This window comes from Schistocerca gregaria, chromosome 3 (assembly GCF_023897955.1).
Source record: "Schistocerca gregaria isolate iqSchGreg1 chromosome 3, iqSchGreg1.2, whole genome shotgun sequence".
Taxonomy (NCBI): domain Eukaryota; kingdom Metazoa; phylum Arthropoda; class Insecta; order Orthoptera; family Acrididae; genus Schistocerca; species Schistocerca gregaria.
The window spans coordinates 39,837,173-39,909,261 of record NC_064922.1 but is presented as its reverse complement, the minus strand read 5'-3'; positions in this window follow the sequence as shown (position 1 = coordinate 39,909,261).

Below are 72,089 nucleotides of genomic sequence, written 5' to 3'. Positions count from 1 at the left end.
TCTATCAGCTCTGGATTGTTTGTGGCTAAGAGGTCAAGTGTGTTTTCGCAACCATTTACAATTCGCGTGGGTTCGTGGACTAACTGCTCGAAATAATTTTCGGAGAAAGCATTTAGGACAATCTCGGCAGACGTTTTCTGCCTACCACCGGTTTTGAACAAGTATTTTTGCCAACATACCAACTATAACCGTATGACTGGGGTATTTATTTGTTACGAGACTCAAACTTTCTCTGAACTGTTCCGCAACTGTATCATCGGAGTCTGGGGGTCGGTAGAAGGAGCCAGTTATTAACTTAATTCGGCTGTTAAGTATAACCTCCACAGACACCAATTCGCACGGAGTATCTACTTCGACTTCACTACAAGATAAACCACAACTGACAGACACAAACACTCCACCACCAATTCTGCCTGATCTATCTTTCCTGAACACCGTCTGAGACTTCGTAAAAATTTCTGCGGAACTTATTTCAGGCTTTAGCCAGCTTTCTGTACCTATAACGATATCAGCTTCTCTGCTTTCTATTAGCGCTTGAAGCTCAGGGACTTTTCCAGCGCAACTACAACAATTTACAACTATAATTCCGACTGTTCCTTGATCCAAGCACGTCCTGTATTTGCCAAGCACCCTTTGGCATTGCAGCCCATTCCGCACTTTCCCGAGGCCATCTAACCTAAAAAACCGCCCAGTCCACGCCACACAGCCTCTGCTACCCATGTAGCCGCCAGATGAGTGTAGTGAACTCCTGACCTATTCAGCGGAACCCGAAACCCCACCAACCTATGGCGCAAGTCAAGGAATCTGCAGCCAATACGGTCGCCAAACCGTCTGAGCCTTTGATTCAGACCCTCCACCCGGCTCTGCACCAAAGGTCCGCAGTCGGTTCTGTCAACGATGCTGCAGATGGTGAGCTCTGCCTTCATCTCGTAAGCAAGACCGGCAGCCTTCACCAAATCAGATAGCCGCTGGAATCCAGAGAGAATTTCCTCAGATCCAGAGCGACACACGTCATTAGTGCCGACATGTGCCACCACCTGCAGCTGGCTGCACCCTGTGCTCTTCATGGCATCCGGAAGGACCCTTTCCACATCAGGAATGACTCCTCCCGGAATGCACACGGAGTGCACACTGGATTTCTTCCCCTCCTCAGCCGCCGTATCCCTAAGGGGCCCCATTACACGCCTAACATTGGATCTCCCAACTACCAGTAAGCCCACCCTCTGCGATTGCCCGGACCTTGAAGGCTGACAATGATCCTCTGAAATAGGGCAGGCAGCTGCATCTGGCTCAGCCAGAGACAGTGCCTGAAACCGGTTTGTCAGACACACTGGGGAGGCTTTCTGATCAGCCTCCGGGGACGCCTTTCGCTGCCTGCCAGGCCTTGGAACGACCTCCCAATCAACCACAGGCGAGGGCTCAGCCCCACTGCGGGCGGCAACCGGGGCAACCACAGCGGCAAACCAATAACTTAGGTTATCTGAACATGAGAGAAACTACAGATTAAGAAAGAAAGGTTAAACCTTTGCTAATTATCTGATAACAGAAAACTAATCGCTCAAATTATGTTGATTGTAAGATTTTACATTCTGTAAAGAATATCAAAAGGATGATCCACCTGGAAATACTTGAAATGAAGAAACATATGACTCAGAATGCCATGTTAGTATTAAATGACAAAACTCAGTTTCCTTGGGTCTCTGAGTGGAGGACCATCCTGCAGGTGATGTGCTGTTCATTAGGTAGGTTTGTTGCAGATACTGCTCACCTCTCCAGAGGCATATTTTGTAGTGCTGTTGTACAAACACAGTAGCTTTGATTGGAAGCATCAAAATATCGCTATGACATCACACAATCTGACGATGTATTTGGTATTTATGTATCACAGTGTAGTATTTGTTATACATAGAATATCTTTGGTTAGAAATTCTTTATTATGTATTAGACGAGACGTCACTATTTCTACCAATTTCTTCATTTCTAACACTATGACGTAACACACACACTAGTAATGGAGTGGTGGCTTAGCAGTGATCCGTAAATCGGAACCACGCTGGACTGTGATTGGCAGATAGAGTCACAATGGCGACGTGACGCCGGGAAAAGTGTGGTGGAAAATACGTAAAATTGTGGAAAATCTGGTAGCAATAAGAAAAAGAAAGAAAAATACATAAAACTGAGGAATACACAAAAAAATATGAAAATGGGTGAAAACTACAAAAAAATATGGAATAATGAGAGTACTTCCTGGATGCGGCATCCGCTGGTGCCTCTAATTATATAATACTGGTATTAACAAATATAACTCAAGTGACATGACTTAATGTAATTCGTTACAAACAAATAGCCATTGGCTGATGCCGCCCCCCCCCCCCCCCCCGTGCTTTACAGCTCTGGAGTAGCCCCTCGCACTCAAGTGTCCCAGTTATAAAAGAGGGGAGGAGGTAATGCTTAGAGGGGAGAGTAAGTGAGCCGGTTGTCGTCACCTTTGTCACATGACAAAGTTGCCTCGATGACTACTCTGGGGACTTTAATCAATTCTCACTGGTTCTCGGGGAATAGAGAGGGGGGGGGGAGTTTACCAAGCATTGGTTACCTGACACCTAATGTAAGATATTTGCAGATTCAACACACCTATCCTGCAATCCTCCATTGCCTCAATAGACATCTCTGCTGGCCAACGTCCCGTACTAAACAGAAAGACTTGCTATGTGGGTCCCATTAAATAATGTAGACGGCATTAGCACATCTGCATCTTAGCAGGATGACCAACTGAAAATAGAATGTTTGCAGTGGTGCACATGTACATTTAGATTGGAGATCTGCATCTCAAGATTGCACATAGACCGAGTATTGGGGACTGAAGACGCCAAATAAACTGTTTCAGCGCAGTGGCTCCGGGGTAAACTGACCTTATGGCATCTTCCTCAACCGAATCAGTGCATGACAGCTAGGAGAGAAGGAGCGCAACGTCAAACTGATAAATGGGCTCATACTGTCAAGTTCTTTGTAACTTGACATGATTATGTAATCACTGAAATAGCGTCACACATGCAGTAACCACTCACAGACAGCAAGTGCAGCTCTAGCAGTGGAGGGTGTACGCATAGCGTGTCAGGGGACGCGGAAAACGGTGCAGTCGTTGATAGGAAAAGGAGAAACTGAATTGGCGACCAAAAGGGCACGACAATTGTTTTTCGAGCCAGGGATAGAAAGGGCTAAGTTTAAAAATTGTTCGCTGTCACCGTGGCTGAAGCATGAAGTCAACGGTAAGACGGCGCTAACCAAACCTGGCGCCAGTGGAAGTGTAGTGCAGCGCGCCCCACAGATGACAGGAGTGAATGATGGCTGTGGAGACGTGTACGGCCGAAGAGACGAGCAGCTGTTGAGCAGCTGGCCGCCCATCTTAGCCGAGGGGCTGCCGACTGCGTCTCCTCAGCGGCCGTTCACCACACGTTGTTGTGTCTGAACCTCTACAGCAGGCGCCCGCTTCAGGTCAGCATGCTGACCGCTGTTCGTCGTCGACAGAGGCTGGAATTCGCAGCCCAGTACCGTAATTGGACGTCCACCCAGTGGCAACAGATGGCCTCATCACGTGGTTCCCGTTTTTATGGTCCACTAGACTGACGGCTGCTGGCGTTTATGGCTAGAAACATCTAAAAGAAAACACCCGGCAACAGTCGTCAGAAGAGTCCAGGCCAGAGGCGGGAGCGTTGTGGTATTGGGAACGTTTTCATGGCAAACCCTGAACAGTTTTGTGAACGAAACGGCATTCGTCATCTAACAAGTGCTCCGTTTCACCCGCAGACCAGCGGACAAGCAGATCGCTTCATACGGACTTGCAAACAACAGTGGCCAAGCTTCTCACCACCTACACATTTACTATAATACAGAATAAAATCTGATTAATAGTTTAAATTAAAAACCTCGGAATGGTGTTTTATTGTAAAATTATTAAGATTCTAATTCGGAACAGGCGCTGCAACTCTTTTCCGCCTCCTATCGCTCACACCCACGAGACGGACCATCACTGCCGGAACTGCACGGCCGCAGCCATAGGTCAGTGCTTCAGTTGCTACACCCACCACAGCACCCGGTGCCGCGAATGGGCCGCAGGTACCGCTTCGTGCCGCGTAATCTTTTTTTTTTTTTTTTTGTACTGTTTATGGCAACAGTGAGCGCTGGTGCAAGAGGCGTGGTTCAGGAACGCATTGGCTCTTTACATATTTGATTGCAGCTTCGAATGGTTTGCACCGTCGCCATCAGAACCAAATTCGTGAGTGTCATCTCTCCACCATTCTGCTGCTTTTCTTCCCCCATGTTCACTGCCTCACACGGCGCACGGCCTTCGCAGATGCCCGCTGGTGCCACCAAGGAACAGATGGACGATACGCCCTCGCCCTACCGTACCCGCTCGCCGACCCAATGGAGGTGGACATGGCATCAGCATCGCCGTCGCCCTCGTCGCCCCAGGACACGCCCTTAGGCCTGGATGTGCGGCCTGGCAGCAGTTTTCTGGAGTGCGTTGCTGTTGCCTCACAAGCCACAAGGCAGGGTACAGCCAGAAGCACGCCATTCTCCACGGCTACGGCTCCTCGCTCATCTCTACGTCCAGCATCCTGCCTCCCTCCCCATTGTCATTAACTGCCTCACTACACGGCAACGGTGCGCCATTTCGGGGGGAGGGGGGGGGAGGTAATGTGCTGGCATAAGCTCTCGCCAGCACAGCAGGTAACACAGAGGTTGTGAGAAGATTGATTGTAGTCACCAGAGCAAGCGAGCCTATCGGGAGAGAGGCCAAAGACGCACTCGCAAACAATGCGCCGCCAGCGCCCTCTCGACCTCCAGTATTTAGATCGCCGCCGCAGATTTGGGGTGGAGAGGGGGGTAGTCAGCAGGCGTCCAGTGAGTCAACGAACTGAGTCATCAGTCACAGCCTAATGGGAGTCGAAATCGCAGTTAGCTCAGCCTCTAGCTCACAGTCAGTACCTAGCCATCAGAATAGTGTGCATAGTCCAGGTCTTGTGTGAAGTAAAAGTCGGCCGTCTTAAGTAACTTCTTGTTCTTATAAGTAAAGAACCCTGTTAATACACCCATGCACTTTTTGTTATAGAAGAGGATACTGGCCACCAAACAACATGCTCTCCTTGCTTCGCACAATACAAGTCTACAGTGACAACAAGACGACACAAAATTCCTTGAATGATCTTGTCATTCTGGAAGCCACAGTGGATCAACACAAATATGCGTCGATGTCAACCTCTACATGCAGTTTGTTTTTCCTAAGCGCGATGGCATCTACCAGCAGGACAATGCAACGAGTCACACAGCTCACAGTGTACGAGTGGTTTCAAAGAGTGGCTGGATGGGGCTGCTCGTTCCATGCTTGCTCAGCTGAGACAAGTAGCCAGGCTGGCCACGGCTGTAGACTTTGCACGGCTCCACATCCCTGCCGGTACCTTCCAGAACCTCAGCGACTCTCTTCCCACGCGTCTCCCAGCACTCTTAGCCGCAAAGTCATCCGACAGATGGTCATATTAATGTGAGTGCACATTGGAAGTCACAGGCAGCACTGCAGCCCTGCACGCCTTAGAGCTGAAGAGTGGGAAGCAATCAGGGCGCCATGGTTCTCAGACACTTTGTACCTCCTGTAAACCTCCAGAGGCAAAGAAGTAAGGAAGGCTGCATAGCACTGGCGTAACGGGATATTAAGGTTTGTGTTGGGATAGCAACATTCTAACGAAATACGACACAATTAAATAAGAAACATCTCGAATATATCGCTCTTGAATATCATAAGAATTCTCTTCATTATTAAGTACCGTACAAAAAATTTATTACCATTAACGTATTCACTGCCATTGAAATGCATAGTGTAAAGGCATTGGCCATGTATGTGTGTAATGTCCTTAGAACTACTTAAAACCAACTAACCCAAGTTCTAAGGGACTGATGACCTCAGATGTTAAGTCCCACAGTGCTCAGAGCCATTTCGTAGAGGCCTGTAAGCGTAAAATCGTTAGTTCGAATTTCGCTATTAGCATTCACTTTTACTTTTATTTAAATACCGAATTTATGATAATATGGAAACGTTTCTTATCAAGTATCGAATCACATTTTTTAATAAAAATAACGTACTTTTTAAAATTTATTGGGTACAAAAATGCGAAACATCAGATACAAAATAAACCCTATTTTCATTTCTAGAGATTGAACTACGTTGTTGATGTACAACTTTCTTATTTAATAAACGCGTTTCGCCTCTCTATATAAAATTTTTACGCAGTCAGTAATTCGAAATGGAGAGATTTTATTATCATTAAAGACTATGAGATAATGTCAGTTAATAACATTTTCATTTGTTAGTAAATGTGAAACATAAATACTAAAAATAGACATTGTTACTAGCAAGATTCGAATCACAGCTACGCTCCTTTTTACTTTTCCCATTTAGCTCCGTCTTACGCTCACCATAAAAGAATTCCTAAGTTGATGGAGGCTTGTAGCTCGTAACGGTATTTTCCTCACAGGATTCGACCTGATTCCTCTTCCAGAATGCTTAAGTAACCCTCTCAAAACTATAACCTGGTCTTTGTACAAGGTGAGCTGCTTCGTGAAAAGCAGAGAAACAACTTCTTCATGCAAAAGAATGGAATAAACTGTGAAGTAACACTCCTCTTCGCAAAATTGTTAAACATCGTCACGCGAAGAAAGGAAGTTATAACAAATTACTCTGGAAGACAACAAGAAAAAGGCTCCTCTTCACAGGAAAAACAAGCAATAACAACTCTTCTTAAAAAAACAATCAAAATACATGTACATCGGCCATTAATCTATTTTACTGGGAGAAATTTCTAGAAAATTGCAGGAAAATTATTTCTATTTCTGTTGTAAGTTGGTTATTAAAACTACTGTTGCATATTTAAGTAGTCACTAACGCCCGTTGTGTCTCTCGTTGAAGTGAGTATGTAAGGGACAATGTGAGTCACGTACCACACGCAAATGTTATGTTAGAACTGCCAATCCGATGGTAATATACACTGAAGAGCCAAAGAAACTGGTACACCTGCCTAATATCGTGTAGGTCCCCCACGAACACACAAGTGCCGCAACACGACGTGGCATGGACTCGACTAACGTCTGAAGTAATGCCGTAGAGAACTGACGCTGTGAATCCTGCAGGGCTGTCCATAAATCCATAAGAATACGAGGGCAAGGCATCCCAGATATGCTCAATTTTCGTGGCTGCGCACCTTGGTGGCCAACGTAAGTGTTTAAATTCAGAAAAGTGTTCCTGGAGCCACTCTGAGGCAATTCTGGACGTGTAGGGTGTCGCACTGTCCTGCTGAAATTGCCCACGTCCGTCGGAAAGCACAATGAAAGTGAACGGATGCAGGTGATCAGACAGGATGCTTAGGAACGTGTCAGAGTAGTATCTAGACGTATCAGGGGTCCCATATCACTCCAACTGCATTGAAATTTGCAGCAATTTTCGAAAGGACTGCACTTCTGTCACATTGAACGATTCTCTTCGGTCGTCGTTGGTCCCGTTCTTGCCGAATATTTTTCCGGCCACAGCGATGTCGGGAATTATATGTTTTGCCGGATTTCTGATATTCACGGTACCCTCGTGAAATCCTCGTACGGGAAAATCCCCAATTCTTCGCTACCTCGGAGATGCTGTGTCCCATCGCTCGTGCGTGGACAGTAACATCCCGTTCAAACTCACAATCATGACCTATTGTAGCAGCCTTGACAGGTCTAACGACTGCGCGAAACACTTGTCTTACGTAGGCGTTGCCGACCGCAGCGCCGTATTCTCCCTGTTTACATGCCTCTGTGTTTGAATACGCATGCCTATACCAGTTTCTTTGGTGCTTCAGTCTATTTTCTAGCGGTATGGTTGAAGGCGCCGTGTGCGTGACACGGGCCAATCATTTCGCTGCACACTCACTTGCGGAGGAATATATTAAGAAGATAACTATAAGAGTTCTGTGAAGGTTACAGAACTTCCGAGTATATTAAGCAAAGGCGATATTTCAACCTTTTTTGAGAACTGTGTCGTACTATACGTACGCAAGGAAGTACACGTGCGACACTGACCTTGAACTGCGGTAGGTATGAAGGAAGTGGCAGAGGGCAATTCAGCAAGGTCCTCTCGTCTGCCTCAGAGCAGGTTACAGCAACGGAGCGTATCCGGTATCGGGACATCATTGTCGTTTCTTTCGTGTCAGAAGCGCTACTTGAAATTTCTCTATAGAGCGTAAGAACACGTTTGCAGGAAATTGTTGGTCCACTTTATCAGTTTTGATGCAATTTTTGTGATGGCGTAGTGGCGCTATCGCAGGTCAAAAACGACACACTCAGAAAATGTTCGTTAAAAAAAATTGTTAGTAATGCGAGCAATATCGTTTCTTTTTTGCGAGTTAGTAGTATATCGGTCAAATATAGTAATGGAAATCCTAATCACTTACAGTCTTGACCAGTAACCCTCGCAATACTCGCATTACCAGGGGGGGGGGGGGGGTACTTTGTACCCACCTTTTGAAAATATTGAAATCTACTCGGGTACTTTATTTTCTTAAGTTTTGTAAAAAATGTTTGTTGTCTTTGATGAAATCTTCTTACAGATTTTATGATTGTTTTACATTTTTCGTTTAAGATTAATCCGAAATTTTAAGTTGAAGGGAGGTGGTCATAATGTCTTACCCCCTTGGTAGTAGATGAGACTTCCCACAATGTTTGTCTTACTCCACAAATAACAGCATTATATGACCTTAGAACACATGGAAATTATATTTCTCTGGACGGATAGCAACAATGGTCCCAACAATGATTCATTTCCCTTTGTTTCTTTATTGTTTCCTGTTCAGTGGCACTTAGTTCAGTCTTAATACAACTGTGCTTCAAAACTTGTCGACATTCACTTACTGATGGAGAAATATTACAGATTTTGGAAGAAGCTACGGCTTCTCAAATGGAATCTGATCAAACTGAAGCTGTAGTGAGTGGACCTGAAGAGGATTGTGTTGTGCGCTAGGATGTGGACAGTGATAGAGCACTTACAGAAGCTGATGATGAACTCTGGGTACCTGAAACTGATGACGTCGCAATTTGCGAGGTTAGTGACAAGGATATTACAAGCACTGGAAAAATTTATACCTCCAAACCACCTCAAATTAGAAGGCGAGTAGCAGAAAACACAGTGAAAGAAAGAGAAGGCATAAGAGACGAAGGTAAACTAGGAACAATAACAGACATATTTGAAGAGTTTTTGTCTCCAGAAATTGTCAACATCATAATAAAGCATACCAATCAAGAAGCATTGAGGCAGAAAATACCCAAGACAGACAGACAGACAGACAGACAGACCTGCGTTCATAGCGTATATAGGACTATTTATTATAATGGGGAAGGAAAACGACAGTAAGTCATCATTTATAGATTTATGGTTCTATACTTAAGGAATGTTTGTTTATACTGCTACAAGTCGTACCAGATTCGAGCAGCTTACTAAAGTAATATGATTTGATCACAGAGAGTCACGAAGCGATCGCAATAAACGTGATATGTTTGCTGCAATACAAGAAGTTTTTGATAAAAAGAATGAATTTTGTCCAAAATATTATTCTGTTGGGATGCACACTGTTATTGATAAAAAGTTTCCATTGTTCCGTGGCAGGTGTCCCGTCAAGGTCTTCGTGAAGGAAAAGCATGGTAAATACGGTGTACTTACACGCATGCTCACAGACGCTAAAACCAGATATGTTATCTGCACGGAGCCTTATGCTGGGAAAAGAAATAATGGTACACAGCACTCAAATTCCGCTGCAGCTGTGGTCAAACGCCTGAAAGTTCCTATACATAATTCAGTGAGAAAGGTCACCACATATAGATATTACACTTCAATTGATTTGGCCGAAGATCTATAGAGGAATCACAAGCTGACTCTCGTGGGAACATTACAAGCTAATTGGAAACACATACCTCAAGAACTGAGAGACATCTCAAGACGAGAAATACATATTAGTGTTGGAAATATTCCAATCACAATTGTATCCCCCGTAAAAAACCCAAAAGAAATCTGCTATTTCTATCAACTGATCATAAATTTATACTATAATGAGACTAAAGGTGGTGTTGACACGATAGATCAAATGGTGAGGAAATATTCAACTAAGAGGGCTACAAGAATGTGGGCGCTATCTCTTTTCTGTACTCTTGTGTACATAGCAGTGGTGAATAGGTCTACACTATTTTTGTTGAACTTGCCGGACTGGGATAAGAAGAACCTAGTAAGTGACGACTTATTCTTCAAGAACTTGGACTACAGCTCGCGAAACCATACACTGAAGAAAGGGCTAAAATATTTCTGGACTGCCAAAGCCTGTAGTTTCAAGAATGGAGGGTATTCTCAGAGGAAAATCCAGCAGGACTACGGTGCAAAGGAAGCTCATGGAGGTAAAGGTAGATGTCTTTTGTGTGTTAGTGAAAGCCTTTCAAAAGCAGAAAAGTACAACAAAGTGAACAAAACAATAATAGTCTGCCACAATTGTAAGAGGTACATATGTGCAAAACAGCAAAAAACTGTTGTATGTTCCAAGCCCAAGAAAGTCGTGAATAATTACTCTCACGACACTATGTTATGTACATAACATATATTTCTATATTACCTCAGGTATTTGTAACTATTTTAATTATAGTAAAGTGCACTTCAGTAGTATTATAACGACTTTTACTACTAATTTTTCTCAAGATAATTAGACTTACTTAACTTAAAAGTGAAGTAAGTGAAAGGTTAAAACTGTTTTCAAAAATGCATTTTATAAGACATATTGAGGTACTGGATCCTGACTATGTTCAATAGATCTTTCAAAAGTATGCTATTAACGCAATTTAAAAACAATTAATGAAACGTTTTTATTTTATAAATTCTTTACGGTGGGTACAAAGTAGCCCCCCGTCCCCCTCTCTTTGGTAATACACGTTACTGAAAATGGCTTGGTATTGCGAGTGTTAAAACTGCACTGGAAGGACAGTAAATAACTAAATCTTCTCACTGTGTACTTCACACAAATTATATACATGTTTGTATGTATATGTGTATGTATGTATGTTCGTTAAACACCTCTGCCTAAACCACAGGACGAATTTCAACCAAACTTGGTGCACGTATCATTTACTGAGTGGAAAGGAGCACTGTGGTGGTAAGGACCACAAGGGGTGGGGGTGGGGGATGGGAGTGCAAAACCAGCGCAGCCCACGAGCGAGAACACCCACTCTTCAGTCATCCAGCATTTGTAGCTCAGATCACTTACAGACTTGCAATAAACTTGACACATAATTTCAAATCTTTACGAAACTTTATCTCTCTCATAACACCAAAAACTGATGAAAACAAAAAAAAATGTCGCTTACTACAGTGTTGCTGTTCACTTGGCAAGTGACGTTTTAATTAATTGGGTATTTGTTGCTAACGTTTTCGTGGCAAATTTTTTATGCAGACAGTATTCGCCTATAGCTCTGAATGTAGCAGAAAATTACATCGTTGAACTACATTTACACTCCTGGAAATTGAAGTAAGAACACCGTGAATTCATTGTCCCAGGAAGGGGAAACTTTATTGACACATTCCTGGGCTCAGATACATTACATGATCACACTGACAGAACCACAGGCACATCGACCTAGGCAACAGAGCATGCACAATGTCGGCACCAGTACAGTGTATATCCACCTTTCGCAGCAATGCAGGCTGCTATTCTCCCATGGAGACGATCGTAGAGATGCTGGATGTAGTCCTGTGGAACGGCTTGCCATGCCATTTCCACCTGGCGCCTCAGTTGGACCAGCGTTCGTGCTGGACGTGCAGACCGCGTGAGACGACGCTTAATCCAGTCCCAAACATGCTCAATGGGGAACAGATCCGGAGATCTTGCTGGCCAGGGTAGTTCACTTACACCTCCTAGAGTACGTTGGGTCGATCGGGATACATGCGGACTTGCATTGTCCTGTTGGAACAGCAAGTTCCCTTGCTGGTCTAGGAATGGCAGAACGATGGGTTCGATGACGGTTTGGATGTACTGTGCAATATTCAGTGTCCCCTCGACGATCACTAGAGGTGTACGGCCAGTGTAGGAGATCGCTCCCTACACCATGATGCCGGGTGTTGGCCGTGTGTGCCTCGGTCGTATGCAGTCCTGATTGTGGCGCTCACCTGCACGGCACCAAACACGCATACGACCATCATTGGCATCAAGGCAGAAGCGACTCTCATCGCTGAAGACGACACGTCTCCATTCGTCCCTCCATTCACGCCTGTCGTGACACCACTGGAGGCGGGCTGCACGATGTTGGGGCGTGAGCGGAAGACGGCCTAAAAGTGTGCGGGACCGTAGCCCAGCTTCGTGGAGACGGTTGCGAATGGTCCTCGCCGATACCCCAGGAGCAACAGTGTCCCTAATTTGCTTGGAAGTGGCGGTGCGGTCCGCTACGGCACTGCGTAGGATCCTACGGTCTTGGCGTGCATCCGTGCGTCGCTGCGGTCCGGTCCCATGTCGACGGGCACGTGCACCTTCCGCCGACCACTGGCTACAACATCGATGTACCGTGGAGACCTCACGCCCCACGTGTTGAGCAATTCGGCGGTACATCCACCCGGCCTCCCGCATGCCCACTATACGCCCTCGCCCAAAGTCCGTCAACTGCACATACGGTTCACGTCCACGCTGTCGCGGCATGCTACCAGTGTTAAAGACTGCGATGGAGCTCCGTATGCCACGGCAAAATGGCTGACACTGACGGCGGCGGTGCACAAATGCTGCGCAGCTAGCGCCATTCGACGGCCAACACCGCGGTTCCTGGTGTGTCCGCTGTGCCGTGCGTGTGATCATTGCTTGTACAGCCCTCTCGCAGTGTCCGGAGCAAGTATGGTGGCGACAAGACTTCATAAACACTGACTGCGTGGAAAACTACCATATCATGTAAGACGTTTAAATCTATTACTTAGTTGCTACTTATTCTATTCGCAACATTTTTTACAGACAATATCCACATTTGTCGCTGAATGTACCTACAATATATAATTCTACAACTCATCTCAGTATTTGACATGTCTCCTGAACCATGAGTGAAAAACGTTTAGATTATGCATGACGTTTTAATTTATCACTTATTTGAAACCAACTCTAGTCGCAAACATCATCCATATATGCCGCTCAACGTACCTACAAAAATATATAATTTTATAACAAATAGTTCAAGAGATATTACGTCATAAACAGTGAGATGCGCGAGAAACTGTCAGATGATGTGTGACGTTTTAATTTATTACCTCTTTACTGCCAACTGTGTTCACAACGCATTTCGCAGATAGTGGCCACGTATACTGCTGGATCTACCTGGAAAATTATCTTTTTGTACAACACATATTTCAGGATATACGACGTCATAAACATTTAGCTATATGAAAACACAACAGCAGGGTGAAAATTCGCTAGGCATACAGGTGAAATATGTATACAAATATGATCGAAATTTGTCTGAAATTAGGTGACGTGTACGTATACGAGCAAACTAGCGGTAAAATTCTCATCCTAATCCTTGGAACGACTTCAGTCATATTTGGCACACATATTAGTCGCTGTCTAGAATGAAGAGCTAAAAACCACCAGCTTCCTGCTGGGGTGAGCGTGATAGCGTGGAGAGGGACGAGGGGAGGAGGAGGAGGAGGAGGACATGGACAGCAGAAGAGAGGAAATGGACAGAGAGAGGGGAGAGGACGAGATGGCAAGAGACAGGTGAGGTGTGGAGGCCGTGGATAAAGGAGGGACGGGAGAGAAGAGTGGATAAAGAGAGAGAGAGGATGGCTAGAGAAAGGGGGGAAGTAGGTGGACAGAGTGAAGCGGGAGGAAGAGATGGAATAACGGAAGACTAGAAGAAATAAATACTTGCTCAATGCCTGGTTTCTCTTCTAGTTAGAGTACTTAATTTTTTGTTCATTCAGGCTTCGAAAATTAATAGACAGTGAAGCTACATCAGGCAGTGACAAGCGGCAGCACATCGAGTCGAACTAAGCTCGTGTGACAGACAGGGGTGCCGCGAGGCATTCCACGCTGATACGACTCTGTATCGTACTGAATGGAGGGTGGTGATCCGCCACACAGAATACCAAAATATCACAAGAGTAGCGACTATGTTAAGGTACGGTCGCAGAGACCGACACTAGCGCTCCAAATGGCCTGGCGGTGAACTTTGAATTCGGGGAAATATGACGTGATAATCTGTATTCTTGCTCTGCAAAATGCGAGTACTATATGATAATATTTTTCATTTATATGAGTGGGTCTGGTGCCAAAGTGCATTTATTTTAAAACCCAATAATGCAATTTCTACCGTTTGGGTGTAATCGAGTTGAAATTATGTTCCCGATTAAGACATCTCTACCGCGCGACCGCTACGGTGGCAGGTTCGAATCCTGCCTCGGGCATGGATGTGTGTGATGGCCTTAGGTTGGTTAGGTTTAAGTAGTTTTAGGAGACTGGTGACCTCAGATGTTAAGTCCCATAGTGCTCACAGCCATTCAAACCACTTGAGGACCTCTCCATGTGTATTGCAGTCTTTGAATTGCATTGCAAATACGTTGCTCGTATTCTGTTTAATTTTTGCTGACATCCGTATTATAGGGTGAACTAAATGCTTCTGTATTTGTTTTTGTTGCATGCTAAAGGACGCTGGTTTTGTATCGCGGTGTTCTGCAGACTCACGTATTTTTGTTACAGCTTAAGAACCTCGATTGAAATCCATTGTTAGTGTACTCTTCGTATCCTTTGTTATTTTTGTTCCCATTCGTTTTTCGTACTCCACCAAAATTTTCATTGACTTCTGCTAAAATGCACTATCTGCACTGCCTGTTAATAACGTGTGAAAATATTTGCTAGTTACTGAGACTACGAAACAGACATCTACACCTACATCGACACTCTTCGAGCCATTGCGAAACGCATGGCATCCAGTGACGAGAAGCAACAGCACTCAATGCAGAATTAGATACAAGTTCCGCAACAGATGTAATAATGTGGAATAGCAATACTGTCGACACCCGATAAGATGGAGTTCTTCATTAAAAGCGTGAAAGTACAGGACACGTATGTAAACAGATATAAAGTGTTGTGTTGGCAGAAGAGCCAACACCGTGTTACAAGAGGAGGCCGAAATGCACGCGTTTTAGCTCACGCAGGCTGGCGTGAGGAGGAAAGAACTATACTGACGTCAGATCTGGAACATGACAAGGAATTAGAATTCAGAAAGCGGACGTAATACATTCATATTAACTGAATATGGCGCCTTGCTAGGTCGTACCAAATGACGTAGCTGAAGGCTATGCTAAACTGTCGCCTCTGCAAATGAGAGCGTATGTAGACAGTGAACCATCGCTAGCAAAGTCGGCTGTACAACTGGGGCGAGTGCTAGGGAGTCTCTAGACTACACCTGCCGTGTGGAGGCGCTCGGTAAGCAATCACTGATAGTGGCGACACGCGGGTCCGACGTATACTACCGGACCGCGGCCGATTTAAAGGCTACCACCTAGCAAGTGTGGTGTCTGGCGGTGCCACCACATAAAGTATAATAAAAGCGGCGTTCTTAACAATTGTCTAAATCGCGTAGTTAACACACAGATTCGTAAGTGGTAACAAAAATCATAAATCTCAGAACGTCATGTGAAGAAACCAACTTCTGTTTTATATGAACAACAACCAAATATGGACCCATTTACCCGACCCAGTATTACTGATGTCAACAGAGCTCAATCAGAATATGAGCAACATACTTACAACGTAACTCAAAGAGTGCAAAGCACACAATAAGGAATGAGAAGCACAATGATTTGAAACGAGCTTCTGTTAAGTTCCGTTCACTACGGAACGAAAACAAACACAGAACCTAAAGATCATCCAATAAGAAAGCGACAAGATGCATTAATAAACTTGTAGCACTGCAAGTGGCCTGACAGCGAACCGAAGTCGTGTTACGTGTAGCCCCTACACGGGTTTCACCCCCTGTTGTGGCTGTCTCTGCACAGTTCGTAGCCAGTGTTTCTGGTGTCTGTTTAAAGCAACAGTCTGGAACGCTCTGTATCGACGCAAAGAGGATTATATACTGAGCGTGGTGGCGCAGTGGTTACCACACTGGACTCTAGTTAGGGAGAACGACGGTTCAAACCCATTCTGCCATCCTGATTTAGGTTTTCGGTGATTTCCCCAAATCGCTTCAGGCAAATGCCGGGATGGTTCCTCTGAAAGGGCATAGCCACCTTCCTTCCCCATCCTTCCATAATGTGAGGGACCGATGGCCTTGCTGTTTGGTGCCCTCCAACAATTCAACCAACCAACAGTGGATTACATGTACCGAAATCCTGGCCAAAATTATTTTGGTAGTTTCAAACCTTTAAAGCACTCCCTTTCACTACTAGGTTAACTGTAGTTGTGAATACCCCTAAACTACTCCACTGCCGTCCATAGAGATTGGCCTGGGATGACTCGGCATGCATTTGTTAGTTTGTCTGCCTGTCTTTCAGTTTGTACCATGCCACTTTCCACTAGTTCTTAACCTTTTGTACTTGAAAATTTCAAAGTTGATTCGTGTGATACCCTTAATTTGCTGTACCGATTTTACTGGTGACGTGATGACAGGACTGCTTCTACTAGGGCACCGAATTGCTCGTCACGTGTGTGATTGTTCCATATGTAGTTAGTTTGCCATACTTTTCTCGCAATTTTTAAATGCGCCTTCAAACTAATTATAGCTATGTACTGTGTTATATATGTGCGTATTGAGAAGTGTATGTTAGTATGTTTAATCTAGGTTGGTTCTGCTACGTTCACTTGTCTAATGTTACCGATCACAGCAGGTGATTGTCCCAGGCCTCTCGCAAAGTTCTTTTCAATTGCACGTTGGTTTATTGTCTTACTTCTCGCAGTTCACAGCCTGATGCGATAGATGGTGCTGCATGCATCGCTAGATTGCAAGCAAAATCTATCTACGTAGGGGGGGCAACATATCTGTATGCTCCACCGTGACGTAATCCAGCAAATCAGATGCCTTCCTATGAGTATGAAAGAGGGAACCTTGCCAGTTCACGACAGTCTGTTTTAGTCCCTGACGACGATGGTGGAGGGTATCATCGAAAGCGTGGAATTTTCTGAAAATTTGACGAGGCAAGTGAACCGAGAACCTTTCATGTACTTGCTACAATAGTTGACCAAACGTCCATTTTTGCCATTTTGGCCATAATTTCGGTAAATATACTCCGGTGTGCGGCACAGGTCAGCACAGCATGGGCAACATGCGATGTTGGTGTAATGTGTTGAAAGATAATGTCACGAAGATCTCGGAGAAGGGTCATAGCCACCGTCCTTAAGGCGCCAGAAATGTGATAGGTACAGTCCAAATTACCATCTGTGTGGACAAGACGCGATCATCTTATTTACCCAGTGGTACCCCATACCAACAAGTCAGATGATGAGCCCATGAGAAGATGACGAAAGCAGCCTGGCAACGTTCGTCCTCCTCAGAGCTTGCATGCATGGATACGTCCAATGTGATGTTGTACACAGGACTGGGACTCGTCTGCAAAGACGACATAGTGCCACTCTGGTATGTCCAGTCTCCTTGTTGGGAGTTCCACTGTCGGCCGCCTCGGTCTCCTGCCGCGTCGATGTGGGCTTCGACAGCAGTTGTCGCTGGACGTCGCCGCACTGTCCGTGAGGGCGCTCTTCTGGCCACCAGTGAGCTCGCTGCGTTCCATGACACAGGGAACCTGGTGTGTCTGTGTGGTCCTGCACAGCCAACCAAACAGCACGTCGAGCCTCTCAGGCGCTAGTCACGTAGGGCCATTAACAGCCTACGTGACCCTCGCGAACCGATGGGCACCGTATTCACGTGACAGCGCGAGCAGCGTAACGACAAACTGCAGTCTCGGACTTTGGTAAGTGCTGGTAGACGTTTCCCCTTCGTACACAAGGTGTCACACAGTCTTCCCACAAACAAACAACACTCAAATGCGATTTCTGAACGACAAACCCGCTGTAAAATCTTTACTTACATACAGAGCATAGTGGCAGCTGTGGAAAATCACTGGTCCACATCTACCCTATACCTTGCAAGCCGTGTAATATGCTGTGGCAGATGGTGGAATCCGTGCTGGATACAGTGGCCGATGCGCAGGGAACAGTTACTGAGCGATTTCATTTGTTTCTTTAGGCGGGGCCGACCTTGTCTGGCCACTTCCAGCCGGCTGGCGACACACTGCGATGTCAGAAGCGAGCCACACGCCCTGCGTTCTTCCTCAAATGATTTTACAGATACTATTCCGTAAAAAAAAATCTTTTTTCCCTACTTATAGCTTTATATGCCAGCTTCGTGTGACGTGCCCATCATTTCGTTAATGGTGACATTTATTATGGTACTTCGATTTAAGTAAGACACTGCATGAAATATGAAAAAGTTTAAAATAGAAAATAGGGGTTGCTAAGATTTTGCGTTTGGTACACATTACATAATATGTTGTCGCGTATAAAATTCAGCTGAGATAATGAATTTTTCTTTAGACTTTGGTGGAAGTCTCAGTCACCAATGACGGAAAAGTTAATCTGATGTAGCGCACTCATCTGCAACCGTCCGAGCCAGCGAAAGAGATATTCTCAACATTCCTCACATCTCAAACGGTTTGAGATATGGAAACAAGATTTTCGCAAATGACAGCACGCAAAGAGAAGAGTGCTTTGCCGTATGGTTAACATGCAAAACTTAATTATTGACCGCATTATACGATGAAACAATGTAATTATTAAGGGGCATCGATAGCTGGTGAAACGAGACATACTGTGGGATATAGTACAACGTAAGTGAAGACATTACAAGCTCATTTTTGAATCGGCGATGTGCTTTTTCATAAACGTTTCCTCCCTATTTTTCCTCAGTTTCTCACTTAAAAAACTTCATAACCACTGTCCATTTTCAATTTCTCGCGGCGTAATGAACAGTCCATTAAATTTTGGGCACGCAGGCGCGCAAATAAAATTTCCTCCACTGATATTTCGGCCGCGTATCGTCCGGCCATCCTCAGAGTGAGTCATAAGACTGACGACAAGATGCCAAGCGCGGCCTTAGATACTCCACCGCGGCGGTACTGCGCATGCGAGTGAGAGATGTTGGTCGGCGGCAAAGAAATACGCTTATACATGCACCGCCTGTGGCGAAGGCGTACAGACATTTGATTCGCTTATCGATGTATGAGCGGCGGCGGTGACACCGTGACGACTTCTCTGCAGTTCAATTACCCCAAGAGCCGGATTCCATGCTTTGTCCAAATTAAAAAAAAAATTATCTCTGTTTATTAAATTATTAGCTGCTCTAATCTCTATACCTTGACGGGAGATTCCCAAAAGGAAGACGTGGATGTCAAAATATTCACATCACTGTAATTCATGGAATGACCTGTACCAAGACAATGTTCGGCCACAGCTGACTTGTCTGGCTGTAATAAGCGTTTGTATCTTCGATGCTCTACACATCTCTCATGAACGGTGCGTGTTGTTTGATCTCTGTACGATTTCTCACAATTTCCGCTATAAATCTGATACACACCCGCTTTACGAAGCTGTAAATCGTCCTTCACAGAGTAAAGCTGCAGCAGTCTTCGTTGGGGGGGATGGGGGGGGGGGGGTGAAAGACCACCACAACACAGAATTTCTCAAGAATACACCCACATCGGCAAAAAAAGTACTAGATTTGAAAGAATTACTATCTTCTTCCTAGGTTTTACATTGAATGCTCTACAAATTTGTTGCGGAGAAAATCCATTCGATTTAAAAATGCTCTTAAGGTATGTGAGCTCTTGTTGCAAATTGTCTTTATCGGAAATACAGTGTGCCCTATGCACTAAGGTCTTAAGAACACATACGGTCTGTGAAGGGTGATGGCAGCTACTGGCATGAACATATAGATTTGTATACGTTGGTTTCCGGTATACGGCGTGTCCTAATGTGCCATCAACTTTACGGCGAGCGACAACATCCAAAAATGGGAGGTAGACGTTTTTTTATATTTCCATAGTAAATTTGATACTAGAATGGATGGAATTCTAATGCTCAAGAAATCGATGTAATTCATTCATCCCGTGCGGCGATACCACAAATGTGTCGTCCACGTACCTCCAGGAGACCGTTGGTTTAAAACTTGCTGAGTCCAGTGCCTTGTCCTCGAAGTCTTCCATGAATAAATTAGCTACCAGAGAGTAGAGGGGGCGTCCCATGACAACACCATCGATCTTGTATGAATGCATGGTTTCTCGGCGATATGAATTAATAAAATATTCTCAGGCTTCCAGCGGTTAAAATCGCACGAGCTTCCGACCGAGCTCTCCCCGGTCATTGTCAAGTGGTAAGACTGACTGCTGTGTCGACGTGGCCGCGTCGTTATACAGCCGCACTGCTAGCTGTGACGTCACTGGTGCTCTCTTCCTCGACAAACAGAGTGTTGCAAAAAGGTACGGCAAACTTTCAGGAAACATTCCTCACACAAATAAAGAAAAGATGTTATGTGGACATGTGTCCGGAAACGCTTAACTCCATGTTAGAGCTCATTTTATTACTTCTCTTCAAATCACATTAATCATGGAATGGAAACACACATCAACAGAACGTACCAGCGTGACTTCAAACACTTTGTTACAGGAAATGTTCAAAATGTCCTCCGTTAGCGAGGATACATGCATCCACCATCCGTCGCATGGAATCCCTGATGCGCTGATGCAGCCCTGGAGGATGGTGTACTGTATCACAGCCGTCCACAATACGAGCACGAAGAGTCTCTACGTTTGGTACCGGGGTTGCGTAGACAAGAGCTTCCAAATGCCCCCATAAATGAAAGTCAAGAGGGTTGAGGTCAGTAGAGAGTGGAGGTCATGGAATTGGTCCACCTCTACCAGTCCATCGGTCACCGAATCTGTTGTTGAGAAGCACATGAACCCTTCGACTGAAATGTATAGGAGCTACATCGTGCATGAACCACATGTTGTGTCGTACTTGTAAAGGCACATGTTCTAGCAGCACAGGTAGGGTATCCCGTATGAAATCATATTTACGTGCTCCATTGAGCGTTGGTGGAAGAACATGGGGCCCAATCAAGACATCACCGACAAATAATGCCTGCCCAAACGTTCACAGAAAATCTGTGGTGATGACGTGATTGCACAAATGCGTGCGGATTCTCGTCAGCCCACACATGTTGATTCTGAAAATTTACAATTTGATCACGTTGGAATGAAGCCTCATCCGTAAAGAGAACATCTGCACTAAAATGAGGATTGACACATTGTTGGATGAACCATTCGCAGAAGTGTACCCGTAGGGGCCAATCAGCTGCTGATAGTGCCTGCACACGCTGTATATGGTACGGAATCAACTGGTTCTCCCGCAGCACCCTCCATACAGTGACGTGGTCAACGTTACCTTGTACAGCAGCAACTTCTCTGACGCTGACATTAGGGTTATCGTCAACTGCACGAAGAATTATCTCGTCCATTGTGGGTGTCCTCGTCGTTCTCGGTCTTCACCAGTCGCGAGTCATAGGCTGGAATGTTCCGTGCTCCCTAAGACGCCGATCAATTGCTTCGAACGTCATCCTGTCGGGACACCTTCGTTCTGGAAATCTGTCTCGATACAAACATACCTCGCCACGGTTATTACCCCGTGCTAATCCATACATCAAATGGGCATCAGCCAACTCCGCATTTGTAAACATTGCACTGACTGCAAAACCACGTTCGTGATGAACACTAACCTGTTGATGCTACGTACTAATGTGCTTGATGCTAGTACTGTAGAGCAATGAGTCGCATGTCAACACAAACATCGAAGTCAACATTACCTTCCTTCTATTTTGCCAACTGGAGGTGAATAGAGGAAGTAGGGTACATACTGACGTAACTAAAATGAGCTCTAACATGGAAATTGAGCGTTTCCGGACACATCTCCACGTAACATCTTCTCTTTATTTGTGTGTGAGGAATATTTCCTGAAATTTGGCGTCCCTTTTTGTAACACACTGTATATAGTCATGTTTTCATTCCGCGTCCGTCGCGCCCGTTTTAACATCGCGATAGTCGGGTTCCGTCTTTGTTGATGGTGTTTTCAGCGGTTTTTATTTCAATAGCTTCTTTTATGACGCTATCGCAAAATCCCTCCTTCATATCGACATGTTTCGTCGAATAGAATTCGATGTCCACTTTCTAAGGCGTGTTCTTCCACGGCTGAATTTTCTGGATAGCGTAGGTGTAAGCACCTCTCGTGTTCCTTCCCGACGTTGCTCTACCATGCGTACTGTTTGGCTGACGTAGTAACAGCCACACTGACATGGTATCTTGTACACTCGAAGCGTTCTAAGATCTAGATCGTCCTTCACAGGCCTCATGAGCTGACGAACTTTTGCTGGGGACCTGAACACCGATGAAATGTTATATCTCTTCAGGAGCCGGCTAATCTTTCCCGACACTGTACCACAGAAAGGCTAAAACACAAGTTTCTTGTTTGCTTCTTCGGTGGTGTTCTCACCTCTCTTTGTTTTTTTGCGTGTCGCGCCAGATATAGCCTGTGATACCTGTCCGTGGCTGTAACCGTTTTCCCGGAAGACGTTTCGGAGGTGGCTCAGTTCTAGTGGCAGACGTGCTGCGTCTGGGACGACTTTAGCACAATGAACGAGGGTATTCAGAAGGCCACTTTTTGTGCCGGATGGTGGTGGCTGAGTTACCGATCTGTGTGTGTAGGTTTCCTGCGGGCACTGTGGCTGAGGTGCCCGTTGGTTTTCCGTCGAACGAGTACGTCAAGCAAGGGCAGTGCATCATCTGTCTCGACTTCCATCGTAAACTTGATGTGGCCGAGGAGAGCTCGGTCGAAAGTTCGTTGGATTATAACCACCTGACGCGGCTGGAAGCCCGAGAAAATCTTATTAATTCATATCGCCACGAAACCACGCATTCATACATGGCGTACCTCTACGGGGGGGAAACGTGGCGCCTAGGGAACCTGCTTGGGAAGAAGGCTAACCTGTTAAGCTCTCTAGCCTTCCTGCTACGCTGTCGAGATGAGAACGCGATTCCACGATTTACCTCGGCAGCCAGGTGAATCTACCGTTCAGCCAGCTCTGCCCTGCTGCGGGAAACGATACACTTCACTAGGAGGCAGCTGGATTTAAAAGGTCGCGAACTGCTGGCTATACATCTGCAGTTGACAGAGGTACTCTCACAATTACATTTTGAGTGGGTCGACGCGGCCACCACAGCAAAAGAAGGCCACAGAGAAACAGAAAGGGTAGTTCGCGCGGATTTCTTAACAACAACACGGTGCAGAACGGAAATCAACAGAAGGAACTGTCATCAATATGACGAAGAAAGAGGTCGATGCGGGTGCCATTTCGGCGCTTAAGAAAGGTATTAACTTCGCACCAGCGCTTCAGAGCATCCCTGTCTGTGATGATATAAGTGGGGTTGAACAAACAATCCGTAAGATGCCTAGTGAGAATGCTGACGAAATTCATCGCGAAACGTGTCGCATCATTTCAAAATCTAAACCACCGAGGTCTAACTTGACTAGGGCTAAACGCAATGGTCTTCACGCACTCCGCAACGACGCACTCATCGTGGTTCTGCCAGTCGACAAGGGCAATGCATCCGTCATTGTAAATAAAGCTGACTACGATGCCAAAATTCAGTTAATGCTTGAAGAGCTTCTAAAACAGTAAATGCTGGAAGAGGGCGTTATTAAGACTATCCTCCCTCAGGCGCCGAGACCACCTACGCTTTATGGACTACCAGAAATCCACAACCGGATTCTCCTCTTCGTCCCATTGTGAACACCATTGGGTCACCCACTTATAGACTGGCAGAACACCTGACCAGCCTCCTTGCACCGCATGTGGGTCGTTGTGTGCATCACATCAAGAACACCGTCGACTTTCTCAACAGAATTAAACAACTGCGTCTTAGTCAAGGAGATATGATGGTTAGTTTTGGTGTGGTCTCCCTGTTTACACGTGTTCCGGTCAAAGACTGTATAGATCTCCTCTTCCAATTATCTGATAGCACAATTGTGGGACTGTTTAAGCACACAGTGACATAGTCGTACTTCCTACATGGCGGCCAGTATTTCGTCCAGTTGGACGGCGTGGCTATGGGAAGCCCTCTGGCTCCATCCATAGCCAAACTTTTTATGGCAAAATTTGAAGACTTCGCCTTGGACACGGCTCCAGCTAAACCAAGTTGCTTTTAGCGTTACGTCGATGACACTTTCATCATGTAGCCCCATGGTCGTGAATTTTTGGAACACCTGAACAGCATTCACGGCCACATCAAGTGTAAGATGTAAGTCGAGACAGAGGGTACATTGCCCTTGCTTCACGTCCTCATTCGACGGAAAACCAAGGGGCCCCTCAGCCACAGTGTCTACAGAAAACGGAGACACACACACACACACACACACACACACACACACACACACACACACACACACACACACACACACACACACAGATCAGTATCTGCACGCTCTCAGCCACCACCATCCGGCACAAAAACGTGGCGTTCTGAATACCCTCGTCCATCGTGCTAAAGTCGTCCCAGGCGCAGCAAATCTGCCACTAGAACTGAGCCACCTCCGAAACGTCTTCCGGGAAAACGGGTACAGCCACGGACAGGTGTCCAGGCTATATCTGGCTTGACACGCAAGAAACACACCAACAGAGAAGAGAACACAACCGAAGAAGAAAGCAAGAAACTTGTGTTTTAGCCTTTCTGTGGTACAGTGTCGGGAAAGATTAGCCGACTCCTGAAGAGATATAACATTTCATCGGTGTTCAGGCCCCCAGCAAAAATTCGTCAGCTCATAAGGCCTGTGATGGACTACCTAGGGCTAAGAACGCCTGGAGTGTACAAGATACCATGTCAGTGTGGCTGTTACTACGTCGGCCAAACAGTACGCATGGTGGAGCAACGTCGGAAAAGGAACACGAGATGTGCTTACACCTACGCTATCCAGAAAAATCAGCCGTGGAAGAACACACCTTAGAAAATGGACACCGAATTCTATTCGACGAAACATCTGTCGTTATGAAAGCGGAGGGATTTTGCGATAGCGTCATAAAAGAAGCTATTGAAATAAAAAACGCTGAAGACACCATCAACAATGGCGGATGTTTGCAACTCAGCACAGCCTGGGACCCGGCTATCGCGATGTTAAAACGGGCGCGATGAACGCGGTATGAAAACACGATCATATATGGCGTGGAAGAGAGCACCAGTGACGTCACAGCCAGCAGTGCGGCTGTATAACGACGCGGCCACGACGACACAGCAGTCAGTCTTACCACTTGAGAATGACCGGGGAGAGCTCGGTCGAAAGCCCGTGGGATTTTAACCACCCGACGCGGCTGGAAACCCGCAAATTTTTATTAACTATCAATCTTCTCATAAAATTCACCATTAAACTGGAAATAAGATGATAAAAGCACATGCTGAAATAAGGCCGTAATGTTCGTATCAAGATGTTGGCTGATAAGAGAAAGAGTCCTTTAAAGGTACCGGTGCATAATGACAGCAACATCAGGCTAAATAATAATGATGTGCTAGTTAGTTTTGACGTGTTAAGTCTCTGAATAAAATCCATAGAATTACGAATGTGGTGACTCCGTTTTCCTACCAATTGTTTTAATTAGGAAGTCAAGTGTTTGGCAGAAAAATACGTCGGTGAACCAATAGCGCTCGTTATAGGTCTCATAGACCTCTACACTCTCATACTTAGACATTTTGTGAACTTTAGGAAGACCATAATATCTCGGTGGTACTTCTTTTGACTTCCTTTGGTAGTGATGAAGCGTTCAGCAAGGCAGCAGTCCATACTGTCACCTTGCTAGTAGGATCTTTGTTAATCTTCCGGTATGCACCAGAACTAAGTAGACCACATAGCTCTTCCTTGTAGACTTTCTGAGGCAAAAGGACCGGAGCATTACCCCCACGCGCTGCAGTCGGAAAACTATAAGCGCGATGCCATAGATAGTACAAGGGTACTAATATCGATACGCGCTGCTGCTGCGACTCACGGAGAGAGAGGATAACAGCTTAACCGCGAGAGACTAATCACAGAATATCAACCAAAACCAAGATTTAATGGGAAGCATAACACGAGCCAGCCACGGCTCAACCTCCCGCCCTCAAACAAACACGATGCTGGAAGGGGGGGGGGGGGGGGTGGCTACTTAACCATCAGACTAACTAACTGGATTTAACCTGGCTAAGGTGAACCCAGTACTGGTTACCGGAATGGTTATCCTTAACCAGCAGATTCACCGGGCCTAAAATGAACAAATTGGTGCTAGGCCCCAGAAAATGAGGAGTAAATTTACTCATATTTCCGACACGCAGCTGCCTACTGGGGAAACTACGGACATAGACCTGATCTCCTAGCCTCCCTCTAAAGGTTCGCCGATTACGATTGTAACGCTCACCTTGATTATTATGGACCCTGAGTATATTACGTCTGGCACGGTTCCAGTTTTCATTGATGACTTGAGGAACTAGATCTTGAATTCCCCACAAGTTCTAAAAAGGGGAATTAACAGGATAGGAAAGGATCAAAGAGGCGGGAGTAGCTCCCAAGGCTTCATGATTGGTGGTATTAAAAGCAAAACTAAGCCAAGGAAGACTAGAGTCCCACTTACTAGGCGTTTTCTGAAATCAAAGCGGATTTACGATTTCGGTTAACCCTCTCCGTAAAGCATGCCTGCGGATAATACGACGCAGTCGTGATATGCTTGACACCGTTCTGAAAATAGGACGCCTTGAAAGGAGCCGAAAGGAAGGCCGGCGCATTATCGCTAACAATTTTCTTAGGGGGGCCAAAAACAATGAAAACTTTAGTTAAATGAGAAATAGTGGTGGTAGCAGTGACGTTACGGCTCGGAAGGAGCCAAGTGAATCCGGAGAACGCATCAATAATAACTAACACGTATCGATGACCTTTCTTAGTACGAAGAAAGGGTCCTAGATAATCGATATAGAGCTTGTGCGTAGGACAGGACTCGCGCTCAGAGCTCAGCAAACCCTGTTGAAGAGCATTCTTGGGTATGACTACATTATAAAGCCGATATTGCTATACCATCTCTCTGACATTTCGCTCCATGGTGGGCCAAGTCAAATGCTCCTTGACTTTTTTCAGAGTCTTAGGAACTTATAAGTGGCTACCCACCAACGAATTTTTTGCACATGGCGGCCACTGAGTGACGCGCGTTTCTTCGGCTCGCGAGTTTTTCCACTCACTGAAGGTGTTACAGAGAAGTGCGACAGTCCACAACGTGTGCATCCGACTAAACAAGTGTTACTTGCCGTGGTGTATTGTTCTCCGTCGATTACCACAAGTGATAAGTGATAAGTGAGTGAAAAATGGGAAGAGCACGAGTAAGCGGCAGCAGGCGAGGCTACAGGGGCGCAGGCAGCGCGGGCGCCCGGTCTCCGGCGGTAGGTGAGGCCCCGCTTTCCGACATCGGGGAGCTCGTCCGGTCCCAGGTGAGTGCGGCGCTGCACAGCAAAGACACGCTAGACGTAATCGTCCAATCCATCACGGACTCTGTGACGGCCGCGGTCATGGACAAACTGCAAGAGTCTGTCGGGCGCAACAGCACCGAAATCCAGTCTCTTAGAAAGTCCTTGGCCGCACAAGAGAAAAAAGCCGCCGAGCTAGAAGCTAAACTGTCTCTTGCCACCGATGAAATTGAGCAGTATCAGCGAAGGAACAGCTTGCGCTTGTTCGGGGTAGCTGAAAACGATCGCGAAAACACCGACGACCTGGCCATTAGCCTTGTGCGTGAGAAACTTGGCGTGCAGATCGACGTGGCCGATATTGACAGAAGCCATCGTGTTGGGCGCAGGATACCAGGCGCCACGAAACCCAGGCCTATAATAATTAAATTTGTGTCGTACCGGAAAAGAGCTGAAGTGTTTGCTCAGAAAAGAAAACTCGCCAAGAGTGGGGTTACCTTGAGGGAAGATCTGACGCGAGAAAGACTAAAAGTTTTGAACGTTGCGATCACACAGTTCGGCCTTCAAAATGTATGGACCCAGGACGGCAGGATCGTAGTCAAGACAGAAGGAGGGAGGAAAACGGTGACGAACATGTTCGAACTGAAAGACTGAGCGAAATCTCGCGAGACACAAAGTCTCATATTGTAATCTGTCTAATATAAGTTAATTTTTATTCTTTCTTTTCATGTTTTAGCTTAAATATAGCTCCGTTATTTCTATAAGTACCATAAGTACTCTATTTAAAATCAGTCAATTATTTCACATAAATATTGTTTCTTTATTTGTCTATCATAAGTGCTCATGTATACTCATATTGTCAGTTAAATGGGAATTAACATTCTCCATTAACAGGAATCTGCTTACAACCGCCTTTCTATATCTGTTATTTTCATCTTCGCCACTACCACTACTACTACTACTATTATCTTTTTCGTAACCACTACTGCCACTTTCCATCTTTCTTTTCGCTCCCTTCTCCGATACTTCCAGCGTGTTTTTCACCTTTAGTTCACAGACGCTTGAGTCAGTCACGACCTTGGACACCTGTAAACATGTCTTCCCCCGCGAAATCCAGCTTTTGTCCCTCTTCCGGCCAGCAGGTAAACGGAGCGCGCTCGGTCCTACAGGCGGCCACAATGGGACGGACCGGTTCAGGCGGCGGGCTCTTTGTGGCCCACGCGAACGCGCAGTCGCTAACGGCTCACTTCGACGAGTTCTGTGACCTGTTCTGCCAATCGCTGTTCCACATTATCCTCGTCTCTGAAACTTGGTTGAAACCAAACATTTCTTCCGACGCTATCCGAATCGCTGGTTACTCTCTCCTAAGGGCAGATCGTGAAACACGACGCGGGGGTGGTGTGGGTGCCTATGTTCGCTCTGATCTGACACCTACTGTACTATGCACATCGGATGCAAAGGGCGAAGGAGAAGCAGAGTTCTTGTTTTTCGAAATAAATACATCAAATCAGAAACTGCTAATTGGAGTAATCTATAAACCTCCAAACGTCGGTGCCATGTCCTCCTTTCAGTCTGCCCTGTCCTCACTCGTGACACAGTATGAACACATAATCATTATGGGCGACACAAACATCGACTTACAGTTAAAATCTCCCTCTGCCGAAAAACTAAGGCGACTGTTCCACTCCAAAGATATGAGTTTAACACCGCTGGACCCAACTCACCACACGTCACACAGCCACACACTCATAGATATAATAGCAACAAAGCAACCAGATAAAATAATCCGCGCCAATCAGACATCCGCTCCGGGACTCTCTGCTCATGACGTGATATTCTTAAATTACTCAGTGCATACTACCAAAGAAAAATCTCACCTGGTAACCTACAGAAACTTAAAAAATGTTAACCATGACGCTCTTCAAAAGGATTGCTCAGACATCCCTTGGCATGATATAAGCAATGAACCGACTTTACACGGAAAAATTCGGCAATTATGTAGCAAAATTATTGCACTGTATGATAAACATGCTCCTCAACGCACTGTCAAGGTAAAGAGAGCTCCTGCTCCATGGCTCACCACTGCATTACGCCAGTTAATGAATAAACGTGATGCTGCACACAGGGCCTTCAAGCGTAACCCAACTCCCGAGGCGTACGAAGCTTATAGGAAACTCCGAAACAGAACGAAGCAAAGCGTGAGAAATGCCAAAATCAGACATGCCCGCTCTGTCGTATGCGGCGTATCAAAACCTGCTGCACTGTGGAAAAAGCTGCGCAGTTTCGGTATAGGGAAGCGAAGATATGACGCTGTTTATCAAGCGTCTGCAGAAGAATTAAACGATTTCTTCTCAACAGCTGTAATCTGCCACGCAGCGACAAATTACCAGCCCCAAGATATCAATCTCTTGAGAGACAAGTTTTTCCTAAAACATGTCACTACCGGCACAGTACACAAGGCAATTATGAGAATCTCTTCCGAGGCAGTAGGAAATGATGGAGTGAGCATTGGCATGATTAAAAACGTCGTAGCCACTATTATTCCAATTATCACAGACATCTTCAACCTGTCTCTTGTCAGTAGTATATATCCTACTGAGTGGAAGCAAAGTTTAATCCAGCCTATACCCAAGACTGACAACCCTAAGTCGCCAGGTGACTACAGGCCGATCAGCATACTACCTGCAATATCTAAAGCCCTAGAATACATCGTCCATGAACAGCTGACGGATTACCTCAAAACTCATAACATCCATGACGAATATCAGTCAGGCTTTCCAAAGCACCACAGTACAGCAACTGCATTAATCAAAGTAACTGATGACATTAAACATGCTATGGACAGACGTGAAGCTACTATCCTAACACTGCTTGACTTTAGCAAGGCTTTTGACACAGTTGACTTCGATATATTACTAATTAAAATGAAACAGCTGAATTTCTCAAACAGCGCAATACACTGGTTCGACAGCTACCTCAAAAACAGAAGTCAACAAGTCATTTGTGGGTCGGAAAAGTCATCATGGAAAAGCGTGCGCTCTGGAGTTCCCCAAGGCTCCGTCCTTGGTCCACTACTCTTCTCACTGTATATTAATGATATTTCTTCAGTGATTCACTCCTGCAGCTACCATCTATATGCTGACGACATCCAACTGTACATAAGTGCAAGCCCCAAAAACATTGCTGGCGCAGTAGCGAGTATGAACGCAGATCTTTGCTCTGTTTCTCGATGGGCACAGAACCTAGGTCTGAAACTAAACCCCAAGAAATCCCAGGTCACACTTATATCTCATCCAAAGTTAATCAGCCGGTACTTTCGCGAAACGGTCCCTAAAATACTCCTCAATGGTACCCAACTACCATACCAAAAAACAGTAAAAGACCTTGGAATAATCTTGGATGAACACCTAAACTGGGAAGAACAAACAGTCACAGCTTGCCGGAAATCGCTCTCCTCCCTACATGCAATTCAAAAATTTAGAAAAATATTTCCAACCCATGTTAAACAAAAATTAGTCCAAACACTAGTCTTGCCTAATCTTTACTACTGCGATGTAGTTCAACACGGCACGAATAGTGAAAATTCTAGATGCCTCGAGCTAGTGATGAATGCTTGCGTCAGATACGTGTGCAATATTCGGTTGTATGATCATATCAGTCCTTCATACTCCCAGCTAGGTTGGATACGCCCACATAAGGCACGCGATCTCCACACGATGTGCTTACTTCATCGATTTCTTAGCCACTGGTGCCCTCAATACTTATCTTCTCACATTAAACATCTATCATCATTCCACAATCGCAATACCAGATCGGATACGTCTATCATCTTGGCTGTACCTTTACATAACACAAAATCTTTCTCCGTGTCATTCTCCATCTCAGCCATACGACTATGGAACGCACTCCCCTGTGATCTGCGTCTTATCCAGAACTACTCAACATTCAAGAGGGAACTCAAAACTTACATATTAGGGACGGTATAGCCACCATTGTTGTGCCCCTAACATCTCTTTCTTTCTTCTCTCCATCACAGCTTCGAATTTTACCATTCTTTTTCTCTTCCTCAAACCTATCTACCTCTTATATATCTCTTTCACCCCATTCTATCGTCTTATGTCTCTGCTCGATGAGAATAACTCACAAGCTGCAAGAATATAACGAGAAAATTCCCAACTAACTGACATTCACAAAAGAAATGTATGTTTACTTTCATATACTTAGTCACTATTATTATTATTATTATTATTATTACTATTATCATTATTATTATCATTATTATCGTTGATTGTTATAATTATTTTTATTGTTATAACTATCATTGTACTACTGTTATAATCTCAAATTTTTTTCGTTTGACATCAATACTGCATAATACGTTAAATGTTCTTAATGTTATTTAGTAACTGTAACTCGTTCAATCTGAGTATGCCTGGTTAGGTGTAAGAGAGGGCCTGCAGGCCCTAATCTTGCCAGGTAAAATAAATGCATAAATAAATAAATAAAGTACCGAAAAACCGGGCGCACCAGAGCTACTGGCAAACTTCTTTAACTGCTTCGCATGCCCGACCCTTTTACGCAGAATGCAACTGTTAATAATATACTCATGCGACAGTTCCCCAGCCAAATAGGGTCCTGATCCCGACGCTGAGCGACATCAAACTAAAGAGGAATTTCTCCCAATCCTGCCTCCATCTGTCTCCCGGGTTCCCTCACTAGGTGTAGATTCGGCGAACTACCGGCTGAGGACATCCGCAAGGATATTTTCAGTGTCTCTCATGTGTTTAACTTCAAATTAAATGCGTACCTCTCATCTGGCACTACGGCCAGTTTTACGGCTAAAATACCAGCATTAGATGTGTCATTTTGGACAATAAACCCTTTATTAAAGTATGGTACTCCTAGAAATGGACGATTGGCTACAGCTGCCTTAATATACTCAAACGCGGGCTCCTGGACAGGTCCTTATTCAAAACGCACTCTCTTCCGGCACTGTTCGTTTGAGGTCGCGGCCAACTAAGCAAAATTAGGGACAAAACGCCTAAAATAGTTCAACATGCCTATGAACCTAGCAATTCCGCGTTTATCAGTAGGCGGGGGCAACGCCCGTATGGTCTTAGTTCGCTCTTGTTCGATGCGAATACTCTGACCTGACACTAGGTGACCTAAGAAGAACACCTGCTGCGTTTCTAATGTCATCTTACTGGGTTTAACAGTCAGCCCGGCTCCCTGAAACCTCGAAAGAACTTTCTGGATATGATCCAAATGCGGTAACATGTTTACATTCTTCAGCTAATGGAATCTGACAACAGGCTTGGTTCAAACCAAGAACAGTAAACCAATTAGTACCGGCAAACCAGGTAAAAGTTATGCAGATCAGAGGCAGAGGCACATTCGAAGACAACCTTAGTGTTCAAGCACCCAGTAGTTAACCACAGGTCTGAAATAGTGCTCCTGATCCTTGGGAACATGGCATATGGGGGAAGCATAAGTAGATGTAGAAGGCGTAATAACTCCTTGTTGGAGCATTTGTGATATTCTCGCCTTCAGTATCTTCACCTTAGGAGGTGAGAAGCGACGTGGGGGCTGCCTGACAGGACTATCGTCGGATAGAAGGATATGGTAATTAAGAACATTAGTGACACTCAAGTTATCACTAAGAAGCTCAGGAAAACTCTGTAACAAATCCCGTAATTGAGAAGCGTGATGCGGCGAGAGATGGGTAAGATCAAACTCATTAGCCACATCCTGAACGGCCAATGCATCTGCATTTCGATGCGCAATACGTTTAGCGCACTTATAAAACGAAACATAAGGTGACTTGCGGAGTATGGATGTAGATGTAGAAACTTCTCCACAGGAGCTAACTTAAAGAAAAAGGTGTGCCCAGAATAATCCAAGAATAACCCAGTATTTACTGAAATCACATCCCAAAATTAGATCGACCGGCAGCTCCTTGACCGAGGCTAATGACAAGGGCCAGGAAAAATCCCCCATCGATATACTCCCTCGGACCCAATCATGCAGAGGCAACACCTGGTCATTGGCCACCCGACATCTCTGCACCGGAGAAAGCACCGACCGAAGTTTCGTAAAATGACCAACTTCCAAAAACCACTCGAAGCACAATAATGAAAATGAGCTACCAGAATCGGAAAGAGCACAGATCGGTTCGCCACCTACTCGAGAACTAACGTAAGGCGAGGGCGGTGAAGAGGGAGCGACAACACGGGTACGCCAGCGTCTAAAGGCTCGATCACGAGATAGCTGCCCAGTCCGGCGTCATTTATTGGCTCTGAGAGCGCGAGGCTGAATCCAAGAGCGCTCCAAGTGAGCCGTGCTGCCGCACCTGAAACAACCCCGGGGTTCCAGTTTTACGGCTTCAGCGGATGCAGACACTTCGGAATTTCCCTAGCCAGCGCCGGTGGCCTGCCCCTTAACTTCGTGACATACATCGTATCCAAGCGGCAACGCCCATATCGCTACAACCGCGGCACGGAGTTCTTCCCAAGCTGAAGGCTGATTACGGAAGACATAGTGCTACTTATCCGCAACGCGCATTCCCCTAAGAACAATAGACACCGGCTGTTGTTCAGGCAAATCGATTAACAAAGCCAAGGACGCCGTCTGAACTCTGTCCACATACTGATGTAACTGCTCTTTATCCCGCTGCATCTCCCAAATGTAACGACATTCAAGCTGTTTTCGAACTCCGGTGGTCAATCTCTGCCTAATGACGAGCTCCCTCAATTGCTGTAAGGAGAACACTTCAGTCATGGCTCGGAAGAGGAGGTTCTGCAACTCACTTCTAGCTAACAGGTACGGCAGTGACAAAATTACTTGGTGTGGAACCACGAAAGGGAGAAGCATAAAGTTCAAGACGAACCGACAACCGTAATAATTTTTCGACCTGTTCAAGCCACTCCACGACTAATTCAGTAATATCACGAGAGGATTAGGCAACTTGGCAAACATTGCGTCTAACTTCACCGAGGACGTAACAGTACCATCCCGGGCAGGCTCTCGCCCTCTCCCGAACACAGCAAGTCCCGCTCCTCAATCCTCTTCTCACCAAATCTAAACACGTAACATTAAACTGCAATGTACTAACCAAAGAGCCCAATTCGGCGGCTAATTTTTTATGGTGATCTTCCAAAGCTAACATGCCCAAATCCGCTTTCCGATTTGTTAAATACATTAACTGGGCCTACACCCTATCCAATAGACTGGCACTAGGTTGAGTGCCTTCCAAAACGCAAATAGTGTCCTCAAGGCCCCTAACAGCCTTCAACAAAAATTCAGTGGCCGCTCCTGTCTCACCCAACACCGCCGGCGTGACGTCAACCGGCTGAAAAACGGCAGCACCTAAACGGGCCACTAAATCCGGATCACTGCTCTCAGTAGCTTGGCGCCTTATTTCCAACTCGTAAACAAGATGTTCCTGAGCAGGCCGATCCCCGGACTCTGACTGACCGCCATTACAATACACCTGAAACAATCAACACCCAAAACAATGTGGTGTCACAGAACAGAAATAAAATTGAAACTAACAGTAACTGAAATGGCAAGAACACAAACGTAACCACGCTCTGCTACCAGTGAAATCCCTGGGCTAGCAGGACGGAGCGCATGCGGTTATATTTGTGGAAAGAGGTCAAAATATGTTACTGTCAGTTGCACACCATCATACAAAATTTATTTCTTAAAACACACAATCAGACAAGCAAGAATCAAAACTCTCAAGGTTTTAACGAAAGACCTCCTTTGATTTAATTTAGATCGGCTGAAGGCCACATCGAAAATCCAAGGCACAAGGCCTAAGCAAGGTACAGGAGTTCTTCTGGCGGTTTCACTTCTTCAGAATTTTTTATCTTCAATATAAATAGGCTGAAAGCCTTAGATTTAATGTTATCCCATATAACGCGGCTGAAGGCCTCACGTTAATCAAGAATAGTCTCGCGGCTTAAGGCCGAGACAAAGATTTTCAAAGTTTAATTTAAATTGGCTGAAAACTCGGTTGAAGGCCGCATATCAACAAAACAATTTTACGGATTTTGCCTGGGAAGAAGAGCTTTCAATTTGAAAAGGCTGAAGGCCTGATCTCAAAATACTTCGTGTAAAACTCTGCTGCAGGCCTCATATTAAAAAATAACAATCTTATGACTTAAGGGCAAGACAAGGATTTTGAATTTTTAATTTAATAGAGATTAAAACACACATCATGGAGAAAACAATTTTACGACTTAAGGCCTAAAGGAAGAGATTCTGAATTTCAACTAAAATAGGCTAAAGTCTTTATCCTAAAATGCTTCACATAACACTCGGCTGAAGGCCACATACGAAACCCAAACAATCTCACGTCTTAAAATTAAAAATTGGAAATTTCTTTGTCTGGGCTTTAACTGAAAAACTCGGCTGAAGGCCACATAAAAACTACAAAATATTTCTTCCGGCTTAAATCCTAGACAAAATTTTCAACTCTTGATTTGAAAAGGCTGAAAACTCGGCTGAAGGCCACATACCTACTTGAAACCAATTTACGGCTTAATGTCTAGGCACAAGGAATTTGTAATTTTAATTTTGAAAGGCTGAAACTCGGCTGAAGGCCACATACCAGTCAAGAAACTTTTTTACGCCTTAAGGCCTAAGAAGAAAAGCCTTGAAATTTCAATAAGCAAAAACTCCGCTGAAGGCCACACACAGTACTTAAGACTAAAAAGGAAATCACTCTGTAAAACACAAGGAGCGGCGCTCAGAAGTTTCCAACCTGGGGAAGTAACTAACGCACTTTTAGGTGAAACAGGCAGCCAGACCGACAACTTCTTAATCAAAAGGCAACCCAACAAAAAGCCAGCCGAGGAACCAACCAACAACATCAGTTCTACTGCACCTGAACAGCAAAACGACAACAAGATGTCAATCGCACAACGTTTCGGATACTGGTGGCCAATCAAGCCAAATGAGAATAAACGCCCAAAACTACCAACACCTCAGCTGTCACACTACACGCTGTGCTGTACAATACCAACACGATGTGGAAAATACACTGCCAGAAACTACGTCAACAACCACTTTAGGTCACTGGAACGTCAACGGCCACAACACAGGAGATACCTCTGGTACACTTAATTTAAGTCATTCCTTCATTAATGAAGTTTAACACCACACAGGAAGACGGCTGCAATTCTAATCGACTTGAACGCACACACGTTGTTGCTCGCGTGGATCTCTCAGAAAGTGACAACCAGGATCAAACCAAGAGATGTGATAGCAGTTGAGGCTTGATAGTAGGTTAAGTGAGCACTCAACTTTAGTGTCCAGTTTCGGTGGCTGACGAACTTCGTAACCCTCGCAAGAAGTGCCTCACAACTCCAACCGCACGTGCACGCCGCCAGCGGCTCCGGTCTGACCACGCGCCACAGAGACTTCCTCGTTGCTCTGACCCAACGGACCGACTGTCACACACAGCACACCCGGAAAACATATCCGCCACACCAGACATAGTACAGCAGTACTAGTATCGATACACACTGCTGCGGCTCACGGAGAGAAGACAGCAACGTTATTGCGGTAACCACTGGGCTACAACAAATGATTAAAAAAAAAAACAAAAAAAACAAGGCACCCATCCAGACAGCCACGGCTCACATACGTTGCAAAGAGCAATGGTGCTGACAATTCTTTTCAGTATTCAATACTGCCTTCTCACGTTGCCATCCTGATAAGTCAATGTTGACTTTTATAGAAGAGATATTCATTTTCCAAAAACGTCGCAGTTCTTCCACATAAAACATGTTCCTTAATTCTACAACACTTATTCAAAAAATGGCTCTGAGCCCTATGAGACTTAACATCTATGGTCATCAGTCCTCTAGAACTTATAACTACTTCAACCTAACTAACCTAAGGACAGCATACAACACCCAGCCATCACGAGGCAGAGAAAGTCCCTGACCCCGCCGGGAATCGAACCCGGGAACCCGGGCGTGGGAAGCGAGAACGTACAACAGTTATTGTTTCTATACAGGCTACACTTTAGTTTCTTTTTTTGGCGTGCTTTTGCCTAGAGCGGAATGCTGTCTGTGTATTTCATTGGTCAAATTTTTCAGTGTAACGAAAATATGATTCTCTATAAATTGTTCGAAGCAAAGAGTAGGATATGACCAAATGAGGAAGCAAATAGACCAGCGTGAGGCCTAGTTTTGCGAAAAACGATTTAACTTCTTTAAATAAATCAGGGTAACTGAGAAAAACTTAAATCTTTCGTTGCTGTCATACTAAAGTCATACGCAGTGTTTAGAATTGTCACGTCGATGTCTCATATCTGCCTAGTGTTAGCGAGATGCTTTAGGAGCTTTAAGTAGAATGCTATGGACCACAGGGTGTACTCAAAAAATGTCTGAAGTAACTAATTTTGTTTTCTTATACATCATAGTTATTGTTTTGCAACACTACTATAAATCTCAGAAATTCTGCTGGTTTGTACATAATGCGGATGTAGAGGAAGATAGATGCTCCAGAAAATGGCGCAAAATGTGCAAAATATTGATTTGTGTTATGTCAAAGTCATGTGTAAATATTATGTCAATATTTTGTGACCATACTTTGTCCATAATTAGCGTCCTGATACAATCGCTCTAAAACAAAAAAATTAAGTCTGAAATCCTAGGTTCACTTGAAAATATGTATCTATTAGGCTGGTGCAGAAGTTCACAGCTTTTTTTTTTTTTTGTCAGCTGGTATTCAGGTTGCTATGGGTATATTTAACGATTGTCAGTTGTTATTGTTAGTTCACTGTTGCTATTTGAGTTTACATGTTGAAATTTTGTGTCTGAAGATAGTGAGTGGAGCTTTCGACGCTACAAAATGGAGTACAAACAGGATAAATCGGAACATTTCCGACATTTTACACGGTCTGAGTTCATTCGAGGAGCTACAGCAGCGGAGGCACCCAGAAACATTTGCACCGTGTGTGGGGATAATACTATTGGACAGAGAACTCTAAGGAAGTGGTTTTCTCTTGTTAAGGAGGATCGTTTTGACGTTAATGATTTCGCTGTTTGATGGAAGTCGTTCACACTCATGAACCCACAATGATCCACGCGAGTGTACTCGAGAGCTGGTAAACTGCAATTATTTCACCACCGTACGAATTTAAGTGCAATGGGAAAGGCTCAAACATCAAGAGTACGGGTGCCGCATGCCCTAAGCCAAAATCACAAAATCAGCAGGTGACCACATGTGCATCATTGCTTGGCTCGTGAACAACAGCGGCGATGACTTCTCCGTACCGCTATTGGGGTGCAAAATAACTGATGATGGTCGAAGTACAGAGGATATAGAATATACACTGGCAATGGCAAGGAAAGCGTTTCTGAAGAAGAAAAATTTGTTAACATCGAGTATAGATTTCAGTGTGAGGAAGTCGTTTCTGAAAGTATTTGTATGGAGTGTAGTCATGTATGGTTCAAATGGTTCAAATGGCTCTGAGCACTATGGGACTTAACATCTATGGTCATCAGTCCCTTAGAACTTAGAACTACTTAAACCGAACTAGCCTAAGGACAGCACACAACACGCAGTCATCACGAGGCAGAGAAAATCCCTGACCCCGCCGGGAATCGTACCCGGGAACCCGGGCGTGGGAAGCGAGAACGCTACCGCACGACAGCCGTGTATGGAAGTGAAACATGACGATGGAAGTGAAACATGACGATAAATAGTTTGGACAAGAAGAGAATAGAAGCTTTCGAAATGTGGTGCTACAGAAGTATGCTAAAGATTAGATGGGTAGATCACATAACTATTGATGAAGTATTGAATAGAATTCGGGAGAAGAGGAATTTGTGGCACAACTTGACAAGAAGAAGGGACCGGTTGGTAGGACATGTTCTGAGGCATCAAGGGATCACAAATTTAGCACTGGAGGACAGCGTGGAGGGTAAAAATCGTAGACGGAGACCAAGAGATTAGACGGAGACCAAGAGATGAATACACTACGCAGATTCAAAAGGATGAAGGTTGCAGTAGGTACTGGGAGATGAAGAAGCTTGCACAGGATAGAGTAGCATGGAGAGTTGCATCAAGCCAGTCTCAGAACTGAAGACAGCAAACAACAACAATGCTAACACAGGGAAACGAAAGGAATGGTTGAGCCCAGCAAAGCAGCAACTCCCCGAACAACGACCTGTAATCATCTACAAAAGATGATGTTATGCATCTAGTGCGCTACGAATTGCTTCCCCGAAGTGTAACCATCACTGCTGACGTTTATTCTCAGCAACCGAGACGTTTTGCAGACGCAATCCAAGAACGACAAGGAGGAAGACCGCGTGAAGTGATGCTACTCCACGATAATGACCACCCGCATTTTGCTAGGCTGAGGGAAGACACTATACGGGAGTTGTGTTGGGGAGTCCTTCCGCAACCACGTTATTCAGCTGATCTGGTGTCCTCAAACACAGATACAACCTTGAAGGAACTTCCCTTTGCAATGAAGATGCTCTATGAATATGGCTCGACGAGTTCTTCGCCTCAAAACCACGTGATTTCCACAGTCGCGGAATATAAAACGTACTCCAGCGTTGACAGATTGTTTTAAATAGAGAAGGAGAATGTATTATTGATAAACGTCTGTGTTACGTTAGAACTTATGCACCAGACAAATACCTTTTCTGCATGAGACACGGCAGTCCGCAGAGCTTATCGGTGTGACGGGATGCCGCAGCGTGAGGGGAACGTGCATCCAGCCATGAGGTTGCCCCGCTGAACCGCAGGCGTTCATGAACAGTACAAGGCGTAGGGTAGTATCTGACAACTTCTCGGGCTTCAAACTACCCATTTCAGCGATAGTATTGCTCGTAACGGGAATATTTTTCAATCTCTGAGTTTTGACGTTATAACAACAGCAGCTGCCGAAGAGCACTGAAACACATAAATCAAAATAAGGCAGCTGTAGTAGACGAAATTCCTTCAGAATTCTTGAAACTTTGGGTGAACTTACCTTCGTAGCACCATTCCACTTAGTAAGCGAGATATATGTATCGAGTAACACATACTCTGACATCAATAAAAAATATAAAACAGCAATTCGGAAGATGCTGACATCTGTGAAGAATATTACGGCTACGAAGAAGTCTCGGACGAAATATCAGCAGAGGTCAGTTACTGGATGCAGCAGTATTCCGAGCACTTTATTCACCGTGGTCGTTTCTTTACGTTTGATTAGCCAGATAGGATTCTACAAGCAGTCAGCTGAATTACATCTTAGCAGCTTCCCTTACGGTTGGGCAATGCCTTTGCCACACACATAAAAAAGAGACGTATTTCACAAAAAGATTGTCAATGTAAAAGGATTCCTTTCCTGGTTAATGGTTGGTTTACGATATCTCTCAGCATTCGCAACCACTGTATCCTGATGATAAGTAAATCTTCTTGGCCGCAATATCATCCACGGGCAATTATCGTCCTTACAGGCAAAGCAAGTGGATGTCCTTTCTGTGCATACAAAAGCTTGGTGAATGTTGGGCGGTCACATCATTGACCGGCGAGTTGCCATACCTACCTGTCACTCTGGGAATGATGGGATTCCCTCAAACATATATACATGAGATAGTCCTTCAGATGTACGCGTGAGACTCCTAGCAGTTGACGTCTAAATGTGGTTTTTTATGTATTTATTTGCAATGGATTTCGGTGTCTCTCCATTTTCTGGCATGTCTACGGTACCACGTGATCAGGCGTGTACCGGGTAATCATCAATATACACATGTCTCATAGAGGGTATAACACCAAAAATTCAGACAAAGTACCGTCTGCAACATCCAAAATTTTCGCCGTTTAATTTTCGTTGATATCTTGCACTATACTCTTGATTCTGATGCTATATGCTGTACTACAGAAACTAAATACATCAATACTTCGAATACGTATTAAATAAAAATTTGACTGTATATAATTGATTGTAATTATAATAGAAGTATTATAAATTGCCGGGTAATAGCCAAGGGAACTTTATTAAGATGTATCAATAGCAAAGACGAAATGATAATAGCTGTACCGATGTTTATCTTTGCGCATGGAGAGCCTCTGTCGCGTGGCGTGCAGATGGGAGGCAGAGCAGTTTGTGTCATGAAAGAGTACGGAAGTGTTTGTTGAACGCTCCGGCCGACCCGGTGTGTACCTATACTCGCGCCAGTGTAGACATCCCTCACTCGTTAACCTGCGATTACTGAGAGCACGGTAGGAGTGGACCGGCGGGGGAAGCTGCAGTTTCAACTGTTGCCTGTCCCGTATGTATCCGTGGCTCTGGAGACGACTCGGGGTTCCTCTCATCAAGCAGCAGCAGCAACAGCAGCTCCGCATTGTCGTCGGCTACATACTTGTCATCCGCACAGCTACAATATCGAAGGACTGTTAATTGACAAACATTGTAGTGTAGAGAGGCTTCAACCAGCAACATTTCATTCACAGAGTGTGAATAACTTGAATAATAACTAGCAAAAGTTAAAATTTCTAGGACACCTGTGTTGCATTGTCCTCATACATTATTACCATGCAGGGTCCCTTTCCTTTCCATGCAATCGTCGAGTGTCATATGAATATCAAAACTGATTAAATATTTACTGCTAGTTTCGTGTACTTCATACTGACCAGTTTCAGTCTAAATTTTCTGCCTTAGTAACTACATTGTTGTATTGCTTAACAGAAGCTACTTACAGCAAAGTAAGTTTCGCTGGCAAAACAAATAACTACAGATACAATATAAATCTCCCACATGAACCATGGACCTTGCCGTTGGTAGGGAGGCTTGCGTGCCTCAGCGATACAGATAGCCGTTCCGTTTGTGCAACCACAATGGAGGGGTATCAGTAGAGAGACCAGGCAAATGTGTGGTCCCTGAAGAGATGCAGCAGCCTCTTCAGTAGTTGCAGGGGCAACAGTCTGGATGATTGACTGATCTAACCCTGTAACACTAATCAAAACGGCGTTGCTGTGCTGGTACTGCGAACGGTTGAAAGCAAGGGGAACTACAGCCGTAATTTTTCCCGAGGGCATACACCTTTACTGTATGCTTAATGATGATGGCGTCCTCTTGGGTAAAATATTCCGGTGGAAAAATAGTCCCCCATTTGGATCTCCGGGCGGGGCTACTCAAGGGGATATCGTTATCAGGAGAAAGAAAACTGGCATTCTACGAATCGGAGCGTGGAATGTCAGACCCATTAATCGCGCAGGTAGGTTAGAAAATTGAAGAAGGGAAATTGATAGGTTACAAATAGATATAGTGGGAATTAGAGAAGTTCAGTGGCAGGAGGAACAAGACTTCTGGTCAGGTGAATACAGGGTTATAAATACAAAATCAAATAGGGGTAATGCAGGAGTAGGTTTAATAATGAATAAAAAATAGGAGTTCGGGTAAGCTACTACAAACAGCATAGTGAACGCATTATTGTGGCCAAGATAGACACGAAGCCCACGCCTACTACAGTAGTACAAGTTTATATGCCAACTAGCTCTGCAGATGACGAAGAAATTGAATAATTTCTTTTATTTCATCATAAATTTCTTCAGATGGTGAAGGGAGACGAAAATTTAATAGTCATGGGTGACTGGAATTCGGTAGTAAGAAAAGGGGGAGAAGAAACATAGTAGCTGAATATGGATAGGCCTTCAGTTGCTTCAATTTCTTCATCTGCAGAGCTAATTGGCATATAAACTTATACTACTGTAGTAGACGTGGGCTTCGTATCTATCTTGGCCACAAAATGCGTTCACTATGTTGTTTGTAGTAGCGCGTAATGGGGCCCCTTAGGGATATGGCGGATAAGAAGGGGAAGAAATCCAGTGTGCACTGCATGTGCATTTCCGGAGGAGTCATTCCTGATGTGGAAATGGTACTTCCGGATGCCATGAAGAACACAGGGTGCAGACAGCTGCAGGTGGTGGCACATGTCGCCACTAATGACGCGTGTCGCTTTGGATCTGATGAAATTCTCTCTGGATTCCAGCGGCTATCTGATTTGGTGAAGGTTGCCGGTCTTGCTTACTAGATGAAGGCAGAGCTCTCCATCTGCAGCATCGTTGACAGAACCGACTGCGGACCTTTGATGCAGAGCCGGGTGGAGGGTCTGAGGGTCAGAGGCTCAGACGGTTTTGCGACGTGTTGGCTGCAGATTCCTTGACTTGCGTCAGAGGATAGTGGGGTTTCGGGTTCCGCTGAATAGGTCAGGAGTTCACTACACTAAGCTGGCGGCTACACGGGTAGCGGAGGCTGTGTGGCATGGACTGGGCAGTTTTTTAGGTTAGAAGGCCTCGGGAAAGTACGGGGAGGGCTGCAATCTCAAAGGGTTCATAGCACATACAGGACGTGCTTGGATCAAGGAACAGTCGGAATTGCAGTTGTAAATTGTTGTAGTTGTGCTGGGAAAGTCCATGAGCTTCAAGCGCTAATAGAAAGCACAGAAGCTGATATCGTTATAGGTACAGAAAGCTGGCTAAAGCCTGAAATAAGTTCTGCAGAAACCTTTACAAAGTCTCAGACGGTGTTCAGGAAAGATAGATTAGGCAGAATTGGTGGTGGACTGTTTGTGTCTGTCAGTAGTGGTTTATCTTGTAGTGAAGCCGAAGTAGGTACTCAGTGCGAATTCGTATGTGTGGTGGTTATACTTAACAACTGAATTGGCTCCTCCTACAGACCCCCAGACTCCGATGATATAGCTGCTGAACAGTTCAGAGAAAATTTGAGTCTCGTAACAAATAAATACCCTCACTCTAACGGTTATAGTTGGTGGGGACTTCAACCTTCCCTCGTTATGTTGGCAAAAATACTTGTTCAAAACCGGTGGTAGGCGAAAACATATTCCGAGATAGTCCTAAATGCTTTCTCCGAAAATTGTTTCGAGCAGTTAGTCCACGAACCCACATGAATTGTAAATGGTTGCGAAAACACACTTGACCTCTTAGTCATGATGCTATTAGCTCTGGACTGTTTGTGGCTGATACAGGGATTAGTGATCACAAGGTCGTTGTAGCTAGGCTCAATGCCATTTCTTCCAAATCCACCAGAAACAAACGCAAAATAAAAGCGGATGAAGTGTCACTAGAAGCCTTCCTAAGAGACAGTCTCCATTCCTTCCGAACTGACTGCGCAAATGTAGACGAGATGTGGCTCAAATTCAAAGATATAGTAGCAACAGCAATTGAGAGGTTCATACATCATGAATTGGTAAGAGATGGAACGGATCCCCCATGGTACACAAAACAGGGCCGAACGCTATTGCAGAGGCAACTGAAAAAGCATGCGAAGTTCAGAAGAATGCGAAATCCCGAAGATTGGCTAAAATTTACAGACATGCGAAATTTGGCACGTACTTCGATGCGAGATGCTTTTAATAGGTTCCACAACAAAACATTGTCTCGAAATTTGGTAGAAAATCCGAAGAAATTCTGGTCGTATCTAAAGTACACAAGCGGCAAGACGCAGTCAATACTTTCGTCGCGCAGTGCCGATGGTACTGTTACCGACGACTGTGAAGGTAAAGCGAACTTACTGAACCCAGTTTTCCGAAATTACTTTACCAGGGAAGACGAACAGAACATTCCAGAATTTGAAACACTAACAGCTGCTAGCATGAGTTTCTTAGAAGTAGATACCTTCGGGGTTGCGAAGCAACTCTAATCGCTTGATATGGGCAAGTCTTCAGGTCTAGATTATATACCGATTAGGTTCCTTTCAGATTACGATGGTACAATAGCTCCCTACGTAGCAACCCTTTACAACCACTCGCTCACCGATAGACTTGTACCTACAGATTGGAAAATTGCGCAGGTCGCACCAGTGTTCAAGAAGGGTAGTAGGAGTAATCCATTTAACTACAGACCTATATCATTGACGTCGGTTTGCAGTAGGGTTTTGGAGCATATACTGTATTCAAACATTATGAGTCAACTCGAAGGGAACGATCTATTGATACGTAATCAGTATGGTTTCAGAAAACATCGTTATTGTGCAACGCAACTAGCTCTTTATTCGTACGAAGCAATGGCCGCTATCGACAGGGGATCTCAAGTTGATTCAGTATTTCTAGATTTCCGGAAAACTTTTGATACCGTTCCTCAAAAGCGCCTTCTAATCAAGCTGCGCGCCTATGGGGTATCGTCTCAGTTATGTGACTGGATTCGTGATTTCCTGTCAGGAAGGTCGCAGTTCGTAGTAATAGACGGCAAATCATTGAGTAAAACTGAAGTGATATCAGGTGATCCCCAGGGAAGCGCCCTGGGACCTCTGCTGTTCCTGATCTATATAAATGACCTGGGTTCTCTTAGGTCGATCGCAGATGATGCTGTAATATACCGTCTAGTAAGGTCATCCGAAGACCAGTATCAGTTGCAAAGCAATTTAGAAAAGATTGCTGTATGGTGCGGCAGGTGGCAGTTGGTAAATAACGAAAAGTCTGAGGTGATCCACATGAGTTCCAAAAGAAATCCGCTGGAGTTCGATTACTCAATAAATAGTACAATTCTCAAGGCTGTCAATTCAACTAAGAACCTGGGTGTTAAAATTACGAACAACTTCAATTGGAAAGAGCACATAGATAATATTGTGGGTAAGGCGAGCCAAAGGTTGCGTTTCATTGGCGGGACACTTAGAAGATGCAACAAGTCCACTGAAGAGACAGCTTACACTACACTCGTTCGTCCTCTGTTAGAATATTGCTGCGCCTTGTGGGATCCTTAGCAGGTGGGATAGGCGGAGGACATTGAAAGGGTGCAAAAAATGGCAGCTCCTTTTGTATCATCGCGTAATAGGGGAGAGAGTGTGGCAGATATGATACGCGAGTTGGGGTGGAAGTCATTAAAGCAAAGACGTGTTCCGTCGCGGCGAGATCTATTTACGAAATTTCGGTCACCAACTTTCTCTTCCTAATACGAAAATATTTTGTTGAGCCAAACCTACATAGGAAGGAATGATCATCAAAATAAATTAAGAGAAATTAGAGCTCGAACAGAAAGAATTAGGTGTTCGTTTTTCCCGCGCGCTGATCGGGAGTGGAATGGTAGAGAGATGGAATGAATGTTGTTTGATGAACCGTCTACCAAGCACGTAAATGTGAATTGCAGAGTAGTCATGTAGATGTAGATGGGGGGTAAGATATGAAAGAGGAAGCAGCCTGGTAGAATTTTGCACAGAGCCCAACTTAATCAAAGCCAACACTTGGTTCAAGAATCGTAAGAGAAGGTTGTATACATGGAAGAATCCTGGTGATACTAGCAGGTATCCGATAGAGATTTAGGAACCAGGTTTTAAGTTGTATCCTACCGTTGTATAGTCTAAGAGATTTCCAGGGGCAGATGTGGACTCTTACCACAATCTATTGGTTATGAACAGTAGATTAAAACTGAAGAAACTGCAAAAAGGTGGAAATTTAAGTACATGGGACCTGGATAAACTGACTAAACCAGAGGTTGTACAGAATTTCAGGGGCAGCATAAGGGAACAATTGAAAGAATGAGGGAAAGGAATACAGTAGATGAAGAGTGGGTAGCTTTGAGGGATGAAATAGTGAATGCAGCAGAGGACAAGTAGGTAAAAAGACAAGTGCTAGCAGAAATCCTTGGGTAACAGAAGATATATTGAATTTAATTGATGAACGGAGAAAATATAAAAATGCCGAAAATGAAGCAGGCAAAAATGAGAACCACAGGAAGTGCAAAATGGCTAAGCAGGGTTGGCTACAGGACAAATGTAAGGATGAGGAGGCTTATCTCACTTGTGGGAAGATAGATACTGCCTACAGGAAAATTAAAGAGACCGTTTGAGAAAAGAGAACCAACTGCATGAATATCAAGAGCTCCGATGGAAACCCAGTTCTAAGCAAAGAAGGGAAAGCAGAAAGGTGGAAGGAGTATATAGAGGGTCTATGCAAGGGCGATGTACTTGAGGACAATTTTATGGAAATGGAAGAGTATGTAGATGAAGATGAAATGGGAGATACGATACTGCGTGAAGAGTTTGAGAGAGCACTGAAAGACCTGAGTCGAAACAGGGCCCCGGGAGTATATAACATTCCATTAGAACTACTGACAGCCTTGGGAAAGCCAGTCGTGACAAAACTCTACCATCTGCAGACGAAATACCCACAGACTTCAAGAAGAATATAATAATTTCAATCCCAAAGAAAGCAGGAATTGACAGATGCGAAAATTACCGATCTGTCAGTTTAATAAGTCACGGCTGCCAAACACTAACGCGAAATCTTTACAGACGATTGGAAGAACTAGTAGAAGCCGACGTCAGGGCAGATCAGTTTCGATTCCGTAGAAATATTGGAATACGTGAGGCAATACTAACCCTACGACTTATCTTAGAAAATAGATTAAGTCTACAAATGCTAGAAACGTATGTTTGCCTTTCCTTAGAGTATTCCAGTCAACACTGTCAAAAGTTTTCTCTCTTTCAATTTCTGAAGGTTGCAGGCGTAATATACAGGGAGCGAAAGGCTATTTACAATTTGTACAGAAACCAGATGGCAGTTATAAGAGTCGAGAGGCATGATAGGGAATCAGTGGTTGGGAAGTGGGTGAGACAGGTTTGTAGCTTCGCCCCGATGTTATTCAATCTGTATATTGAGGAAGCAGTGAAGGAAACAAAAGAAAAATTCGGAGTAGGTATTAAAATCTATTGTAATACTTCAAAGTTTTTATTTCATCTCAATGTCATCGGCAAACCTCGCAGACAGCAAAGGACTACGAACAGCAGTTATGCGGAATGGATAGTGTCTTGAAAGGAGGATAAAAGATGATATCAACAAAAGCCAAACGAGGATAATAGAATGTTGTCGAATTAAGTCGGGTGATGCTGAAGGTATTAGATTAGGAAATGTGACACTTAAAGTTGTAAAGGAGTTTTGCTATTTGGGGAGAAAAATAACTTATGTTGGTCGAAGTAGAGAGGATATAAAATGTAGACTGGCAACGGCAAGGAAAGCTTATCTGAAGAAGAGAAATCTGTTAACATTGAGTATAGATGTAGGTGTCAGGAAGTCGTTTCTGAAAGTATTTGTATGGAGTGTAGCCATGTATGGAAGTGTAACATGGGCGATAAATAGTTTAGACAAGAAGAGAATAGATGCTTTCGAAATGTGGTGCTACAGAAGAATGCTGAAGATTAGATGGGTAGATGACATAACTAATGAGGAGGTACTTAATAGGATTGGGGAGAAGAGAAGTTTGTGGCACAACTTGACTGGAAGAAGGGATCGATTTCTAGAACATGTTCTGAGACATCAAGAGATCACCAGTGTAGTGTTGGAGGGGAGCGTGGAGGGTAAAAATCGTAGAGGGAGACCAATAGATGAATACACCAAGCAGATTCAGAAGAATGTAGGTTGCAGTAGGTACTGGGAGATGAAGAAGCTTGCACAGGATAGAGTAGCATGGAGAGCTGCATCAAACCAGTCTCAGGACTGTAGGCTACAACAATATAAATTAAGAGAGCGCTATTTCATTTACTCTGTATCAACATTAGAGAGTGACTTCTGCTACCTTGGAATTTATTTGATTGTTGTTATTTTAAAAGTGAAACCGATTTCTCATATGTTTAAAGGTAATTCAGTTCTATCTTTCAATAGTAAAAAATAAATGCTTCCCGTTTTCTAAATTTTGCATTAAGTTACACTGAGGTTACTGAACGTCTTTTTTTGCATAACATTTAACGTTACTTTCAAAATGTAGTGTTTCAGAATGAGTAACTTCAAGTAGTGGGGCAACTGATGACGCGATTGATGTTAGCTGATGCCACGATTACCGTTATCCAAGATGGTGGCTTTTGGAGGGAAGATAGCTCAATTGCGCTACCTCTACTAACCTAAAAAAATGACGGGAAAGAATTGGCTATCTCCACTAACCTAAGTCAACTCTTCCTAGGAAGTAGGCATAAGTCTTTATTTAAACCATTAGAGGTAGTACCACTATCAAGTGTTTTCGCCATGCTCTTGTCAAATGTTCACGAATTTTCCTCTAAGAGCTTACTCCTGCAGCTGATGCAAGTTATTATGATATTGTCACTCAATTCGAATATAATTTTTATAAATTTGTTTAAATAAGTTTAAATTTGATTAGATTTCTTTAAATTTATTATCTACCTACGGCATTAGTGTGTTACCACCACGAGGCTGAGATATAGGTTGTCGGTATGTTACATGAAATCATTCAACTCTACACATAAGACCTTATTAAGCAGTTAGAGCGAAATTAACGTGCATTTTCCAAGAGGATTGTGGTACTGCCTCTAAGAGCTTACTCCCAGAAATCATGGGAGTTAGTGTTGTGTTGCCTCCACTAGAGCCTGCTCATTCAATTCGGATATAATTTGTTTAAATTTATTATGTACCTACAGCATTAGTGTCGTGTTACCGCCATAAGAGGCTAAGATATCGATAGCTCTATTACTTGCGCTGGACATAAGTCCTTATTTAAACAATTAGAACCTCTACAACCATCAAGTGTGTTCGCCACCGTCTTTGAGAATGTTCACGAAATTTGCTCTAACAGTTTATTCTTGCAGCTGATGAGAGTTAGTATGGTGTTTCCTTTAAATTCGAATATAATTTGTTCAAATTTTTATAAATTTATTGCCTATCTACAGCATTATTTTCATGCTACCGCCATAACAGGCTGAGATATGAATAACTGTATTACATGAACTAGACATAAATCTTTATTTAAACGATTATAGCACTACAACCATCCACTCTGTTCACGAAATTTGCTCTAGCACCCGATTGGAGTTAGTATCGTGTTTCCAATTCACTTCGAATATAATCTCTATAATTTTGTATTAATTTCTTTAAAGTTGTTTAAATTTATTATCTACCTACAGCATTAGTGTTGTATTACCGCCACAAGAGGCTTAGATATCGATGTTTTAATAGCTGTAGTACATGCACTGTATCTACGTGACAGCGTTGTGTTTCGTCCTCGGATAATAAACATCGTCCGGGTAGAGTAGAGTGCGGGAATCGGCATAAGAGGGCGACATACATAAAAAGAGAGCCAGACTTTGACGCTCAAAACACCATATCTCTTCCACTGGCCCACAACGGAGCCGGTGTTGGTCTGTATTCTAGACGTTGCAGTTCACACATAAGGCGAATCTGCAAGATGGGTCCTATGGAGATTCCCTCGAATACCAGGTCGAACGTACACCAGGATCGAGCGTCACCGCGTTGACAGAGCACCATACTACGTTCCAGTGCACGGTAGAATACGTCAATTCTACGACATTAAGCGACCGGCGGCGAAGTAGTGTGCGGCAGGTGACTGGCTGTTGGTAAGCGAGAGACGGGGAGGTAGCCGTACTCCAGGTAAAGCCTGCCAAAGCAGGAAAAGGGCACCCGTGTCTGACCTGAGGGTCAAGGGAACACGGTGCCAGGCCATCCGTCAGTAGGCCGGTGAGGCTGGTCGGTCTTCGTCGCCAAAGCCTGCGGTGCAAACTAACGAAGAGAAATACTTCTCGATAGTGAACACTGACAAGGCCAAGTCCGCTCCGTTCTTTTGGAAGGGTGACGGAGTAATATCGAACCTTTAATATCATTCCAGCGCTGACAAAGGAACCGAATGCGGCCACGATGCTCCGAGCTATGTGTTTAGGCATCGGTAGTGTTTGCGCTACGTGCGGAATTCGTGATGCCCGATAGACGTTAACATATTCGGTCCGTTGATGTAGGTCCTACACACGAAGACGAAGATCCACAAGCCCAGCACTTGCAAGAGACTCCGATAATTGATGGTGGTCGTGCGTGAGATGTAGTCCGTGAAGTCGATACCGAGACAACGGATTTTATCGCGCAGTGCCACCCTCGCAGGTGTCATCCCACGCCAGTGTTCAAAGCCATTAATTTATGTACATTTACACGGCATCTCGAAGCTTCGAAGTGGCTAACCAATCCAATGCTTTGCGAACATCACGTTCGTCACGAAGAGGTAACATCAGATCATCTGCATACGCAGTGCACCTAAAAAAAGGAGCCACCAAGAGACAAACCCGCGAGGCGGTGTCGCAGCCCGCTTAACAAAGGTTCTAATGCTAAGGCGTACAGTATTGTCCATAATAGGCGTACCTGTGTAACACAGCGACGAATTTACAAGGTGTTCGACAGTCTAACGTTGACAAGCGCTTTCCCTGTTGCGCCACGTAGGAGACGAGTAACACCTCGGAGGAAGCGTCGGGGTAATGCTTATTCTGAAGAACAGCAGTTTAGTACGTATGACTGACGCAATCAAATGCTTGACGAATATCGCAGCCAGAGCTCCCGATACGCGACGCACCTTAGCGAGGGCAATCAGCGGCACAGGGCGGAGCGGATATTATGCGTCCCACCTATCGATGACTCATCCATTGATAGGACACGGGATGTTGTACGCAGAATTCGAGCTGCCACTCGACGCGTGAAGTTTTTCGTATCACGGTTCAACCAAGTCAATGGTCGGTAGACTGTAGTACGTGAACCTCCGTGAGGTTTACGGATTAGGATGGTGGTACCTTCCACAAATGCAGCGGGATGTTGCGCCTCTATTGTCATGAGCTCTTGACATATAGTAGTCCAATAGGGCACCAGTAGTCTCTGGAACGTCCTATAAATCTCCAGAGGTAACCCATCCGGTCCTAGTAGCTCATTGGGTGGCCCTTTTCCTATGGCATCCAACATTTCTTCTTCAGTCACCGGTTCTAGCAGTTCCTGTTGGAGTTCCGGAGTAACCGCTGCGTGTGTCAAGCCAGCGACAACACTAATGATCTCTTGATCAGATCTCGTCCTCGTGTACAGGTGAGAATAAGGGGTAAAGTATGCATTGCTTATGTCTCTTTGCGTGGCGTGACGGACGCCGTTTTCTGTAGTCACTTCATAGATCAATGTCCCGTGTATCTGCTCTCATTCCATGGCTATATGGTACATGCCCGCCCCCCCCCCCCCCCCCCCCATGAACCTTGGAACTTGCCATTCGTGGGGAGCCTTGCGTGCCTCAGCGATAAAGATAGCCGTAAAGTAGGTGCAACAAGAACGGAGGGGTATCTGTTGAGAGGCCAGACAAACGTGTGTTCCTGAAGAGGGGCAGCAGCCTTTTCAGTAGTTGCAGGGGTAACTGTCTGGATGATTGACTGATCTGGCCTTGTAACACTAACCAAAACGGCCTTGCTGTGCTGGTACTGCGAACGGCTGAAAGTAAGGGGAAACTACAGTCGTAATTTTTCCCGAGGGCATGCAGCTTTACTGTATTGTTAAATGATGATGGCGTCCTATTGGGTAAAATATTCCTGTGGTAAAATAGTCCCCCATTCGGGTCTCCGGGCGGGGACTACTCAAGGAGACGTCGTTATCAGGAGAAAGAAAACTGGCATTCTACGAATCGGAGCGTGGAATGTCAGACCCATTAATCGCGCAGGTAGGTTAGAAAATTTAAAAAAGGGAAATGGATAGGTTAAAGTTAGAGATAGTGGGAATTAGAGAAGTTCGGTGGCAGGAGGAACAAGATTTCCGGTCAGGTGAATACAGGGTTATAAACACAAAATCAAATAGGGATAAAGCAAGAGTACGCTTAATAATGATTAAAAAGAATAGGAGTTCGGGTAAGCTACTACAAACAGCATAGTGAACGCATTATTGTGGCCAAGATAGATTAGAAGCCCACGCCTATTACAGTAGTACAAGTTTATATGCCAACCAGCTCTGCAGATGAAGAAGAAATTGATGAAATAAAAGAAATTATTCAGATAGTGAAGAGAGACTAAAATTTAATAGTCATGGGTGACAGAAATTCGACAGTAGGAAAAGGGAGAGAAGGTAACGTAGTAGGTGAAGATGGATTGGGGGGAATAAACGAAAGAGGAAGCCGCCTGGTAGAATTTTGTACAGAGCACAACTTAATCATAGCTAACACATGGTTCAAGAATCATAAAAGAAGGTTGTATACATGGAAGAGGCCTGGAGATACTGACAGCTTTCAGATAGATTATATAATTATAAGACAGAGATTTAGGAACCAGGTTTTAAATTGTATGACATTTCCAGGGGCAGATGTGGACTGTGACCACAATCAATTGGTTATGAACTGTAGATTAAAACTCAATAAACTGCAAAAAGGTGGGAATTTAAGGAGATGGGATCTGGATGAACTGAAAGAACCAGAGGTTTTAAGGAGTTTCAAGGAGAGCATAAGAGAGCAATTGAGAGGAATAGGGCAAACAAATACAGTAGAAGAAGAATGAGTAGGTTTGAGGGATGAAGTAGTGAAGGCAGCAGTGGATCAAGTAAGTAAAAAGACGAGGGCTAGTAAAAGTCCTTGGGTAACAGAAGATATATTGAATTTAATTGATGAATGGAGAAAATATAAAAATGCAGTAAATGAAGCGGGCAAAAAGGAATATAACCGTCTCAAAGTGAGATCGACAGGAAGTGAAAAATGGCTAAGCAGGGATGGCTTAGGACAAATGTAAGGATGTAGAGGCTTATTACAAAAAACTCGATGGTTTGTCACCTCATGGTTCCATGTCTCAGACATCAGCGAAAGTTCTTCACCAAGTGTTATGCACAGATCACATCTGGATCACCAGTGACGACGGAACAGGCTAATATTGTTGCTCACATGCCAGTTGCGCAGTGAACTAGCTTTATTGCTGTACACTTGTAATATGTTGAGGGACAAGGATAAAGTGATGGCATGGCGACGGAACTTGATGAGGTTTGTTTGCCATAGATACATTGACTCTGCCCAAAAGAGTAAACAAGTAATCGGCAAATGAAATCTATTTATAATGTCTACTAGCTGGTGAATGCGGTAAATGATGTTCTCACAGGAGTGCACGTTGAGGGCATACAGGCCTCAGTGATATGAGCATGTCGTCCGATCACGTGACCACGGAATAACAATGGACGTAAGTCTGGAGTGAAGCAAACTTTCTTTATGAACCACCAGCCACACTGTACTTAGGAACGAAAGCGAAACATGTGGACAGCCCTAAATAAAGCCAAACACATCAGTAGCTCACGTTAAGCTCAACCCAAGTAGTCCATGGCTTGTGCACCAGACCCAGAATACGTGTATACACGGTACTATAGCCCATCTCAAACTGGTTTGTTTTTTACTCCTGTGTGCATCATACCATTGCCATAATTTGGCCTAACAGAATATTTGCTTGTGAGTGGACACCACGTGCCACACGCTTTGCGCTGATTGCCGTCCACATATTTCTGCGGGACAGCTGTCGTGATAGTCACTAGGGGAAAGATAGACACTGCGTACAGGAAAATTAAGGAGACCTTTGGAGAAAAGAGAACCACTTGCATGGATTTCAAGATTTGAGATGGAAACGCAGTTCTAAGCAAAGAAGGGAAACCAGAAAGGTGGAAGGAGTATATAGAGGATCTATACAAGGGCGGTGTTCTTGAGGACAATATCATACAACCGGAGGAAAATGTAGATGAAGTTGATATAGGAGATATGATACTGCGTCAAGAGTTTGACAAAGCACTGAAAGACCTAAGTCGAAATAAGGCCCCGGGAGTAGACAACATTCAATTAGAACTACTGACAGCCTTGGGAAAGCCACGCCTAACAAAACTACCATCTGGTGACCAAAATGCATGAGACAGAAAAATTACCCTCAGACTTCAAGAAGAATATAATAATTCCAATCCCAAAGGAAGCAGGTGTTGGCAGATGTGAAAATTACCGAACTATCAGTTTAGTAAGTCATGGCTGCAAAATACTAACGCGAATTCTTTACAGACGAATGGAAAAACTGGTAGAAGTCGACCTCAGGGAAGATCAGTTAGGAAATATTGGAATACGTGAGGCAATACTGACCCTACGACTTATCTTAGAAAATAGATTATGTCTACAAAAGCTAGAAACGTAGGTTTGCCTTTCCTTAGAGTATTCCAGTCAACACTGTCAAAAGTTTTCTCTCTTTGAATTTCTGAAGGTGGCATGGGTAATATACAGGGAGAGAAAGGCTATTTACAATTTGTACAGAAACAAGATGGCATTTATAAGAGTCGAGGGGCATGAAAGGGAATCAGTGGTTGGGAAAGGAGTGAGACAGGTTTGTAGCCTCTCCCCGATGTTATTCAATCTGTATATTCAGTAAGCAGTGAAGTAAACAAAGTTTTTATTTCTTCTCCATGGATTTTAATACCTACTCCGAATTTTTCTTTTGAGGTTCGGCGATGACATTGTAATTCTGTCAGAGAGGGCAAAGGACTTCGAAGAGCAATTGAAAGGAATGGATAGTGTCTTGAAAGGAAGATATAAGATGAACACCAACAAAAGCAAAACGATGATAATGGAATGTAGTCGAATTACGTCGGGTAACGCTGAGGGAATTAAAATAGGAAATGAGACACTTAAAGTAGTAAAGGAGTTTTGCTATTTGGGGAGCAAAATAACTGATGATGGTCCAAGTAGAGAGGATATAAGATGTAGACTGGCAATTGCAAGGAAAGCGTTTTTGAAGAACAGAAATTTGTTAACATCAAATATAGATTTAAGTGTCAGGAAGTCTTTTCTGAAAGTATTTGTACGGAGTGTAGCCATGTATGGAAGTGAGACATGGACGATAAATAGTTTGGGCAAGAAGAGAATAGAAGCTTTCGAAATATGGTGCTATAGAAGATTGCTGAAGATTAGATGGGTAGATCACATAACTAATTAGGAGGTATTGAATGGAATTGGGGAGAAGTTTGTGGCACAACTTGGCTAGAAGAAGGGATCGGTTGGTAGGATCAAGGGATCACCAATTTAGTATTGGAGGGCAGCGTGGAAAGTAAAAATCGTAGAGGGAGACCAAGAGATGAATACACTAAGCAGATTCAGAGGGATAGAGAAGCATAAGGAGCTGCTTCAAACCAGTCTCAAGACTGAACACTCCAACAACAACAACGTGGGATATGGAGGGCAATCGTTGATGATTCCCACCATTTGACGAGTACAAATGATGGTCCCTTCACAGTGTTGATGTGCTCGGTTGACAGTCATCTGTCGAGTCCGTGTTTGTGGCATAACGGAACACTACCTGAGGATGGCGTAGTAAAAGTCTGTGATTCCCGGGGGGGGGGGGGGGGGGGGTCAGGGATTTTCTCTGCGACGTGATGACCGGGTGTTGTGTAATGTCCTTAGGTTAGTTAGGTTTAAGTAGGCACAGTCTACACGTGTCTCCAACTGACGGTTGACATTCCGGTGAGATCAGGTAAGCGGGCAGCGGCTACGCCACAGTAGTTGTCGTCGAAGCTTGATGGTACAGGCGTAAGCAGTGTGATCAGTAAATGCAGCTGGCCACAACTCGGCTGCCTTGACTGCATCCTCGAGAGAGCGGGATGTATACATCCTATTAATGTAGACTGGCAATGGAAAGGTAACCATTTCTGAAGAAGAGAAATTTGTTAACATCGAGTATAGATTTATGTATCAGTAAATCGTTTCTGAAAGTATGGAGTGTAGTCATGTATGGAAGTGAAACATGTACGATAAATAGTTTGGACAAGAATAGAATAGAAGCTTTCGAAATGTGGTGCTACAGATGAATGCTGAAAATAGGGTGGATAGATCACGTAACTAATGAGGAGGTATTGAATAGAATTGGGGAGAAGAGCAATTTGTAGCACAACTTGACTAGAAGAAGGGATCCGTTGGTAGGACATGTTTTGAGGCATCAAGGGATCACAAATTTAGCATTGGAGGGCAGCGTGGAGGGTAAAAATCGTAGAGGGAGACCAAGAGCTGAATACACTAAGCAGATTCAGAAGGATGTAGGTTGCAGTAGGATCTGGGAGATGAAGAAGCTTTCACAGGACAGAGTAGCATGGAGAGCTGCAGCAAACCAATCTCAGGACTGAAGACCACAACAACAACAACAACAACAACAACAAAACATTTTTGCAAGCTCGGAACCTTCTGGTCCGTCAGAAACTATCACATTCATTTTTCCATAAATACAGTGTACAAATCTCACAAAATTTAACAAGACAACCGTCTGGACCTTACAAAAGTAAGAGAAAGAATGAATAAGTAATTGTTCCTTCTCTTTCAACAACATTCCAATATTCACAAATAATGTTTGACGTCGCACTGAGACGGCGCGTTTGTTCCTTGAGCTTGACATGTAACTCCTTACAAATGGAAGGCCTCAGACACGGCCAACCGATTCGGCTCAAATTTGGCAGGTCGCTTGTGTACAACCTAAAACGGAGGAATCTAAGATATTTTAGGTCAACACCGCCGCGTTATTGAAAAAAATCACCCCTAAAAGTTATGAAGAGCAATCGACTCAAAATTGGTGGGATCGATAGATAATTGTAAATAGAGCATTTTTCAATATCAGCTATGGTATCCGAAAACGCATACTATTCCAGAAACCGAGGAAAGAAAGTTTTACAACTGTCGCTTCTGTTCCTACTTTTTAAACGGTTTTTGCCGACAGCACTGATAGCGCAACAGCCAAGGTAACTGGCTGGGAATCTGAGAACCCGGGTTCGAATCGCGAGGAAACCCAGTGGTTGTTATTATTTTCGTTTGTATTTTTCCATATCTCAATTCATAGGAATAGGAGGGTTAATAAGGTAAGTAAATCTATAAGGAACGATAAAAATAAGGTAGGCAAATAAATTTCTGAAACTTCTTGGGGTAGTAAACAACTAAAATGTTACTCCAGGTCACTTTAGAATGGCTCTTCCAGTCACTGTTACGTGTCCTCATTTTTCGTCGAACAACTAGATGGGTGGTACTTGTCACATAAAAATTTGAAACAAATATACTCACGGCACCAAGAACATCTAATGAATGCAATCTTTCGAAAGCTACACTGTTCCTTCCCAAGAGTAGGCGGAAAACAAACTTGGTTTACATTTCTAAATGTCTTTTTCGGGAATTAATTTTGATGCGTACCACGCATACGATATCATTGCGTGAAAAATCGGTGCTGAAAGTTGGTTATGAATTATGTTGTAAATAGTTATTGTATCCGTGCGGTTGTCCAATTCCCGCTGGGTTTCCAGAAGCACACTGCAATCCTGAAGCCTGGAAATAAAGTTTTTAACCTGGCGATAGAAATCAACATCACACGGCTGGTACACAGGTGTACAGTTGGGCGGTATTACTTTTACCGTGTACGTCGGCTGACCCTCGCCATCTATAATCATTGTGTCATATAATATAGCATTACTTTGTCCACTCCAGGAATCCACTACTAGAAAAAACTTGCTATCGGGAACGTATGGTTTTAAAACATTCTCAAGAAATATTCTGTAAATCGCATTCGTCAGTTTGGAGAAGGTAATGTAAACATTTTTCAACGAGTCGGTTAAACGGTTGACCTCTTCTATAACCTGAGGACCAAATGTAACATTCGTTTCTTGTAAACATAGGAAAACCTTACGTAACAGTTTTCCAGAGGCTGTAGTGGCATGTTGCGCCGTGTACGAATGTGTTAGTAGGATTTTACTACCAACTGCGACAAGGATTCGTTTTTCTCCCTTATGCGATAACGTGCGTCGAATGTTCACCCAATACTCGCATCCTGTATGCCGGTGTTGATCACGTAATCACTATTAAAACCAATCATAAGTGACGCCGTTTGCCTGTTGAAAAGAGCTCCCACTTTCTGTATATCTTCTATATTTTGTACCTCCTTATGAGAGACGTATTTAGTGACGCGCCGTTGACGAATTTTATACCCCGATCTGAAATTTTTTGCCCAAGATAATGATGCAGCAGACGTAGAATCCTTGTTGGCCGTATATTGAAGCGCTGCACCTGCAGCCCACTCCTGAAGTATTCTCGCTGTTACATTCTAGTTACGTCAACAAGATTCGACAAATCGGTCGTATGTCCACATATTTATCGCCTGGTATTTGTCGTATCTTGTCCCTCCTTTAACGATATCACTTTCACACAATTTCAAGTCCTTCTTCTGCTCCAGGGCTGTTGTTGCTCCATTCTTTTGCAGTGTTTTTAAGTTCAAATTTGGACGATTCCTGGCTACCGCTACCGCCTTAACTTTTACTTCAAGGGGTATAGAGCTGAAGTTAAGTCGTTTAGTAACCGGTTCGTGATACTCATCGGGAACGGATGAAGCACATATTCCCAGTGACGTGGAGATTTCTGAAATGTTATGACAATTTAGCGATTCACTAGTCGGTATATCTTCCACTAAATCACCTTCTGCTTCGTCTTCATGGTATAGTACCTCAGTATCAAGAAAAGTTATTTCGTTCGTCACCACAAAAATCTCTCGACCATAGCCGTTCCTATCAACCTGGAACGCCGAGAAACAGACCTGGCTGCTTCCAGTAGTGCGTTGATAATGCATCTGTATTTGGCAAACCAAAACACAGCGACGGTAACTTCCCGCTTGCCATCGTCTGTGACAGGCTCCCAACTATATATTACAACGCTAGTCAAAGGGTGTACATCCTCCGTTACTCAGATTATGCACCTGAAAGATATGACAACAAATAATAACTAGTTACTACGGCATAAACAGACGAGCTAATTTCTACAAACTACAGTCAGCACTCGTCATATGTTACTTACAGAATAACACTGTATTCATTCACGAAACTTATTTCATTCGGCACATTAATGATGGAAAAATCACTACTGTATCCGCCAGGATCGCGGCAGCCTAATGACGGAAAACAACTCTTTCCGATTTACGTCTATAAGGCTCGTGCTGGACACCTTCTCTCTTCCAGATTCACAACTATGATATGACGAACAGGCAAACGGGACAACATAACTCTCCCCGCGTGCATTCTGTCCCGTGCCTCGCTGTAAACAAGCGTCGCGCGGTTGGCTGTCTGTGATCCCTCGTGAGGAATTCGAAGCACTCTTACAAGGGGAGGCCGCCAATTGTGAAATTCAGATTCAATTCATACTGCGCATAATAAAAGCTCATGGCCAGAGGTGCTATGTGGGAAAGCACCAAGATGTACTTCTCAGCCGTTGTCGAGAAAATCGACAGTTAAGAGAAACCGTTGCGGTGAAATACTCACTACGATTGATAGTATTCTACAGCGTCGTGACGCAGCGGTAAGCTCTCGGGTTCGGGTTCGTAATTCCGAAGTTCGCCGGATCGAATCTCGTGCCATGCAACCATTTTTTTTTTTAGTATTTGTTTTTTGTGATTCAAATTTGTGTACATACACACAATGTATATATATATAATTCCCAGCAATCAGTTGCAACAATTATGCATATAATAAGTTGTTGAAAGTCGTTTGTCGTGGAAAAACTGGCAACTTCGAACATCATTATGTTTTCCGCAAACAAAGTTGTATTTCATTAATGTTATTAATTGTCTTCATAATGTTAACCAAGTATAGTTAACGGAAGACGTAGAAACGATATTCCGAAACGAATACGTATAGCGTAAATCAAACGTTCGAATTAGAATAGAAACCCCACGTACACAAATTTTCTGTGGCAGGTATGAAATACACTCCTGGAAATTGAAATAAGAACACCGTGAATTCATTGTCCAAGGAAGGGGAAACTTTATTGACACATTCCTGGGCTCAGATACATCACATGATCACACTGACAGAACCACAGGCACATAGACACAGGCAACAGAGCATGCACAATGTCGGCACTAGTACAGTGTATATCCACCTTTCACAGCAATGCAGGCTGCTATTCTCCCATGGAGACGATCGTAGAGATGCTGGATGTAGTCCTGTGGAACGGCTTGCCATGCCATTTCCACCTGGCGCCTCAGTTGGACCAGCGTTCGTGCTGGACGTGCAGACCGCGTGAGACGACGCTTAATCCAGTCCCAAACATGCTCAATGGGGGACAGATCCGGAGATCTTGCTGGCCAGGGTAGTTGACTTACACCTTCTAGAGCACGTTGGGTGGCACGAGATAGATGCGGACGTGCATTGTCCTGTTGGAACAGCAAGTTCCCTTGCCGTTCTAGGAATGGTAGAACGGTGGGTTCGATGACGGTTTGGATGTACCATGCACTATTCAGTGTCCCCTCGACAATCACCAGAGGTATACGGCCAGTGTAGGAGATCGCTCCCCACACCATGATGCCGGGTGTTGGCCCTGTGTGCCTCGGTCGTATGCAGTCCTGATTGTGGCGCTCACCTGCACGGCGCCAAACACGCATACGACCATCATTGGCACCAAGGCAGAAGCGACTGTCATCGCTGAAGACGACACGTCTCCATTCGTCCCTCCATTCACGCCTGTCGCGACACTACTGGAGGCGGGCTGCACGATGTTGGGGCGTGAGCGGAAGACGGTGTGCGGGACCGTAGCCCAGCTTCATGGAGACGGTTGCGAATGGTCCTCGCCGATACCCCAGGAGCAACAGTGTCCCTAATTTGATGGAAATTCGCGGGGCGGTCCCCTACGGCACTGCGTAGGATCCTACGGTCTTGGCGTGCATCCGTGCGTCGCTGCGGTCCAGTCCCAGTTCGACGGGCACGTGTACCTTCCGCCGAGTACTGGCGACAACATCGATGTTCTGTGGAGACCTCACGCCCCACGTGTTGAGCAATTCGGCGGTACGTCCACCCGACCTCCCGCATGCCCACTATACGCCCTCGCTCAAAGTCCGTCAACTGCACATACGGTTCACGTCCACGCTGTCGCGGCATGCTACCAGTGTTGAAGACTGCGATGGAGCTCCGTATGCCACGTCAAACTGGCTGACACTGACGGCGGCGGTGCATAAATGCTGCGCAGCCAGCGCCATTCGACGGGCAACACCGCGGTTCCTGGTGTGTCCGCTGTGCCGTCCGTGTGATCATTGCTTGTACAGCCCTTTCGCAGTGTCCGGAGCAAGTATGGTGGGTCTGACACACCGGTGTCAATGTGTTCTTTTTTCCATTTCCAGGAGTGTATAAACTCCGTTACTCGCTCGTTACACTCGGAGGACAGATGTTGAATGGGCCGAAACGAGCTGCCGCATAACAGCGTAGTTGAATGCCAACTTCGAAAGAAGGTAGGTGCGGTCCCTAGCGCAACTTATAACATCGTCGAAAATCAGTGCGGACGTGAGAGCTTTGGTACACCCTGTTAAACAAACGGAAAAATGGAGGCGGTACAATTGGAGAGCGATCCGCCTTCACCAACATGTGTAAGCAATTCATATATGAATTACAAAACACTAATAATAAAAAATGTTGCATGGCGCGAGATTTTTTTTTTTATTTTTCCGCCTCTCCCGACACGCTTCATATACCCTGCGCTGCTTGTGCTGCTAGTTAGTTGGTTAGGCAGTCCATAGATTTTTTTATTTTGTTTATTTTTTATTTAATTTTTGTTCATTGTATCTGCCCGGGGCGGACGTCGCAAGACACCCGTTTCAGTTCGTCGTTGATCCATTAACTCAGTTTTTTTATTACAGACGGCAGCTAACACATTCCTCCCCCCATGAACCATGGACCTTGCCGTTGGTGGGGAGGCTTGCGTGCCTCAGCGATACAGATGGCCGTACCGTAGGTGCAACCACAACGGAGGGGTATCTGTTGAGAGGCCAGACAAACGTGTGGTTCCTGAAGAGGGGCAGCAGCCTCTTCAGTAGTTGCAGGGGCAACAGTCTGGATGATTGACTGATCTGGCCTTGCAACATTAACCAAAACGGCCTTGCTGTGCTGGTACTGCGAACGGCTGAAAGCAAGGGGAAACTACAGCCGTAACTTTTCCCGAGGACGTGCAGATTTACTGTATGATTAAATGATGATGGCATCCTCTTGGGTAAAATATTCCGGAGGTAAAATAGTCCCCCATTCGGATCTCCGGGCGGGGACTACTCAGGAGGATGTCGTTATCAGGAGAAAGAAAACTGGCGTTCTACGGATCGGAGCGTGGAATGTCAGACCCATTAATCGCGCAGGTAGGTTAGAAAATTTAAAAAGGGAAATGGATAGGTTAAAGTTAGATATAGTGGGAATTAGTGAAGTTCGGTGGCAGGAGGAACAAGACTTCTGGTCAGGTGACTACAGGGTTATAAACACAAAATCAAATAGGGGTAATGCAGGAGTAGGTTTAATAATGTATAGGAAAATAGGAATGCGGGTAAGCTACTACAAACAGCATAGTGAACGCATTATTGTGGCCAAGATAGATTCGAAGCCCACACCTACTACAGTAGTACAAGTTTATATGCCAACTAGCTCTGCAGATGATGAATAAATTGAAGAAATGTACGATGAAATAAAAGAAATTATTCAGATAGTGAAGGGAGACGAAAATTTAATAGTAATGGGTGACTGGAATTCGAGTGTAGGAAAAGGGAGAGAAGGAAACATAGTAGGTGAATATGGATTGGGGCTAAGAAATGAAAGAGGAAGCCGCCTAGTAGAAATTTGCACAGTGCACAACTCAATCATAGCTAACACTTGGTTTAAGAATCATGAAAGAAGGTTGCATACGTGGAAGAACCCTGGAGATACTAAAAGGTATCAGATAGATTATATAATGGTAAGACAGAGATTTAGGAACCAGGTTTTAAGTTGTAAGACATTTCCAGGTGCAGATGTGGACTCTGACCACAATCTATTGGTTATGACCTGTAGATTAAAACTGAAGAAACTGCAAAAATGTGGGAAATTAAGGAGATGGGACACGGATAAACTGAAAGAACCAGAGGTTGTACAGAGTTTCAGGGAGAGCATAAGGGAACAATTGACAGGAATAGGGGAAAGAAATACTGTAGAAGAAGAATGGGTAGCTCTGAGGGATGTAGTAGTGAAGGCAGCAGAGGATAAAGTAGGTACAAAGACGAGGGCTGCTAGAAATCCTTGGGTAACAGAAGAAATATTGAATTTAATTGATGAAAGGAGAAAATACAAAAATGCACTAAATGAAGCAGCCAAAAAGGAATACAAACGTCTCAAAAATGAGATCGACAGGAAGTGCAAAATGGCTAAACAGGGATGGCTAGAGGACAAATGTAAGGATCTAGAAGCTTATCTCACTAGGGGTAAGATAGATACTGCCTACAGGAAAATTAAAGAGACCTTTGGAGAGAAGAGAACCACGTGTATGAATATCAAGAGCTCAGATGGCAGCCCAGTTCTAAGCAAAGAAGGGAAGGCAGAAAGGTGGAAGGAGTATATAGAAGGTTTATACAAGGGCGATGTACTTGAGGACAATATTATGGAAATGGAAGAGGATGTAGATGAAGACGAAATGGGAGATACGATACTGCGTGAAGAGTTTGACAGAGCACTGAAAGACCTGAGTCGAAACAAGGCCCCCGGAGTAGACAACATTCCATTAGAACTACTGACGGCCTTGGGACAACCAGTCCTAACAAAACTCTACCAGCTGGTGAGCAAGATGTATGAGACAGGCGAAATACCCTCAGACTTCAAGAAGAATATAATAATTCCAATCCCAAAGAAAGCAGGTGCTGACAGATGTGAAAATTACCGAACTATCAGTTTAATAAGCCACGGCTGCAAAATACTAACGCGAATTCTTTACAGACGAATGGAAAAACTGGTAGATGCAGACCTCAGGGAGGATCAGTTTGGATTCCGTCGAAATGTTGGAACACGTGAGGCAATACTGACCTTACGACGTATCTTAGAAGAAAGATTAAGAAAAGGCAAACCTACGTTTCTAGCATTTGTAGACTTAGAGAAAGCTTTTGACAATGTTGACTGGAATACTCTTTTTCAAATTCTAAAGGTGGCAGGGGTAAAATACAGGGAGCGAAAGGCTATTTATAATTTGTACAGAAACCAGATGGCAGTCATAAGAGTCGAGGGGCATGAAAGGGAAGCAGTGGTTGGGAAAGGAGTGAGACAGGGTTGTAGCCTCTCCCCGATGTTATTCAATCTGTATATTGAGCAAGCAGTAAAGGAAACAAAAGAAAAATTTGGAGTAGGTATTAAAATTCATGGAGACGAAGTAAAAACTTTGAGGTTCGCCGATGACATTGTAATTCTGTCAGAGACGGCAAAGGACTTGGAAGAGCAGTTGAGCGGAATGGACAGTGTCTTGAAAGGATGATATAAGATGAACATTAACAAAAGCAAAACGAGGATAATGGAATGTAATCAAATTAAATCGGGTGATGCTGAGGCAATTAGATTAGGAAATGAGACACTTAAAGTAGTAAAGGAGTTTTGCTATTTAGGAAGTAAAATAACTGATGACGGTCGAAGTAGAGAGGATATAAAATGCAGACTGGCAATGGCAAGGAAAGCGTTTCTGAAGAAGAGAAATTTGTTAACATCGAATATAGATTTATGTATCAGGAAGTCGTTTCTGAAAGTATTTGTTTGGAGTGTAGCCATGTATGGAAGTGAAACATGGACGATAACTAGTTTGGACAAGAAGAGAATAGAAGCTTTCGAAATGTGGTGCTACAGAAGAATACTGAAGATAAGGTGAATAGAGCACGTAACTAATGAGGAGGTATTGAATAGGATTGGGGAGAAGAGAAGTTTGTGGCACAACTTTACTAGAAGAAGGGATCCGTTGGTAGGACATGTTTTGAGGCATCAAGGGATCACAAATTTAGCATTGGAGGGCAGCGTGGGGGGTAAAAATCGTAGAGGGAGACCGAGAGATGAGTACACTAAGCAGATTCAGAGGGATGTAGGTTGCAGTATGTACTGGGAGATGAAGCAGCTTGCACAGGATAGAGTAGCATGGAGAGCTGCATCAAGCCAGTCTCAGGACGGAAGACAACAACAAACAACCTTATTATTATCATTCTTTATTAATTTACTTACCTTATTAACCATCCTATCCCTATCAATTGAGATATGGAAAAATACAAACGAAAATAATAACATCCGCTAGGATTCTCCGATTCCCAGCCAGTTAGTTACCTTAGCTGTTCCGCTATCGCCGCTGTCGGCGAAAAGCGTTTACCATGTGGGTACAGGAGCGACAATTGTAAAAGTTTCTTTCCTCGATTTTTGGAAAAGTTTGCGTTTGCGGACCCCATACCTGATGATGAAAAATGCTCTATTTACAATTATCTATCGATCGCTCTAATTCTGAGTCCGTTGCTCGTCAAAACCTTTAAGGTTGATTTTCTCAAAATTGCGGGGGTGTTGACCCAAAATATCTTGGAGTATTTCATTTTAGGTTCTACACAAGCAACCTGCCAAATTTGAGCCGAATCGGTTGGCCGTGTATGAGGCCTTCCCCAGCTTTTGACATATTTTACCAAAAGAAACTAGGACTGGACATTTCAGTAAACTGCCATTTGTTCCTCGGAGCTAATGTATTGAACATTTAGATGGCCTCGCCCTGTATAAAGACCAACAGTCGTTCTATCACATTTCGTTGTCTCTGATGAACCCTCACCGTCGAGGACAACATACTGCGTACTATTATTCAAGAAGTTTTCGAGCCATTCACATTTCTGTGAACTTATTCGAAATGCTCGTAGTTTCTTTAACAATCTGCAATGGGGCACGATGTCAAATTCTTTCCGGAAATCTAGAAATATGGAATCTGCCTGTTGCCCATCATACATAGTTCTCAGTATGTCACGTGAGGAAAGGGCAAGCTGAGTTTCGCACTTACGATGCTTCCTAAAGCCATGTTGATTCGTCGACGTAAGTTGCTTAGCCTCAAGTAAGTCTATTATAATCGAACTGAGAATGTGTTCAGGGAGTCTGCTGCAATCAGAAGTTAGGGATATTGGTCTCTAATTTTACGGTTCCGTTTCTTTACCTCTCTATATACTGGAGTCATCTGCGCTTTTTTTCCAGTCGCTTGAAACTTTACGCTGGGCGAGGGATTTACGACAATTGCAGGTAAGGGACCAATGACGTATAACACTCCTTGTAAAATCCAAAACCTATAACAATATTAATATACAGAAGAAAACTCTGCGATCTTATGCACCATCCTAATAGCTTGCGATCTCAGTATTTGCGGCGTGAGGCAACGTCACACGTCGCGAGGGCCAGGGAGACCACTCTCCCTTGGAAAAAAGCACTTGCATTAACGTACCTGTATACTAGACTTGCAGTCATTACGACACTCGCTTTCTAAGTGGCGCACACATTCCGCCAGTATCAGGGTTATCGCCTGCTAGTTAGACAGCCAGCTATACACGCCAGCTCCTATCTAGCTCCGCTCCACCTGTCCGTCAAAACAGTGCGCACATAGCCGCGCCAGTCTCTTTCACTCTGCGCGAGAAAATTTAACATTTCTTCTTTTAAAATATGTAAAATTAAATCAATACGTTTTTCAGTTTACTGCAAATATTACTTTTTGAAGCACTGTAATCATTTTCTTTCTTTATCTACAAATAGTGGGGATAATATGAAAAATGTTCTCAAACATAATTTTGAATGTCGAGTGTAGAGTATATACGAAATTTGGAAGGCTTCCTAACACCAAACGCTGACTGGAAGTATCTTGTATGATGAGGGGCCCTGTAGTCTGCAGGTTGACAGAAACTGTTCCGTCAGTGGAGGCGCGCCTATTTGGTAAAACATCCACACCACGTCTCCGTGCGACTTATCGCCGGCCACGGGTGGGTCTTGAACCTGTCCTGGAGAGTGGTGGCGTGTTTCAGCCTGAATTAATGGAGTGCTCTGTTAGTTCAGAGACAGGTCTCCGTGCCGGCGCTGACGCACGGCGTGGTAGGAGGTCCGCAAAACCTCAGGCGTGGTGGGGATGTTTTGGACTTTGCGAGGGAAATAAGGAATCAACTTTTACATTAGTATGGCCAGTGTAGCGGGCTGTGTGTAGCCTTCTTATCTTGAGAATCTGCAACTCTATTGGAATTTTCGTAAGAATCTTTAGATACTTCTGCAGAACTGATATTTTTCATGTTCATTAGTGAATGACGGCGCTGCTGTTATTACGCAGTTTAATCTTAGTGATTCAGCTCATATAATGTGAGTTACTTTTTCGTTGCTTAATGAAGCTGTTTAATTAAACAGTAATAAAGTACCCAATATCAATCTGGAAATATCCACCAGGCTGTGGCTAAGCCATGTCTCTACAAAATCCTTTCTTCCAGGAGAGCCAGTTCTGCAACGCTCGCAGAAGAGCTTCGGTGAAGTTAGGAAGGTAGGAGACGGGGTACTGGCACAATTGAAGCTGTGAGGACTGGTAGTGAGTCGTGCTTGGGTAGCTCAGACGGCAGAGAACGCCGTGAGGCAAATATCCCGAGTTCGAGTCTCGGTCGAGCACACAGTTTTAATCTGCCAGGAAGCGCCAGTAATAAAGTAAACTTTCATTACATCAGAGTGTTGCTGCTTACAAGTGTTACTCCACAGTAATGGCCCATACGAAGGAATGAACACCGCAGCTGCAACAAATCCCAGCCACCAGGTTATTCGATGAAAGCTGCCTCGTTGTGGTATTGTGGTTCTGGCTCGGAACCTGGGTCATTTTCTTGCAGGTATCGCCAGTTTTTCTCATCCAGATCGCTGCCCGAGTCAGAATGTGTGGCATGAGACCAGCCATGCGTAGCGGTCCAGATATGAGATGCACACAGACGTATATCTCATTAAGGATATTATGAGTGCAGTTACCATGTTAGTTTGGTCGCGGTACGTGGTAGTGGCTGAGTGAAATAGGCAAAGTCCGCGAAATATGGAGCAATAAATACTCTTCGGTAATACTAAATAATATGCACTGAAGCGCCAAACAGACTGGTATAGGCATGCGTATTCAAATACAGGCTGAATACGGCGCTGCGGTTGGCAACGGCAATATAAGAGAACAGGTGTCACGCTCAGTTGTTAGATCGGTTACTACTGCTACAATGACAGGTTATCAAGATTTAAGTGAGTTTGAACGTGATGTTATAGTAGGCGCACGAGCTATGGGACACAGCATCTCCAAAGTAGCGACGAAGTGAGGATGTATGTGTAGTGAACCGTGAGTATCAGGAATCCGGTAAAATATCAAGTCTCCCACATCACTGCGACCGAATCATTTAACGAAACATCATCGATATGGGCTTTCGGAGCTGAATGCCCACTCGTGTATCCTTGATGACTGCACGACACAAAGCTTTACGCCTGCACTAGGCCCTTCAACACCGATATTGGACTACTGGTGACTGGAAATATGTTGCCTGGTCGGACGAGTCTCGTACGAAAGAACAGACACCATTGCTGACCTGAGGCCGTCTAGAACGAAATTACGATTGTATTAATACCTTGAGCTGCTGACGGGCATTGACGTATAGCAACGGGGACTGGTGAAAATGTGTGCCCGACCGGGATAGAGCGTCCTTCATGTAAGCAGGAGATCCCGGGTTCGAGTCCCGGTCGGGGCACACATTTTCACCTGTGCTCGTTAATATATATCAACGCCCATCAGCAGCTGAAGGTATTAATGTAATTCTAACCTCAGACATTAGTCGAGCCATGCCACGTCGAGTTACGGTACTTCCGTGTACTCACGGGGGCTTTAGACGATGTTAGGGAGGTGTCCCAGTTTCTTTGGCTCTTCAGTGTATATGACTTAAGAGCATTGCCATATATGTAAAAATGTTTTGATTGTATCACTTATGATGCAATTTAGTGGTGATAGAGTCTTCAACGTGTTTCATCAGTACTGTGGTGGTCCGAGGTAAGTGATTGTGGTTGGCAGATACTTCAGTGTACTGTGGGATGTAGAACACTTAGTTCTCTCAGAAAAGGCTATATTCTCTATTACCTTTGAACTTTACCGCATTACTTAATATACTCGCTTATACAATCCTCTCCCTGTTGCATCCATACTGGCATTAACGTTTCGTTACGCGACATATTTAACAGCAGTAATACTCTCTTAAAATAATGCTATTTAAATGAAGCTCGAAATGCGAGGAAGCTGCCTTATGTCATTAGGCATGTACTTTTCATTGCATATATGTAATATATTGTTTTCATAATACTTTCTTACAGACTATATTTGCAGTTACTGACGGAAATGCGCAAAATCGTGAAAAGCATTATACATATGAAGAATAAGCGAAATGCTTATACGAAATCACTGTAGAGAATCGTTCGGTTACTCATTTGTTTGTTACGAGTGGCTTTACCTCGTAGTATATCTGGATTTTTTTTTCTTTGTGACTCTGTTGATTGTCGGCAAACTGCAATTAACGAAAACGCTCTGGGACATTAAAAACTGATATATTTATTAAAGTCTGAATAACGAAACTGGGCAAGCATCGTATGGCGTCCGTCAAATGAAACAATAAACGCATTTTCATATGTACGGTAAAGTTCGTAAATCACAGAGTATGTAGCTTTTCCTAAGAGTATTTGTTGCTCAGTATTTCGCGAATTTCTGTTCGCCACACTTATCCACTGTCACGCACCAAGACAGAAGTCCCTTACTATCTTACTAACAGCGTGAGACCAAGCGATAGCTACGAACATAACAAGGAGTCGGTGGCAGTCCGTCATGCAGGAAAGTATGTAAGTAAAAGAAAGAAAAGAAAAGAAAAAAGAAACATTCCTACGGCCTACCCAAACCATTGTTTCTTGTTTCCCAATCGCGGTAGATGGCGCTGTAATCGACGAATATCCACTGTGCCTGTTTTTGCATTTAAGACACAAAGTATTTACGATGTAAATGAAAACCTTCCTGTTCAAAAGGTACATACTGATCTTCAGACATTGCCTGAGTGTGTTGTAAATGTGTACGGGGCAAATAAAAGACATTTCTAGCAAATAAGCTACTTGTATGGTAACGTAGTTTTCTGTTTCCTACGGGGTGGCTGTGATTGTATCACTTATGATGCAATTTAGTGGCGATAGAGTCTTCAACGTGTTTCATCAGTACTGTGGTGGCCAGAGGTGAGTGATTGTGGTTGGCAGATACCTCAGTGTACTGTGGGATGTAGAACACTTAGTTCTCTCAGAAACCACGTGAATGCATCGCCGGGCGTTGTGGCCGAGCGGTTCTAGGCGCTTCATTCTGGAACCGCGCGATCGCTACTATCGCAGGTTCCAATCCTGAGTTCTGATTTCTAGGGCACTGATGACCTCAGATGTTAAGCCCCATAGTGCTCAGAGCCATTTGAACCATTTGAAGCTGAATGCTTCACTTCGGTCGCCTCCCTCGAACCCCGCCAACAGGGTGACCGATTTAGATGTGCGTTTCCGCCCAACCGCTGTAAATCTCACGCTGGCCGCTACGCGGAACACAAGCCACAACCACTCTAATAAGTTAAAATGCCCACAAGGTGATAATGACAGGCTCACCTGCCATGGATACTCAACGAAATCAAGCATTCCAATGGTGAGCGGCATGGGTACTCAGCGATAGTAAGCATCCCGATGGGAACAAAATAGTATTACCTCAAAATCTTGTTACTGGATCACGTTAAACGTCGATTCTAAGCAGACACTGGAACCGGTAACCACGTTACACTCTACAGTCCAATTTGGAAGAGTCAAGTAGGTATCCCACTGCTGTCCAGGACGCCTCCCGACGCACTTTCGCTCAGTTCGAAGCGGCACTCAAGAATGAAGACAGCTCTACCCCAGCCAATGAGATTCCA